Below are 70,655 nucleotides of genomic sequence, written 5' to 3'. Positions count from 1 at the left end.
ACATGAAGAAATGGCTAAAATCCTAGAATTTGGGCCAGCCGCCTGGGTTTGACTCCTAGCTTGTCACTCATAGCTCTCTGATCTTGGGCAAGTTATTTAACCTTCTGAGCCTTAGTTTCCTCATTTGTAAAATGGGGACAATAATAGACTCACCTTCACAGAGTGTTGTGAGGACTGAATAAGTTAGTTCACACCAAATACACCCCCCGACCTGGCATATGCTGAATAAATGGTGGCTGTTTTTTGTTATTCTTATTTTTTAAACAAGAAAAGGCCAGGTGCGGTGGCTCATGCTTGTAATCCCAGCACTTCAGGAGGCCGAGGTAGGCAGATCACCAGAGGTCACAAGTTGGACACCAGCCTGGCCAACGTGGTGAAACCCCATCTCTACTAAAAATACAAAAATTAGCCAGGTGTGGTGGCACACACCTGTAATCCCAGCTACTCGGGAGGCTGAGGCAGGAGAATTGCTTGAGCCAGGGAGGCAGAGGTTACAGTGAGCTGAAATCGTGCCACTGCACTCTAGCCTGGGCAACAGAGCGAGACTGTCTCAAAAAAAAAAAAAAGAAAGAAAAAAGAAAAAGAAAGAAAAATAAACAAGAAAAATTAGTTAAAAGAAAAAGAGAAGTTGCTATATAAGAGAATACAAACAGGTCGGGTGAGGTGGCTCACACCTGTAATCCCAGCACTTTGGGAGGCTGAGGCAGGCAGATCACCTGAGGTCAGGAGTTCGAGCCAGCCTAGCCAACATGGTGAAACCCTGTCTCTACTAAAAATACAAAAATTAGCCAGGCCTGGTGGCCCATGCCTGTAATCCCAGCTACTCGGGAGGCTGAGGAAGGAGAATCGCTTGAACCCAGGAGGCAGAGGTTGCAGTGAGCCAAGATCACGCCATTGCACTGCAGCCTGGGCAACAAGAGCGAAACTCCGTCTCAAAAAAAAAAAAAGGAGAATACAAAGCCCCAAATTTGAAGTCCTCTAACCTTTTTGGAGGTGTGTGAGGGAATCGGCCAATCCAGGAGGAATCAGGTAACTTCGTGGTGTTGGGAAGCAGAAGGACTGAGGCCCAAGGCCCTTTCTTTTGGCTTCTCTGGCTCCAGTCTCCTCCTGCTAGGTGGCGAGTTCCAACGTGCAGGAGGACACGGCCACTGTGGAGGAGTCCCCATTCCTCCTGGATCTCTTCCGCACCCCAGGACTCCACAGGACAACCTGCTGTCTTGCACTTGGATGGTAAGTGGGGCCCCAAAGACTGACCCTGAGTCACTCGCCTGATGCCTGCTCCTGAGGTGTCCTTCCTGAGTGTCCCATCAGCTCAAGAAAGATGCAAGCAATGGATTGAGGCTAAGTAATCCGAGAAGATGAGAAACTGGCAAAGTCTGGAACCTGAGAGGGTTTGGTTACAGAATGACATCACGTCCCATCTGCGGCCCAAAAGGCTGAACAGAGACTCTTAGCACTGGAAGGAAATCACTGGCACCTCTTGTCTTCCAGGCTGTCTGCAGGCTTTTCCTTCTATGGGCTGGCTTTGGATCTGCAGAAATTCGGCTTCAGCATCTACTGGAATATAAGCGCTGTATCCATCCATTGATTTGCCTGCAAAGCTGCTGGTGGCCCTGAGTGTGGGCTACCTTGGCCACCAAGTCACGGTCGGCTCCCTGCTGCTGCTTGCTGGCTGGCTGTGTGATTATTGCCAACATTTTTCTTCCTGAAGATGAAGATTTCTTTTTTCTTTTTTTTTTTTTTTGAGATGGAGTTTCACTCTTGTCGCCCAGGCTGGAGTGCAATAGCGTGATCTCGGCTCACTGCAACCTCCGCCTCCCAGGTTCAAGCAATTCTCCTGCCTCAGCCTCCCAAGTAGCTGGGATTATAGTCATGTGCCACTACGCCCGGCTAATTTTGTATTTTTAGAAGAGAGGGGAGTTTCTCCATGTTAGTCAGGCTGGTCTCGAACTCCTGACCTCAGGTGATCCACCCGCCTCGACCTCCCAAAGTGCTGGGATTACAGGCGTGAGCCACCACACCCGGCCTGAAGATGAGGATTTCTTCTGGGTCTCATGATGCACAACACGGTCAGGTTTGATGGTTCAGGGAACAGACTGCAGAGCCAGAAGATCCTGATTTCATGTTGTTCCTAACTGTGAACTTGGACAAGTTTACCCGCTCAGCCTCGACTTGCCCTCACTGCTGTTGGGGAGAACAAGCAAGATGCTCTTATTGAGTGTTTATTACTTGCCAGACACTGCACTGGCACTTGGCATGTTTAACTCATTGGTCCTCACAAGGACTCCTTAAGGTACCTTAGCAACTGAAGCAGAGAGGTTAGTGACTTGTCCAGGGGCACACAATTTGTGTTAACATTCATTAAAACTGAGTCCAGGACGGGCGCGGTGGCTCACGCCTGTAATCCCAGCACTCTGGGAGGCCAAAGCAGGCAGATCACGAGGTCAGGAGATCGAGACCATCCTGGCTAACACGGTGAAACCCCGTCTCTACTAAAAATACAAAAAATTAGCCAGGCGTGGTGGCGGGTGCCTGTAGTCCCAACTACTCGGGAGGCTGAGGCAGGAGAATGGCATGAACCCGGGAGGCGGAGCTTGCAGTGAACCAAGATCACGCCACTGCACTCCAGCCTGGGCTATAAAGCGAGACTCCATCTAAAAACAACAACAACAACCAAAAAACAAACTGAGGCCAGGCACGGTGGCTCACGCCTGTAATCCCAGCACTTTGGAAGGCTGAGATGGGAGGAATGCATGAGGCCAGGAGTTTGAGACCAGCCTGGGCAACATAGCAAGAACTCGTCTCTACAAAAAAATAAAAAATAAAAAATTAGTAGTCCCAGATACTTGGGAGGCTAAAGCAGGAGGATTGCTTGAGCCCAGGAGATGAAGGCTGCAGTGAACTATGAGAACACCACTGCATTCCAGCCTGGGCAACAGAGCGAGTGCAAAGGACCTGAGGCAGGGAGGCGCCTGACACATTGAGGCATCCAAACAGGAGGTCAGCACTAACACTGAATTAACTCCCTGTTATCCACCTCCCACCCACATCCTCCTCGCAGACATGAAGACCATTCAGATGACGTTCAGTTTATTTGGGAAAGGGAGGCTGGCTGGCTCTTTAGCTTGTCTTTACCTATACACCATGGAGCCCTTCCCCACTGAAGTCAGGTGAGAAGACAGATGGAGCTCCAGGACGTAGAGGGCAGCCTCCGTCCCTCAGAGCTCTGAGCTGGGCCTCTGGAGAAACCAGCCTCCATTAGAAGAGGGCTTTGTGGTGGTCACATCTCAAAGGAGCAGATGCACAGGGCTATTTTATTATGATTTTGATCATCATACAGCTGTGTGTTTCCAGTTCTTATGGCAGGCTCTCTCTCCGCAGGCGGATGGGGGATGAGCATTGGGATTTGCAGCATCGCCTGGGCTCCGCCTTGCGCCTCTGGTCTACATCCTCAGCAGCCACAGCCCAGTGCTGCAGTCCTTGGAGTATGGCCTGGCCCTAATTTTGGCAGCCGCCGCAGGCTCTTTCCTGATGGAGACCAACAACCTGCCATTGCCGGACACTGCCCAGGAGACAGAGCAGAGGTGGGACCCTGCCCACCCCATCCCTCCAGCACTTTGGAAAACCCATGTGGCCTGTGGGGATGGGGCAGTGGCAGGGGCAGGGGCTGATGCAGAATCCCCTGGCCAGTGTCGGGACCCCAGGGCAGTCCCCACTGCTCCTGATCCGCCATCTGTAAATAAGAACAGCTTCCAGTTTATGAAACTTTGTAAACTGCCCAGGAGTCTGACAAGGCACATGGAGGTAAATCATGCAGGGGCGTGGGCAGTCCTGCCAGATCCCCCCTCACGGAATGCATGGTCACTGCGGGCGTGGAAGAAACCCATCACATGGCCAAATTCCCTGCAGATCACTGGGGTGAGCAAGCCGGGTCGAAAGGCTGCCTGTCATTCAAGATGAATTTCAGCCATGATTTCCATTTCAGAAGGAACATGAGTCATCTAATCTATCCATGGAATACTTCTTTGCAAATATTGCAGCCAAGCCGGAGCTTGGCTGACCTTGACTGGGCCCTTGGGTGCATAGGCTCCAGCTGGGCTGAACTGGGGCACCTCCCTGGGGGCAGCTCTGCTCTCCCATCTCTCGCCCTCCTCTGAGACCAGAGGCCTCCTCCTCTGGGCAGTGGCGGAGGCCCAAGAGCACCTCCACCTACAGAGCATTCCCGTTTGGACCACAATATCAAAGCTTGTTCTTCTGTGCTTCTCCTGCCAGGATGAAGAAGGCTTCTGACAAGAAAAGAAGCGACAGTGAAAACCTCACAGAGAATGGGGAGGCCGCACTTCTCCCAGAAAGGACGAAAATGGAATATGGCTGGGCGCAGTGCCTCACACCTGTAATCCCAGCACTTTGGGAGGCCGAGGCGGGCAGATCACTTGAGGTCAGGAGTTCAAGATCAGCCTGGCCAACATGGCAAAACCCTGTCTCTACTAAAAATACAAAAATTAGCTGGGCGTGGTGGCGGGCGCCTGTAATCCCAGCTACTCAGGAGGCTGAGATATGAGAACCTCTTGAATCACTTGAACCCAGCGGGTGGAGGTTGCAGTGAGCCAAGATCATGCCACTGCACTCCAGCCTGAGCGACAGAGCAAGACACCGTCGCAAAAAAGTGTAATGAACTGTGTAACAGCTTCGGACCCACACTTATATTCTCAGCAATCCCAGCTTCTCTTCACAGCTTACCACGTTTTAAAATGTGAAGCATCTTGCCAAGGAAATGCTGTGGCATTTCCAGGTCCAAGTGAGCCTGGCCTGACCTTCAGATGAGAAAAGCAACAATCGTGCTGTGATATGGTACCACTGAAAGGCAAATGAATAATCTGACATATAAACCTACTGGGAAAAGACATTTATCGGTCAGAGACATCTGAATGTGTGGGATGAGTTTTAAATAAACATTAAGAAAACTGTTGATTTCGTTAAGTTTGACAAGGGCATCAGGTCATACAAGCAAATACAGGCATACCTCCAAGATATTGCAGGTTCCGTTCTGGACCATCACAATAAAGTGGGTCACAAAAATTTTTTTGGTTTCCCAGTGCAAAGAAAAGTTATGTGTACACTAGGCTGGATGCGGTGGGTCACACCTGTAATCCCAGCACTTTGGGAGGCTAAGGCGGGCAGATCACTTGAGCCCAGGAGTTCAAGGCCAGGCTGGGCAACATGGTGAAAGATCGTCTCTATCAAAAATACAAAAAAAAAATTAATAATAATAGCCAGGTATGGTGATGTGTGTCTGTGGTCCCAAATACTCAGGAGGCTGAGGATTTCTTGAGCCTGGGAGGCTGAGGTTGCAGTGAGCCAAGATTGTGCCAATGCACTCTAGCCTGGGTGACAGAGTGATACCCTGTCTCAAAAACAAACAAACAAATACAAAAATTAGCCAGGCATGGTGACACATGCCTGTAGTCCCAGCTACTCGAGAGGCTGAGATGGGAGGATTGCTGGAGTCTGGGAGGTCAAGGCTGCAGTGAGCTGTGTTGCACCACTGTACTCCAGAAAAAAGAAAAAAAAAGTTATGTGTACACTGTAGTCTATTAAGTGTGCAATAGCATTATATCTAAAAAGCCGAGGTACGTGTCTTAATTTTAAAATGCTTGATTGTTAAAAAATGCTAACAAGCTCATCTGAGCTTTTAGCAAGTCATACTCATTTTGCTGGTAGAGGGTCTTGTCTCAGTGCTGAGGGCTGCTGACTGATTAGAGTGGTGGTTGCTAAAGGTTGGGATAGCTGTGGTCATTTCTTTTCTTTTTTTTTTTTTTTTTTTTTTCTTTTTTTGAGACAGGATCTCACTCTGTCATTCAGACGAGTGCAGTAGTGCAATCGGCTCATTCACTGTAACCTGGAACTCCTAGGCTCAAGCAAACCTCTCGCCTCAGCCTGCCAAAGTGCTAGGATCACAGGTGTAAACCATGCCACCCGGCCAATTTATCATCTTCGCAGATAAAATGGAAATAGCCTGCTATCATCATAATAAATACAATTAAAACAATGAAGTTTGCCACATAAATTGACTCTTTCACGAAAAACTTCTCTGTAGCATGCAATGCTGTTTGATTGTATTTTATCCATGGAAGAACTTATTTCAAAATCAGAGTCAATCCTCTCAAATCTTACCACTGCTTTATCAACTAAGTTTATGTAATATTCCGAATCCCTTGTTATTTCAACAGTGTTCTCAGCATCTTCACTAGGAGTAGATTCCATCTCAACAAGCCACTTTCTTTGCTCATCCGTAAGAAACAACTGTTCAAGTTTTCTCATGAGATTGCAGCAATTCAGTCACATCTTCAGACTCCACTTCTTATTCTAGTTCTTGCTATTTCCACCACATCTGCAGTTCCTTCCTCCACCGAAGTCTTAAACCCCTCAAAGTCATCCATGGGAGTTGGAATCAACTTCTTCCAAACTCCTGTTAATGTTGATATTTTGAAATGTTCTTTTTTTTTTTTTTTTTTTTTGAGATGGAGTCTTGGGCTGTCGCCTAGGCTGGAGTGCAGTGGCGGGATCTCGGCTCACTGCAAGCTCCGCCTCCCACGTTCACACCACTCTCCTGCCTCAGCCTCCCGAGTAGCTGGGACTACAGGTGCCCACCAGCACGCCCAGCTAATTTTTTGTATTTTTAGTAGAGACGGGGTTTCACCGTGTTAGCCAGGATGGTCTCGATCTCCTGACCTCGTGATCCGCCCGCCTTGGCCTCCCAAAGTGCTGGGATTACAGGCGTGAACCACTGCGCCCGGCCTTGAAATGTTCTTAATGCCACCTAGAATGGTGAATCCTTTCCAGAAGATTTTCAATTTACTTTTTTCCAGATCCATCAGAGGAATCACTTTCCGTGGCAGCTACAGTCTTACAAAATGTCTTTTTTTTTTTTTTTTTTTTTGAGATGGAATCTTGCTCTGTCGCCGAGGCTGGAGTGCAATGGCACGTTCTCAGCTCACTGCAACCTCCACCTCCCAGGTTCAGGCAAATCTCCTGCCTCAGCCTCCCAAGCAGGCGGGACTACAGGCACCCACCACCACATCCAGATAATTTTTGTATTTTTAATAGAGACAGGGTTTCACCATGTTGGCCAGGATGGCCTCGAACTCCTGACCTCAAGTGATCCACCCGCCTCGGCCTCCCAAAGTTTTGGGATTACAGGCATGAGCCACCGCGCGTGGCCACAAAATGTATTTCTTAAATAATAAGACTTAAAAGTTGAAATTATTCCTTCACCCATGGGCTGCAGAATGGATGTTATGTTTGCAGGCATGAAAACAACATTCATCTCCCTGCACATCTCCATCAGATGTGTCAGGTGACCAGGTGCATTGTCAATCAGCAGTAATGTTTGAAAGGAATCTTTTTTTTCTGAGCAACAGGTGTCAACAGTGGGCTTAAAAAGATTTAGCAGGGCCAGGCACGGTGGCTCATGCCTGTACTCCTAGCACTTTGGGAGGCTGAGTGGGCAGATCACTTGGTTCTAGGCTCTAGATTTAGTCTCTACTGTCTAACCAGGTTGTCACTGCCACATGTAGCTATAGAAATTTTTAAAATTAGTTAAAAGTACATGAAATTTAAAATGTAATTTCTCAGCTTCTCTAGCCCCATTCCAAGTGCTCAGTAGCCATGTGGGGCTGGCAGCTGCTGAATCCAGCGGTGCAGATCTAGAACATTTCCACCATCGCCCTCCTCTCGCTGCTTCTGCTCCAGTGTGGGCGTCCCACTGAGGCACTGGCACAAAGATTCCCTCATTTGCAAGAGGAGCCCCTCTCCTAATGAGTCCTGAATGCTTTTAACACATAAGGTGATGCATGATGAATATGACTGTTATGGGTGATTTCCTACCATTCTAGACAGAAGTTCTGTGCAAGAGAGGATGACTATGCAGAATTGCAAAAGAAGGAAAACAGTTTAAATAATGCGTCCATTGTTATCTCCTCAGGGCCACCCTTCTTGGGTTCCCAGGACTACTTCTCTCTTAGCAAGCACTCACTCAAGGGCAAGCCAAGGTCAGTTGTCATATAATCCTAGCCCACACCCAGCTCGCTCAGGAGAGGAAACCCAGCCAGGTCTCCTGGCTCCCCAGCCAAGGCTGTTCCTAGCATACTCCTCCCTTCTCACAGCCATCAGCAGGTCTCAGAAGGCTATGGTGAGGATTATAATACAGCCCCATTGAGCAGAAATGGAGCAGCTGAGACGCCCAAGTCCAAAGAAGGGCAGCTCACCAGAGTGGTCCCAATCTCTGCTGGCTTGAAGCAAAGGGACCCTCTGGCATTAGCTGGGAGCAACTGTGAACACAACCGGCTTCATGGGCGTGCAACCTGTGCAACTGCATAGAGCCCCGAATTTAGAAGAGTCCCACACTTGGTTCATGTTCTGCTTGAACTCCTGGCCTCAAGTGATCCACCCGCCTCAGCCTAGAAGAAAAAAGGAAAAAAATCTTGGTGATCTTGGGTTACACAAAATTTCTTAGGAAACAAAAAGCATAAACCATAAAAGAAAAAATGATAAACTGGATTTCATCAAAATTAAAAACATCTCTTCAACGGCCGGGTGCAGTAGTTCACACCTGTAACCCCAGCACTTTGGGAGGCCAAGGTGGACAGATCCCTTGAGGTCGGCAGTTCAAGACCAGCCTGGCCAATGTGGTGAAACCCCATCTCTGATAAAAATACAAAAATTAGCCAGGCGTGGTGGTGGGCACCTATAGTCCCAGCTACTAGGGAGGCTGAGGCAGGAGAATTGCTTGAGCTTGAGAGGTGAAGTTTGCAGTAAGCTGAGATCGCATTACTGCACTCCAGGCTGGGCAACAGAGCAAGACTACGTCTCAAAAAAAAAAAAGAAGAACAAGAAAAAGACAGGCCTCTTGGGTCAGATTGAGAGGCTTAATCTTCGTCCTAAAAGTAAGAGGAACTCACTGACAGGGTCCCCAGGGGACGGGGAATGCTGACATGATCAGATTTGAATTTTAAGCAGATGACAGTGGCCTCAATAGGGAGAACTATGGGAGGTAAGGGTGGGCAACAGTCATGGCACACAGGGCTGCCTAAGGAGTAAAGATAACTTGGGGGAGGTGGCCAACAAGGTGCCCATCCCAGCTGCTGTTATTATTCCCTCTGAGCTCCCGCCACCTTCACCACAGGTCTAACTCAGTGCCTCAGACATAGTAATAACTCAATAAACAGTTGCTAACAGGTTGAAGGTTCAGAGCTTTGGTTTTTTTTCAGACAGAATTTTGCACTGTCACCCAGGCTGGAAGGCAGTGGTGCAATCTCGGCTCACTGCAACCTCCACCTCTTGGGTTCAAGCGATTCTCCCACCTCAGCCTCCTGAGTAGCTGTGATTACAGGCACCCGCCACCATGCCCAGCTAATTTTTGTATTTTTAGTAGAGATGCGGTTTCGCCATGTTGGCCAGGCTGGTCTTGAACTCCTGACCTCAGGTGATCTGCCCACCTTGGCCTCCCAAAGTGCTGGGATTACAGGCGTGAGCCACCATGCCTGGCCCAAGCTTTGTTTTTTTAAATCTTGCCTCCCACTATGCAGAAAGCCTCAGTTTCAGATAACAGCATGGGGGGATTTTGGGAGGAAGAAAATTTGAATAACAACAATATTGATGTTGGCAAGGATGTGGAGAAAAGGAAACTCTTTTTTTTTTTTTTTTTTTTGAGACAGAGTCTCGCTGTGTTGCCCAGGCTGGAGTGCAGTGGCACGACCTTGGCTCACTGCAATCTCTGCCTTCTGGGTTCAAGTGATTCTCCTGCCTCAGCCTCCCAAGCAGCTGGGATTACAGGTGCGTGCCACCATGCCGGCTAATTTTTGTATTTTTAGTAGAGATGGGGTTTCACCATGTTGGCCAGGCTGGTCTTGAACTCCTGACCTCAAGTGATCCACCCGCCTCAGATTCCCAAAGTGCAGGGATTACAGGTGTGAGCCATCATGCCAGGCCAAAAAGGGAACTCTTATACACTATTGGGGGATTGTAAATTAGTACAACTTCTATGGAAGACAATACAAGGGTTTCTCAAAGAACTAAAAATAGAACTAACATGTGCTCCAGCAATCTCACTATTGAGTGTCTACCCAAAGCAATCATTACATCAAAAAGGTACCTGCACCAGTACACTTAACACAGCACTATTCACAAGAGCAAAGATATGGAATCAACCTAAGTGTCCATCAACAGATGACTAGATAAAGAAAATGTGGTACATATACACCATGGAATACTATTGGGTCATAAAAAAGAATGAAATCATGTCTGTTGCAGTTACATGGATGGAACTGGAGGACATTAAGTAAAACAAGTCAGACACAGAAAGACAAATACTGCACATTCTCAATTCTAAGAAGGAGCTAAATAATATGTACACATGGACGTAGAGCGTGGAATGGTAGAGAACTGAGACTCAGAAGGGTGAGTGGGGGTGAATGGGGGTAGGCGATCAGAGATTACTGAATGGATACAATGTGTGTTATTTAGGTGACGGATACCCTAAAAGTCCTGACTTCACCACTACACAATCTATGCATATAACAAAATTACACTCGCACCCCATTAATTTATACACATGAAATAAATAAATAGTGTAAAAGACAGTCGTGGACAAACTCAGACCAGACCCTGAGGACCATGCTACACTGCCGCCACCTGGTGGCAATATACCTACAGTGTAGGGCAGTGCCTCCCAAAATTCCCAAATTCCCGGCTTCTGGAGAGCATCAAAAATAAATAAAACATGTACTCACACTACTGAACTGTACACTTACAAACGGTTAAGATCATACATGTTATGTGTTTTTACCACAATTAAAACACAGATGACTAGGTGCGGTGGCTCACTCCTGTAATCCCAGCACTTTAGGAGGCTGAGGCAGGTGAATCACCTGAGATCAGAGGTTCTAAACCAGCCTGGCCAACATGGTGAAACCCCGTTTCTACTAAAAATACAAAATTAGCCAGGTGTGGTGGTGCATGCCTGTAATCCCAGCTACTTGGGAGGTTGAGGCAGGAGAATTGCTTGAACCTCAGAGGCGGAGGTTGCAGTGAGCCAAGATCACGCCACTGTACTCCAGCCTGGGCAACAAGAGCGAAACTCTGTCCCAAACAAACAAACAGACTAACTAACAAAAAACAAACCACATAAATAAGAGTGTAAAATAAATGAAATAAAAGTATAAAATAGGCTGGGCATGGTGGCTCACGCCTGTAATCCCAGCACTTTGAGGTGCTGAGGCAGGTGGATTACTTGAGCCCAGGAGCTCAAGACCAGCCTGGGCAACATGATGAAACCCCGTCTCTACAACAACAACAACAAAAACACTGTAAAACCCCATCTCTACAAAACAAACAAACCAAAACCAAAAATTAACCAGGTAATGGCGGTGTGTACCTGAAGTCCCAGCTACTTGGGAGGCTATGGTGGGAGGATCACGTAAGCCCAGGGAGGTCAAGGCTGCAGTGAGTCATGATCAAGCCACTGCACTCCAGCTTGGGCAACAGAACAAGACCCTGCCTGAAACAAAACAAAACAAAACCTAAAACTCCTCTTTGGCATCCTTGGTGTGTGTGTTTAACTATATGCATAATATATATTATTATTTATATATGTTATATATCCTATAAAATCTTATATATGTCACATACTACACATACTTCTGCTATCTGACTCAATTCTCTCAAAGCCACCCTTCATCCTTTTGCAGTTTCCAAACATAAATTATGAGAGTTAAAATCATGTTCCACCTGATTTCCACTCTGTGCTCACTCCAGGTGGGCTACCATACATGTGACCATCCACCCTGTGTGTGCTAACAACAGTGTACAACTGGACCCTGGCATTAACCTCGTCTATCATTTCACACTAATGTGAGATCCATGAGGTCCCCATTTGCAATCAGAGTCCAGGAAATCAGCTACAGGAGCTGGTTGTAAATTTCACTCCATTGTTGCCTGAGTGCTCCCCACAACAGTTCCTGTAATCCTACCCAGACGCAATATAAAGGAACTGGCCCACAGTTACTTTCTGTTACTTACCAGCTTTGTGACCTCCAGCGAATCACCTCTCTTTTATTGTTGACAATAAAAGACAGTGAATCACCTGTCTTTTATTGTTGAGTTGTAAGAATTCTTTATATGTTCTGCATACTAGACACTTCTCAAATATATGATTTGCAAATATTTTCTCCCATTCTGTGGATTGTCTTCTCACTTTGATAGTAATATTTGATGCACACAACTTTTTAATACATTATCTTTTAAAAGAAAGTAAATGTTTATTATGATTAAAGTGACACATTTTCTTTCTTTCTTTCCTTTTCTTTTCTTTTCTTTTCTTTCTTTCTTTTTTTTTTTTTTTTTTGAGATGGAGTCCTCTGCTGTGTTGCCCAGGCCAGAGTGCAATGGTACAATCTTGGCTCACTGCAACCTCCACCTCCCAGGTTCAAGCGATTCACCTCAGCCTCAGCCTCCTGAGTAGCTGGGATTATAGGCGCCTGCCACTGCGCCCGGCTAATTTTTGTATTTTTAGTAGATATGAGGTTTTACCATATTGGCCAGACTGGTCTCCAACTCCTGACCTCATGATTTACCCGCCTCGGACTCCCAAAGTGCTGGGATTACAGGCGTGAACCACCGCGCCTGGCCTGACACATTTTCTTACACCCATTAGTTAAAGGAGAAAATCATTCCCTTGTGGTGTTGGGTACAATTCAGCAGTCATTCCTAATCAACTCTCTAAGTAAAATAGAACTAGATAAAAAAACAACACCCTGACTATACTATGCATTCCTTTTTTCTTTTTTTTAGACAGAGTTTCACTTTGTTGCCCAGGCTAGAGTGCAGTGGTATGATCTCAGTTCACTGCAACCTCCACCTCCTGGGCTCAAGCAATTCTCCTGCCTCAGCCTCCCAAGTAGCTGAGACTACAGGCACCTGCCACCACACCCTGCTAATTTTTGTATTTTTAGCAGAGACAGGGTTTTGCCATGTTGGCCAAGCTGGTCTTGAACTCCTGACCTCAGGTGATCTGCCCACCTTGGCCTCCCAAAGTGCTGGGATTACAGGTGTGAGCCATTCATTTTTTTTTTTTGAGATGGAGTTTTCACTCTTGCTGTCCAGGCTGGAGTCCAATGGCACAATCTCAGCTCACTGCAACCTCCGCCTCCCAGGTTCAAGTGATTCTCCTGCCTCAGCCTCTCAAGTAGCTGGGATTACAGGCGCCTACCACCACGCCCGGCTAATTTTTTGTATTTTTAGTAGTGACGGGGTTTTCACTATGTTGGCCAGGCTGGTCTTGAACTGCTGACCTCGTGATCCACCCGCCTCAGCCTCCCAAAGTGTAGATTATGCATTCTTTTTTTTTGGGGGGGGCGGGGGATGGAGTCTTGCTCTGTCGCCCAGGCTGGAGTGCAGTGGCGCGATCTCCGCTCACTGCAAGCTCCGCCTCCCAGGTTCACGCCATTCTCCTGCCTCAGCCTCCCGAGTAGCTGGGACTGCAGGCACCTGCCACTACGCCCAGGTAATTTTTTTTGTATTTTTAGTAGAGATGGGGTTTCACCGTGTTAGCCAGGATGGTCTCGATCTCCCGACCTCGTGATCTGCCCGCCTCGGCCTCCCAAAGTGCTGGGATTACAGGCGTGAGCCACCATGCCCGGCCAGATTATGCGTTCTTAACACAACCCAATAACACCCATGACACCAAAGGAGGCCATGCTGAAGCCAGTGCCATCAGAAACAGGAAGAAGGCAAGGATGCCTACTGTGATTCAACAATGATTCCAAGGTTTGGTTCAATGCACCAAGACAAGAAAATAAAATGATTAGCATCAATATTTGAGAAGAAGGGAAAAATATATTTTTATTAGAAAATGTTATTACAATCTAGGAAATCTGAGACTCTCCTAAAACATTAATATTAAGAGAATTTGGTCAAAGTGACTGGTTGCAGGAAATATGTCCAAGGCTGGGAGTCGTGGCTCACACCTGTAATCTCAGCACTCTGGGAGGCTGAGACAGGTGGATTGTATGCGGCTAGCAGTTCCAGATCAGTCTGGGCAACATGGTGAAATCCCGAATCTACAAAAATTTCAAAAATTAGCCGGGCATAGTGGCATACACCTATAGTTCCAGTTACCTGGGGGGCTGAGGTGGAAGGCTTGAGCCCGGGAGGTTGAGGTCGCAGTGACCTGTAATCACGCCACTGCACTCCAGCCTGGTCAACAAAGTGAGATCTTGTCTTAAAAAACAAAACAAAACCAAACCAAAAAAGAGTCCAATCCAAAAGCCAGTAACTTTCCTTTGAACTGGCAATGACAAAATAGAAAACAATATGGGAGAAACATTACATTCATAAAAGCAACAGAAGATATTGTGTCAATAAATTGAACAAAAACAGGGTCTATATGGGAAAAACTATAAAATTGGATTGATAGACAAAGACAAAAAGCCTAAAAAAATGAAGAGATATACCAGGATCCTGTTTGGAATGCTTAAAGTATTCATTTCTCCTAAATATATAAAAATATTTAAGTCCTTCCTATCAGAATGGAGGGGGATAGGATATACTGTATAAAATGACTTTAAAAGTTTAAAATGGTTTCCTAAAAACTAGGCCAGGCCCAGTGATTCACACCTGTAATCCCAGCACTTTGGGAGGCCAAGGCAAGAGGATTGCTTGAGTCCAGGAGTTCCAGACAAGCCTGGGCAACATAGCAAGACCTCGTCTCTATTAAAAAACAAAAATATTAGCCAGGTGTGGCTGGGTGTGGTAGTGTAATCCCAGCACTTTGGGAGGCCAAGACTGATGGATCACCTGAGGTCAGGAGTTTGAGACCAGCCTGGCCAACACAGTGAAACCCCATCCCTGCTAAAAATACAAAATTAGCTGGGTGTGGTGGTGGGCGCTTGCAGTCCCAGCTATTCGGGAGGCTGAGGCATGAGAATTGCTTGAATCTGGGAGGTGGAGGTTGCAGTGAGCTGAGATCGCTCCACTGCACCCCAGCCTGGTCAACAGAGTGAGACAATGTCTCAAAAACAAAACAAAAAAACAGCCAGGTGTGGTGGTGTGTGCCTGTAGTCCCTGCTACTTAGGAGACTGAGGTCAGGGGATGGCTTGAACCCAGGAGATTGAGGCTGCAGCGAGCTTGATCACACCACTGCATTCCAGCCTGGGCAACAAAGCAAGATCCTGTCTCAAAAAAAAAAAAAAAAATAGTAAAATACTTCAACAGTTTTGGGAAGTTACTATAAAGCTACTTGGGGCAAACACTACTAAGTGCTTACCTAGTATTAACTCCTTTCTTAGTAACAAAATTTGTATATTGATGGGGTAGCAATGTGTTTCCTCAATAATATTACAATATAACTTATAAACTTATAAGGAGGCTTTCCCAGCCTCCTTTAAAGATATGGCTATGTTGCTAAAGTCTAAGCAAAAGTGGTTGGAAAGGACTTCTAGAAAGACTCCTCTTCAAAAATGGATAGACAATGGTTTGCAAAAGTCATTTTTTTGTTTCTTTTTTCCCTTTTCATTTCTCTTTTCACTCTCTTTTCTTGTTTATGTTTTTAAAATTTTATTTGCCCTTTCTTCTTCCTACTTTCTGCTACCTGGAATGGAATGTGAATCTGATGGCTGGAATTCCAGAAGCCATCTTGGACTATGAGGTGACCTTAAGGATGGAGATTAATTCGAGGACAGTGGAGCCGAGAGATGGAGGCCTGATGAACGTGAAGCCACCATTTTAGCCCTGGGCTACCTATCTCTGAAATTATTTTATCTTACAGGAGAAATAAACTTCTGTGTTGTCTCAGCTACTATTGTTTTAGGACTTGGCTATGTCACAGATCTAAAACCACTTGATTTACTCCTGCAATCAAAATATTATATTGACACAGAAAAGACAACAAATAAATCAGTGGAATAAAACAGAAAATCCAGAAACACATTCAAGTGTTTATGGGGACCTGATACATGAAAGATCACAATTCAAGTCAGTTGGAGAAGAATGTTTTATTTACTAAGTATAACTGCTGACATGCTGGCTGTCGGGAATAAAACAAAGCTAAATCCTTCCTCACATCACAAATAAGATTAGTTCTAGGTGGATTAGCAAACTAAAGGCAAAACGTAAGTAAAATAAAACAAAAATTGGAATAATATTTGCATAAGCTTAGGTTGAGGAGAACTTATTAAACAAAGCAGGAAACCTAAAACCCATACAGGAAAAGAATTGCACAGTGTTGTGTGGTAGAAAAAAAACCCCACAAAGTTAAAAGACAGGTTGGGAAAAATACGTATGTAACATATTTGATATCCATTGGTTATTGCTGATGGTGGGAAACTGCAAACATTTTCCGTAAAGAGCCAGATACTAAATATTTGAGGCTTAAGGGTGTGAACCCTAAAAGAGGTTCATGATGGATCTGGAGTGGCTAACTAGGTTAGGTCTAAATTCAAAATACAGCCAAGCAGCTATTGGCTGACTAGAGGTCACACATACTTCGGTTTTCGTTTGCTTTTTCTTTTTTTTTAGGCAGAGTCTCACTCTGTCGCCCAGGCTGTAGCGCAGTGGCACAATCTCGACTTACTGCAAGCTCTGCCTCCCGGGTTCACGCAGTTCTCCTGCCTCAGCCTCCTGAGTAGCTGGGACTACAGGCGCCTGCCACCACACTGGGCTACTTTTTTTTTTTTTTTTTTTTTTTTTTAGTAGAGACGGGGTTTCACCGTGTTAGCCAGGATGGTCTGGATCTCCTGACCTCGTGATCCTCCCGCCTCGACCTCCCAAAGTGCTGGGATTACAGGCGTGAGCCACCGCACCCGGCCTTTGTTTGCTTTTTGAGACACGATCTTGCTCTGTCGCCCAGCCTGGAGTGCAGTGAGGCGATCATGACTCACTTCAGCCTCCACCTCCCGAACTCAAGCGCTCCTCCAGCCTCAGCCCCCGGAGTGGCTGAGATCACAAGAACCCGCCACGGCCGGCTAATTTTTTGTAGAGAAGGGGTTTCGCCATGTTGCCCAGGCTGATCTTGAACTCCTGGGCTCAAGTTAAGGGAGGAGACCACCCCTCATATTGTCTTACGCCCAATTTCTGCCTCCAAAGAAAGAAAAAGTAAAACTAAAAGGCAGAAATGAAATCCACAAGCAGACAGCCCAGCACCACACCCTGGGCTTGGTAAAGATGGACCCCTGACCTAATCGGTTATGTTATCTATAGATTATAGACATTGTATAGAAAAGCACTGTGAAAATCCCTATCCTGTTTTGTTCTGATCTAATTACTGGTGCATGCAGCCCCCAGTCACGTACCCCCTGCTTGCTCAATTGATCACGACCCTCTCACGCGCACCCTCTTAAGAGTTGTGAGCCCTTAAAAGGGACAGGAATTGCTCATTTGGGGAGCTCGCCTCGTGAGACAGGAGTCTTGCCGATGCCCCCGGCCAAATAAACCCCTTCCTTCTTTAACTCCGTGTCTGAGGAGTTTTGTCTGCGGCTCGTCCTGCTACAAAGTGATCTGCCCGACTGGGCCTCCCAAATGCTGGGATTACAGGCGTGAGCGACTGCACCTGGCGTGGGATGGACATTTTTTAAGACTCCGGATACACATTGCTAAATTGTTTTCTAGAAATGCTCTACCATCCCACCAGCATTGTATGACGCCTACGGTTGAGATTGTTGGCTCAAAGAATTAGGGTGTATTTCAAGGGGAGAACCCTCTTCTCATCTTACCCCTAAACTCTATCCTTGAGTGACCTACCTTCACTCCCAAGCCTCCAGTCACCTACTGGGAATCTCTACCTGGAAATCCTAGAAGCACTCAAACTTAACGTGTCCGAAACTAAATTATCCGTCACCTTCCCACCTCATATCCCCCCAAATGCCCCAGACTCAGAAAACATATCCATCACTGTGGCTGGCACCACGGTGATAATCACGATAATAACCATGGCAACCAGATTCCCTACTGAAGCCATTCTTTTAGGATGAACCAAGGGCACAACAGGCAGAGACGACAACGGGAATGGAGAAGGGGGTACAGTAAGTTTTAGACAGTCGAAGGCACGCGCACGACAGCGCCTGCGCACCACGGAACAGGGCAAAAGGGTGACAAACATGCGCCACTGAGCTTCACCGAGAAGCCGATGCCCAGAAAACAGGTATCCGCACACAGACTCAGTTTCCGTGCAGGCAACTCCCGGGCGTTGCGGGTCACAACCTGCATTCTCGCCCCGTGAGAAAGAACTGCGCAGCTGCTGACTGGCGGGCCGCCAGGCGCGTGCGTAGAGACGCCCACACGCCCGCTGATGCGCACGCGCCCTGGGCCGCGCGTGCGCGCATGGGGTCCCGGAATGAGCCGGGGAAAGCAAGGGGAAGGTTTGGGGTTGGCTCCCGGTTTCGCGCATGCGTGCACTGCACAAACCATTTGGCGGGTTTTTCCGGCCACTCTGTTCTGCCACCGTCACTGAGAAGGTCAGCGGTAGCTTTTAGGAAGCAGGACGTTCTCTCCAGGACAGCGTCCTCTCGAGATTTCTGCTCCCTCCATTCAGGGCGTTTGGGGGCCACCCCTTCATTTTTTAAAAAAAGTATTTCTCTGTGACCGACGGCCGGGGCCTTCTGACGGTCTGAGGTCCTGCTTGGGCCAGTCACCTCCTGTCACGGTCCGCGGAGGGAGGAAGGATAAGAGGGCGAGGAGCTCATCGCTCGCCACCCCCGTGGGCTTCTTGGGCGCAGGTCGGAGCTGGGTGGTCCGGCTCCCCGGCCCCTGGCTTGGGCGACCATGTCCGCATCCGCCCAGCAGCTGGCAGAGGAGCTGCAGATCTTCGGCCTAGACTGCGAGGAGGCTCTAATTGAGAAATGTGAGTCCCGCACCCCTCCCGCCCTGCAGCCGTGCTCCACGCTCTCGCCCGAGTTCCTCGGCGCCTAGAACCGAAAGGGCAGCGCTTCCAATTTCCACTTCCCCTGGAGCGGAGTTCTCGGTGGCTGTGAGATGAAGAATCAAACTGAGTTTGATTTTGAAATGCCCACCGGGTACCGCTTGGATGCCAAATCAAAAATAGGAATATGCAGCACGATTTTGAACCAACTCGAAGTTCCCAAAAGGCGGAATTGGGATGTGCTAGATCGAGACTAGGCACTGGTGGCACCAGAGTTTGGAAATTGTTGAAGCCCCGGTAACAAAGCAAGAGATGTGGGGGTTTTGAAATGTAGCTTTTTATTCTTGGCTCCTCCCTTTCCAGCCTACACCTTAAACCTCTGCTGATCCATCGGTTCTTTTATCAGAGCTGTTGGTGGTCTGTGCAAATATGAATCCCTTGAGGTGGGTTCCTAAAAATGAATTTGAGCTGTGGAAGGAGCTTTAGGGAGCTTTTTGGCTCCCTCTGTTTACAGATGGAGAAACAGACAAGGAAAGCTAATTGCCTGAGCTGTCTGTGAAGCCAGGTGTCCTGCCTTGGAGTCCCGTGCTGCATCATACGGGTCCATCGTGTTGGTCAAGCTGTAGAGCAGTGTAAGGAGTCATTTGAAGCAAAGCCTGGGAGATGTGGAAGTTCTAGAATCGGTATGAATGTGCACCTGCCTTAACCACTCAACACTTTGAACTTCTTATATATAAAAAGATAACGAAACATGTTAATTTATGGTGAGAAATTCCTTTCAGAAACCAGAATACTTCAAGTCTTCATGCCCGGTGCCTTCTTTCTCTCTCTCTCTCTTTTTTTTTTTTTTTTTGACAGTATCTTGCTTTATCACCCAGGCTGGAGTGCAGTGGTGTGATCTCGGCTCACTGCAGCCTCCACCTCCCAGGTTCAAGCAATTCTCCTGCCTCAGCCTCCCAAGTAGCTGAGATTACAGGCGCCCGCCACCAGGCCCAACTAATTTTTTTTGTACTTTTAGTAGAGAAGGGGTTTCACCATGCTGGCCAGACTGCTCTCGAACTCCTGACCTCAAGTGATCCACCCACCTTGGCCTCCCAAAGTGCTGGGATTACAGGCATAAAGCCAGCACGCTCGGTCCTTCTCTTTTTAAAAGAAGACTAGTGGGGCTTGGTGGCTCACGCCTGTAATCCCAGCATTTTGGGAGGCCAAGGCAGGTGGATAACCTGAGGTCAAGAGTTTGAGACCAGCCTGACCAATGTGGAGAAACCCTGGCTCTACTAAAAATACAAAATTAGTCGGGCATGGTGGTGCATGCCTGTAATCCCAGCTACTCAGGAGGCTGAGGCGGGATAATCGCTTGAACCTGAGAGGTGGAGGTTGTGGTGAGCCGAGATCACACCATTGCACTCCAGCCTGGGCAACAGGATCGAGACTCCGTCTCAAAAAAAAAAAAAAAAAAAAGACTTAAGTGGAAAACCTGATCATAGTCAGAAATGTATGTGGTAAGCATGAAATCAGCATGAGAGAAATTAGTTATGTGAACCAGATTTGTAAAGGCTTCAGGCCAAGATGCCAGTTGCTTTCATCTCATGGCAATGGCTTTGGAATTGTGGACTTTGGATCATCAGTAACTTCAGTGGCACCTTAATGTTTCCTGACAGTCAACCGTATTTCCCTGTTTTTTTTTTTGAAATGGAGTTTCTCCCTTGTTGCCCAGGCTGGAGTGCAATGGTGTAATCTTGGCTCACTGCAACCTCCGCCTCCCGGGTTCAAGTGATTCTCCTGCCTCAGCCTCCCGAGTAGCTGGGATTACAGGCTCCTGCCACCACGCCTGGCTAATTTTTTGTATTTTTAGTAGAGACGGGGTTTTCCATGTTGGGCAGGCTGGTCTCGAACTCCTGACCTCCAGTGATCCTCCCACCTTGGCCTCCCAAAGTGCTGGGATTATAGGTGTGAGCCACCACACCTGGTCTACTTTTTGTATTTTTAGTGGAGACAGGGTTTCACCATGTTGGCCAGGCTGGTCTTCAACTCCTGACCTCAGGTGATCCGCCCACCCTGGCCTCCCAAAGTGCTGAGATTACACTGCGCCAGGCCGCTGGTCTCTTCACTCTTGAGTCTTCCAGATGACTGTTTTCCACCTTCTCCTCCTGTAACATCCTTCTGTCCCACCCTCACTCTCAGCTGACAAACTTCTATTTTTTGCTGAAAAAAATAGAAGCATTAGAAAATTTCGATCAGCTACCACCATTACATCTCACTGACCCATACCTGTGGCATATACCTAGCCTTCTTTCCTATTATAATGAATAAGCTCTCCATATTCCTAGCAAAATCCAAGCCCTCCACTTGAGTCCTAAACCCCATTCCTTCTGAGGCAATTAAGGACATCACTGGTAATTCTCCTGCCTTACATATTTTCTATTTTCCTTGCTACAAGATTTTTTTCCTACTAGTATAGAAATGTGCTTCCAATCTTGCCTTTAAAATACCCTGTTGACCCTACTTCCCACTCCAGTTCTCTCCTTCCCAGTTACAGCAGACCTCAGAAGGGTCGGCCGGGCGCAGTGGCTCACGCCTGTAATCCCAGCAATTTGGGAGGCCGAGGAGGGCGGATCGCAAGGTCAAGAGATGGAGGGCATTCTGGCCAACATGGTGAAACCCCGTCTCTACTAAAAATACAAAAATTAGCTGGGCATGGTGGCGCACGCCTGTAGTCCCAGCTACTTGGGAAGCTGAGACAGGAGGATCGCTTGAGTCGGGGAGGTGGAGGTTGCAATGAGCCGAGATCGTGCCACTGCATTCCAGCCTGACAACAGAGTGCAACTCTGTCTCCAAAAAAAACAAAGGGGGGGGGCCTTGCCATCTTTAAATATTTCCTCCTTAAATCCATTTCAGTAAGTTCTTTTGTTGCCACCACTTCACCAAAGCTGCTCTACTCAGGGTTACCAGTGACCTTCACCTTGCTAAAGCCAGTGATGAATTTTCAGTACTCATCTTGAATTAACACCGGCACTTGATACTGTTTGTCATTTTTTCTTTTTTTAAACACATTTTTCTTTTAGCTTCTTAGACACTACTAGTTTTTCTTTTTCTTTTTTTTCTGAGACAGGATCTTGCTCTGTTGCCCAGGCTGGAGTATAATGGGCAAATCACAGCTCACTGCAGCCTCAACCTCCTCCTTGGCTCAAGCAGTCCTTCCACCTCAGCCCCCGAGTAGCTGGAACTACAGGCACATGCCACCAAGCCCACCTAATTTTTGTATTTTTTATAGAAATGGTTTCACCCTATTTCCCAAGCTGGTCTCGAACTCCTGGGCTCAAACAGTCTGCCCACCTCAGCCTCACAAAGTGCTGGATTACAGGCGTGAGCCACTGCGCCTGGCTTACTCCTAGTTTTTCTTCAGCTTTGCTTGTGTCACCGCTTCTCAGGCTTTGTGGATTCATCCTCAGAGGCCCTAAGGCACCCCAAGACTCAAGCCTGGGATCTTTTCTCCCTTCTAGATATGCTCACTCCCTTGGTGATCTCACCTGAGGTCTCATAGCTTTATATCCCATGTATTTACTGATGGTTCCCAAATTTATACCTCTGCCCACACCCCTTGCCTGAACTACAGGCTAGTTTGTTCAGCCTACCGTCTCTAGTTGGATGTCTAAATGGCACCTCAAACTCTGCATGTCTAAAACTAAGCTCCTGGTATCTCCTCTCTCTCCTCAGAGTAGTTCCTCCAGCTCTTTTCCCCATCTCAGTTAATAGGGACGCCACTCTTCCTGTTGCACAGGCTAAAAATATCAGCCTCATCCTTGACTTCTTTCTTTTTCTCATACCTTACATTCAGTTAGCAGATCCCACTGGCTTCACTTCCAGTATGTAAAGTCCTATCCAGAGTCCAACCACTTCTCGCCATCTCCACTGCCACCACCTTGATCCAAGCCACCATCATCTCTCACCTGGGCTTTTCCGTGATTCTTTAATTGGTCCTCCTGATTCTGCCCTTATCCCCTTCTGTCTCCCCACTAGTGGTGAGCTTTGTGAGGACAAGGCTGCTTCTGTTTTCTCATTGCCCAAAACAGTGCCTGGCACTAATAGATTCTGAATAAACATTGATGGAGTAAACCAGGATCATTTTTGCTTTTCTAGGTGAAACTTCGAGAAATGAACTAAGTTTTTACTTGTCCAATTTTCCTTTCTACAGTGGTAGAGCTTTGTCTTCAGTATGGACAGAATGAGGAGGGAATGGTAGGCGAGCTTATAGCCTTCTGCACCAGCACACATAAAGTTGGCCTTACCTCAGAGATCCTGAACTCTTTTGAGCATGAGGTAAGAACAAAATGAAAGCAAAGTAATAATGTGATTCTCCATTTCTGCTCTACAGGGGAGGCATTGTGATATATTGAGAGGAGTGTGGGCTTTCGATTCAGGCCTGGATTCCAGTCCCAGTGTGAGCTTCGACAAACTACTTTATGTCCCTGAGCCTCAGTTTCCTTTTCTGTCATTGGGTCTAATAATCTGTATTTTTTATGATTGTTATAAGAATTAAATTGGGCTGGACGCCGTGGCTCACGCCCGTAATCCCAAGACTTGGGAGGCCGAGGCAGGCAGATCAAAAGGTCAGGAGTTCAAGACCAGCCTGGCCAACATGGTGAAACCCTGTCTCTACTAAAAATACAAAAATTAGTCGGGCATGATGGCGGGTGCCTGTAATCCCAGCTACTCGGAAGGCTGAGGAAGGAGAATCGCTTGAACCGAGGAGGTGGAGGTTGCAGTGAGCTGAGATCGTGCCACTGCACTCCAGCCTGGGACAGAGCAAGACTCCGTCTCAAAAAAAAAAAAGAAATGAGAATGGACATAAAGCACTTAAAACTATGCCCAGCAGGTGATAAGTCTTCACCAAATAATTGGTATTATTAGGATTGTTATGTGTTTTAGACAGTCATGGGATGTCTTTGTTTTGAGTCTGTGTGTATCTTAATTCTTTGAGGAATGTTAGATCTTTGATTATATTTTGAATACCTTTTATTATCTCAAGGCTTTCGAAAACACCTCTGCTATTACTTGACTATGAAGTATTGTATTCACTATCTTTTCTTTTTCAGTTTCTGAGCAAAAGATTATCGAAAGCCAGGCACAGTGCCTGCAAGGACAGTGGCCATGCGGGAGCTAGAGACATTGTTTCCATTCAAGAGCTGTATCCTTTTCTGCTGAAGGTCTTTGCACCAAGGTACATGTTGTATTTTATAATTTGTCTGTAGTTGCATGTGTAATTTAAAAACAAATAATAAGAAGGCCGGGCACGGTGGCTCAGGCCTGTAATCCCAGCACTTTTGGAGGCCGAGGCAAGCAGATCACTTGAGCCCAGGAATTTGTGACCAACCTGGGCAACATGGTGAAACCCTGTCTCTACCAAAAGTACAAATTTTTTTTTTTTTTGAGTTGGAGTTTTGCTCTTTTTGCCCAGGCTGAAGTGCAATGGTGCAATCTCAGCTCACTGCAACCTCTGCCTCCCAGTCTCAAGTGATTCTCCTGCCTCAGCCTCCTGAGTAGCTGGGATTATAGGTGCACACCACCACACCTGGATAATTTTGTATTTTGTTTGGTAGAGATAGGGTTTCACCATGTTGGCCAGCTGGTCTCGTACTCCTGACCTCAGGTGATCCGCCTGCCTAGGCCTCCCAAAGTCCTGGGATTACAGGCGTGAGTCACCATGCCCGGCCAAAGTACAAATTAAAAAAAATAATAATAAGCTGGGCGTGGTGATGTGCCCCTATAGATCCAGCTAGTTGGTAGGCTGAGGTGGGAAAATCTCTTGAACCTGGGAGGCGGAAGTTGCAGTAAGCTGAGATCAGGCCACTGCACTCCATCCTGGACGACAGAGGAAACCCCATCTCAATAATAATAATAATAATAGTAAAAATTACCTAATATTGAGATTTCTTCTAGCCATCAGCCCTTATATGAAAGTTTATTATTATTATTATTATTTTTTTTTTGAGATGGAATCTCACTCTGTCGCCCATGCTGGAGTGCAGTGGTGCGATCTCGGCTCACTGCAAGCTCCGTCTCCTGGGTTCATGCCATTCTCCTGCCTCAGCCTTCCGAATAGCTGGGACTACAGGCGCCCGCTACCACGCCCGGCTAATTTTTTATATTTTTTTTAGTAGAGACGGGGTTTCACTGTGTTCGCCAGGATGGTCTCTGTCTCCTGAACTCGTGATCCGCCCACCTCAGCCTCCCAAAGTGCTGGGATTACAGGCATGAGCTACTGCGCCCAGCCATTATTGTTTTTCTTAACCAGTGTTCTTAGAATTGAAGTGGAAGAAGAAGAGGAAATCCTCTTGAACTCTTACACCACACCTTCAAAGGTAAGTAAACAGTGTTTGGACATTGCATTTTACAAGTAACATTTTAAAATAGGTTATCACAACATTTGAAGATCTGAGGGAAAAAAATCAACCACTCTCATGCATTTCCTACTATATTTCCACTTACACATCTTCCTTTCTGATCATATGTCTAAATGTTTTACATAATGGCAGTCCTTATAAACATATAGTTATCCTGCTTTTCTCAGCACAACATAAAACATTTCTATAAACATAATTTCTCCATAATTGCCCTTTTTGAATAGTTGCATAGTTTTATACTATAATTGAATAATTCATTTCTGTGTTGGATCCCAGTGTGAAAGGTCAAGTAGGGTAGTGGAAAAGCATTGCCTTCAAAGTCTGAGTCAGAAGACCTAGGTGACCTGGAGTGAGTTGTTTTATCTCTCTGAGACAGTTTCCTTATCCATAATATCAGGATTCACTCATTCAGTTATCCAGCAACAACTATGTGGCCGGGCGCAGTGGCTCATGCCTGTAATCCCAGCACTTTGGGAGGCTGAGGCAGGCAGATCACGAGGTCAGGAGATCGAGACCATCCTGGTTAACATGGTGAAACTCTGTCTCTACCATAAATACAAAAAAAAAAAAAAAGAAAGAAAGAAATTAGCCAGGCGTGGTGGTGGGCGCCTGTAGTCCCAGCTACTCGGGAGGCTGAGGCAGGAGAATGGCAGGAACCTGGGAGGCAGAGCTTTCAGTGAGCCGAGATCGCGCTACTGCACTCCAGCCTGGGCGACAGAGCAAGGCTCCGTCTCAAAAAAAAAAAAAAACAACTATGTACTGCACTAGACATTGGGTAAACAATGGTGAATGAAACAGACATGGATGGGCTCTGCCCTCAAGAAGCTGACAGCCAGTGCACAATATCCCCCATCTTGGAGGGCTTGAAGAGGAAATAAATAGGTAAAGTATCAGGCCCTATGCAATGTATTCAGTAATAGTAACTATTCTTTATACTAACTAAATAAGTTGGTAGACATTCATAAACATGGAGTGAGCCTTAATTATTCAAAGTAAATTACATCATAAGAAAGAGGTAATTTACATTGCCCTATGCAATGTATTCAGTAATAGTAATTATTCTTTTTTTTTTTTTTTTTTTTTTTTGAGATGGAGTTTTCCTCCTGTTGCCCAGGCTGGAGTGCAATGGCACGATCTTGGGTCACTGCAACCTCCGCCTCCCGGGTTCAAGCAATTCTCCTGCCTCAGCCTCCCGAGTAGCTGGGATTACAGGCGTGCCGCCACTATGGCCAGCTAATTTTTGTATTTTTAGTAGTGACGGGGTTTCACCATGTCAGCCAGGCTGGTCTCGAACTCCTCACCTGCAGTGATCCACCCGCCTCGGCCTCCAAAATGCTGGGATTACAGGTGTGAGCCACCATGCCCAGTCCAGTAATTATTGTTTATACTAACTAAATAAATTTGTAGAAATTCATAAACATGGAGGGAGCCTTAATTATTCAAAGTAAATTACATTATAAGAAAGAAGGTAAGGGCTGGGTGCAGTGGCTCATGCCTGTAATCCCAGCACTCTGGGAGACCAAGGCAGGAGGATCAGTGACCAGAGATCATGCCACTGCTCTACAGCCTGGGTGACAAAGTGAGACCCTGTCTGAAGAAGAAAGAAGGTGAATAGTTTAGATATGCCTGTGGAGAGTAAGAGGGCCAAAAATGTGCCCCATGAAGTTGCTGACACAAAACCAGGTGCATATAATATTAAAAGAAATAATTAGGTGTTTGTTAGAGTTTCTTAAAATTGCAGAGACTATAACTCATTTGATTTTCCTCCTCAAGTGGTTTTCTGAGTCCATATCCCAGTGAAGGACACCTCCGTTCTTCCATTGGCTCAGGCCAAGAACCTTGGAGACCTCCTTAAATCCTTTTTCTCTCACACCCCACATCCAACTTAGCTACCAGTCCTGTCATCCCTTTCCAGGATCTGGCCACCTCTCACCATTTCCACTGCCACCACCAGGTCCACAGCATCATTGTCTCCTGAATGATTGGGACAGCCTCCTAACTAGTCCTTTCTTTCTGCCATATCCACCTCTAACCACCTCTCCACCCAGCAGCCAGTGTGCTCCTTTCCAGCAAAAGGTCAGGTTTTCTTGCTCACATCTCTCCCACTGGCTTTTCGTCTTTCCTCCTAATATGCAAAGTTTGAACCAGCATGTGTGAAGTTCTGTAGGAGCTGGCCCCCTCCTCCTTCTGTCCTCTTTCCCTGCTCGCCTTTGCTCTCTGCTTCTGCCATGCCAAATATGGGTTCATTTCCTATGTCTCCTTGTCAGAGGGAACAAGCCTGCCTAAAAGAACAAAGCCCTTCTTCTGTTTTATTTTCTTGCTTTATTTTTCTCCTTACTATTCTCTTGCTTTTTTACCACCAAACATGTTATATACTTACTTTTTTGTGTTAGTCGGCCTTCCCTCCATTAGATGGAAGCTCCTTGAGAATAGAGACTTTGTTTTTACTTGCTGCTGTTTTCCCAGCACCCTGGCACGTTAATAGTTGTTGAAAGACCTCTGAATAAGGGAGCGTGGTTGGCTCTCTCAATTGCAATACCAATGGGACCACCACGGTTTTATCTGGTTTACAGCTTCACAGATCCAGAATTTTATCTAATTTGTCTGTGTATCCAGAATTGATCATATTCCGGAGTCTGACTCATGGTAACCCAGCTGTCAGTAGACTGATGCGTAAGCCAGGTGCAAATTTGTTTACTTTAGTATTGAAGTAGATACCCTTCCAATGACTGAAATCCCATATTTAGGATACCCCATTCCTGCTATGGAAATACTTAGGAGACTAAATTGTGAATCAAAGTTTGTGACTGTGAGGCCAAGTGCAGTGGCTCACACCTGTAATCCCAGCACTTTGGGAGGCTGAGGCAGGTGGATCACTTGAGGTCAGGAGTTCGAGACCAGCGAAACTCCATCTCTACTCAAAAAATTAGCTGGGCATGGTGGTGGTGCCTATAATCCCAGCTACTCAGGAGGCTGAGGCAGGAGAATCGCTTGAACCCGGGAGGCGGAAGTTGCAGTGAGCCAAGATCACACCACTGCACTCCAGCCTGGATGACAGAGCGAGACTCCGTCTCAAAAAAAAAAAAAAAAAAGTTTGCGACTGTGAATTCCACGCTAAATGAGTTGGAGTGAAATGTTGAGCAAACAATATGTCTGGGCTAGAGATACGTAAAATGCTTAGAACAGTACTCATCACAGGGAAATTGTTCAGTCACTGTTAGGCCATGCATCAATGGCAGCATGATAAAATAGTCAAAGTGTGGCCAGGCATGGTGGCTCACACCTGTAATCCCAGCACTTTGGGAGGCCAAGGTAGGCGGATCACCTGAGATCAGGAGTTCGAGAACAGTCTGGCCACCATGGTGAAACCCCATCACTACAAAAGTACAAAAATTAGCTAGGCATGATGGTGGGTGCCTGTAATCCCAGCTACTCGAAAGGCTGAGATGGAAGAATCACTTGAACCCGGGAGGCGGAGGTTGCAGTGAGCTGAGATCATGCCATTGCACTTCAGCCTGGGTGAGAAAGTGAGACTCCATCTCAAAAAAAAAAAAAAAAGTGTGAATGTTGGCCTTTCCATACAAACAGTGCCAGGCTGAGGTTGCCTGACCCTTGTCAGGTCTTGGGAACAGGTGTCCCTCTGCTATAGAAGCAAATATATGTCAGTGATTTTAGCTTATCACTATTAAATATTTCACCTGTAAAATTGACAGCTGTTCTTTTGCTTCCGTGTTCACCATAAATCTGCTGATGATTTGGCTGCCACGTCCCTGTCTAACAGGGAGAGAATGTGTTAGCCTGAGGACCTGACGTTCCCATACCCTTGGCAATTATATTTCTAGTAAATTAATAAACTGGCATCCTTGGTTATAATTTGATTTTCTCTGTGGGTGTGAGAATGTGCTTACCCTAGGATATGAAAATATGGTACCATTGGTGACTACATTTCTGATTAAAAATGATGAAACTGGCTACTGCAGTGGCTCACGCCTGTAATCCCAGCACTTTGGGAGGCCGAGATGGGTGGATCACCTGAGGTCAGGAGTTCAAGACCAGCCTGGCCAACATGGTGAAACCCTGTCTCTACTAAAAATACAAAAATATTAGCCGGGCATGGCAGCGGGCGCCTATAATCCCAGCTACTCGGGAGGCTGAGGCAGGAGAATTGCTTGAACAGAGGCGGAGGTTGCAGTGAGCCAAGATCGTGCCACTGCACTCAGCCTGGGCAATCAGAGCAAAACTCCATCTCAAAAAAAAAAGAAAAGATGAAATTAGCCAGGCGCAGTGGCTTATGCCTGTAATCCTAGCACTTTGGGAGGCCAAGGTGGACGGATCACCTGAGGTCAGGAGTTCGAGAACAGCCTGGCCAAAATGGCAAAACCCCATCTCTACTAAAAATACAAAAATTATCCCGGCATGGTGGCACATGCCTGTAATCCCAGCTACTCGGGAGGCTGAGGCAGGAGAATTGCCTGAACCCAGGAGGTGGAGGTTGCAGTGAGCTGAGATCATGCCACTGCACACTCTACCCTGGGCAACCCTCCGTCTCAAAAAACAAAAACAAACAAAAAACATGATGAAACTGGCATTAAGTGTTAATAATGAATCGTATGAGCTTGGTTAAAGGGAGTGCATCCTTGAGAACTGGTACTGGAGTTGGTGAACACTATTGGATTTCAGCCCTGAGGCTGAGGACTAGAACACCAGACTGTGCCTTGTTTACCAAAGTGCTGTCACCTTGCCACGTCTTGCGAGACAGACTGTCATTCTCTCAAAATATCCCTGCCCCACAACACTGGCCATAGAGTGTTGTAGCCCACTGTATATTAGGAGAATCTTTTGGAGGGATAGTTTGAGAAAATGTTTTAAAATTATAAAATCTTTTTTTTTATTATTATAAAAAAAAAAGACAGGGTGTCACTGTGTTGCTCAGGCTGGTCTTGAACTCCTGAGCTCAAGTGATCCTCCTGCCTTGGCCTCCCAAAATGCTAGGATTACAGGCGTGAGCCACCATCCCTGGCCAAATTCATAAAATCTTTTTCTATCCTTTAACCCAGTAATTCTCCCTAGGGGGGGAAAAAAACTCTTCTGAAGAAATAATTCAAATTATGAGAAAAGCTGTATGCATGAAGATATGCATTTTAGCATTTTTTTAAATTTAAAATCTTAATTTGCCAAATCACTTTTCACCTGAGAATCAGCATTACTTGTAATCATTGAAAATTACAAGCAACCCATAATCCAGCAATAGAGAAGTAATTATGTAAATCATTGTAGGTCAGTTTAATTAAATAACACAGCTACTAAAAAGGATAAAGACCTGTAATCCCAGCACTTTGGGAGGCCGAGGCAGGTGGATCACCTGAGATCAGGAGTTCGAGACCAGCCTGACCAACATGGCGAAACTCACATCTCTACTAGAAATACAAAATTAGCTGGGCGTGGTGGTGTGTGCCTGTAGTCCCAGCTACTCGAGAGGCTGAGGCCGGAGAATCACTTGAACACGGGAGGTGGAGTTGCAGTGAGCCGAGGTTGCAGTGAGCCGAGATCGCGCATCGCACTCCAGCCTGGGCAACAAGAGCGAAGTGAAACTCCGTCTTGGGAAAAAAAGAGGGAAAAAGATTGGGCCAGGTGCAGTAGTTCATGTGTGTAATTCCAGCATTTTGGGAGGCCGAGGCAGATGGATCACTTGAGGTCAGGAGTTCGAGACCAGCCTGGCCAACATGACAAAACCCCATCTCTACTAAAGATACACAAATTAGCTGGATGTGGTGGCGGGCACCTGTAACCCCAGCTACTCGAGAGGCTGAGGCAGCAGCATCGCTTGAACCCAGGAGGCAGAGGTTGTAGTGAGCCGAGATCTTGCCACTGTGCCCCAGCCTGGGTGACAGAGTGACTCCATCTCAAAAAAAAAAAAAGATAAAAAATGTAACAGTGTGGGAAAATGTTGATAATTAATATAGAGTAAAAAATTCAGCACATAAAATATTTAGGTTTATATTTAAACTAAGATTATGACTATAATTTATATATTCTAATTTGTGTATTTGTAATCTTAATATACAAATTATAAGGCACCACGCCTGGCTTTTTTTTTTTCCTCAGACGTGAGGACTCGCCGTTGCCCAGGCTGGTCTTGAACTCCTGGGCTCAGGTGACTCTCCCACCTTGACCTCCCAGAGTGCTGGAATTACAGGCATGAGCCACCACCCCTGGCCGAGAAAAATATTAAAACACTATGAAGGAATATTCAAAACTGGTTATTATATCAGGGTGGTAGAATAAGGGATTTTTTAAAAATCTGTTTTCCATTGCAGCTGGTTTTGATGGTTTTGAATCTGTTCTCTGGCATTCTGTTCTGCAGTTGCCAGCAGCTGACCACTCGGCAGTATAACTTCTTAAACTTGCAGCCAGGAGGAGCCCTAGGGCAGGGAAAGCTGCAGACAGCTGGCTTCCTGGCTGCCATCCAGGCAAGGATTTTGTTTTCTCTATTACAGTCGATTATCCTAGACTTTAGGGAGCAATAGGTCTCTGGACTGTAGGTTTCAGCCTCTGTTCTGGGCTTATCTTTGGATTCTCGTTGATGAGTCAAAAAAAAAAGGAGTGACTATCAGTTAGATGTTTGCTAACTCTTCAAGTATGAGCTCAACCTTGTTATCTGCCTGGAGTCATTTCCTTTGAAAATGTGTGGTAGACTTTGCCAAAGTAAGTAGTAATGTCCCATTCCTTCTCAGGAAAATGTGTATAGGTAGATCAAAACTATGCATTGTAAAACTCATATCTGTTTGAAAACAGAGAGGTGGGGACAGAAAGTAAACATGAAGGATTTGACAGGACAGATTACCGGCCTGGTGGTCCTTTCTGGAAAATGTTTGCTTTCTCGTAATTGCCTTCAAAGTAGGGACAGGGTCCTGAATGTTGGTTACAGTTGTTGAAGATTTCTTTTGGCGATTATGCTTGGATGATGGGGCCTTAAGAAGAGAACCCACCCAGTCCTATTTTGTGTCTTCGTTTGGACATGCGCTTCCTTTTCTTCCAAGGAACTATACACTTAATTAGTACTGGGTCTAGTAGGACTGAGATTTTGTTTTCCTTTTTTTTTCCCTAGGGTTCTCAGAAGCGAGCTATCTCTACCCCAGAAACCCCCCTAACAAAAAGGAGTGTGTCAACTCGTAGCCCCCATCAGCTCCTCTCACCGTCAAGTTTCTCTCCAAGGTATGGATCATAATTCATTCAAGTGCCATAAAGCTGGCCTCCCCTCCCCTTTCTCTGGCTATCTGAGGAAGGCTAACAGCAGAGTTATTAATTAACTATAGGCGGGCATGTACCTCTGCAGTGAATTGGCTTGAAAGCCTATTGCTCTCTGCCTTCCTTGCTTTCCTTTTCTTTGTGGAAAATTACTGTTTCTTACGGTAATTAAGGAAACTCACTTTCCACCCACTTTTCTAGGGCTCATTTCCTAGTCGGGAACTGATATCTTCTATTGAAAACAACCTGTCTATTCAGAATCTAAGAGTCTTAACAGGTCTTGTCAGTAGAGGCAAGTAGGTTTCCACCTGCTTCTGTTTGTGTTTTGTTGGGTTTCTTTTTCTTTCTTTTCATCTAAAGTTTTTTTGTTGTTTTTTTTTAAAGAAAAGCACATATCTTTGTTCATAATGTTTCATAACCTGTTTATTGTTTCCAAGTCAGGTTACAACTAGTTTCTGAGAGTTTTCTTGTCACTGTGAATCTGCCCTGACTTAATTGATATTTTGTCCCTCTGCCACCATTGCACATAAATCCACAAAGATCATATGTAATTTTTTGAAATCCGTAAATGACACGTCTCATATTAGAGAATTCCATAGGCAAGTGCTCTGCTGAGTAGATGGGTTTTTAGGAGTTTCCACATCAAGATGAGGCTCAGGAGCAGTAGTATTAACCCTTCAGGGAAACACCAACTGCCAGGAGTCATTACCTCTAATTTGGATCACTTCTAGATGAACCAGAGCTTGAGATTTTTCAACTCTATCAGTTTTTTTTTTTTTTTTTTGAGATGGAGTCTCACTCTGTCACCCAGGCTGGAGTGCAGTGGCACCATCTTGGCTTACTGAAGCCTCTGCCTCCCAGTTCAAGCAATTCTCCTGCCTCAGCTTCCCGAGTAGCTGGGTCTACAGGCACTCGCCACCATGCCTGGCTAATTTTTATATTTTTAGTAGAGACGAGGTTTTGCCTGTTGGCCAGGCTGATCTTGCACTCCGACCTCAGGTGATCCACCCGCCTTGGCCTCCCAAAGTGTAGGATGTCAAGCATGCGCCACTGCTCTCGGCCTTTTCAGCTCCATCACTTTAGAAACGTGGTGATAGAAGCTCTGCAGTCATTCAAGGTGAGTGGTCTTTGGATTTTTTTTTTTCTTTTAAGATAGGCTTTTACTCTGTTGCCCAGGCTGGAGTGCAGTGGCACAATCATAGCTCACTGTAGCCTTGGCCTTCCAGGCTCAGGTGATCCTCCTACCTCAGCCTCCTGAGTAGCTGGGACTACAGGTGTATGCTACCAAGCCCAGCTAATTTTTGTAGTTTTTGTAGAGATGGGGTTTTACCATGTTGCTCAAGCTGGTCTTGAACTCCTGGCCTCAAGCAATCTGCCTGTCTTAGCCTCCCAAAGTACTGGGATTACAGGCATGAGCCAGCATGCCTGGCAGTAATTGGATTTTGAAGGACAGTTTTACTTTAGGGTAGTCTACTGCTGCTTTGGGGAGTTCTCAGGCTTCTTGGAAGAAAGCTTTCTAGACTTAAGAGCATCTTTGCAACCTGGTATGTAGGGATGGTTCTTATAGACGTGCCAGCACCATTGCAGGAGTTATATTCTCCAAATGTCAATACAGTGCTCTGAAACCTGTAGATCTGTTTACAACTGTCGTCATGTGAGCATCTTGCTGCATTAAAGGGCCTGCTGTAATGGATGGCTCATGGAGCTTCCCAGGGAAGAGCTTGGAGAAGTTGGCAAAATGGTGCCTAGTCATTTTTTAATGCACACTAATAAAACTGACAGCAGAAACTGGTTTTGTAATGTATGAAAGTAACTTCTAAACTATTCACGTAGAGGTGGCACTGGAGATTGAGATAATTAATTGAGCTCATTTTCTGTAGCCTGTGAAAAGAAAAAATGATGGCATTAATTGCGACGGTGCCCCACATAAAACTGGTTCCTGCAGAGTTTCAGTGCATTAAACAAAGCCTGTTTTAAATAGACCTGTCTGTATGGCGTGTTTACAACCAGAGGATTAGAAGACCTCACTGTCATCTAAGCAGATCAGCAATATCCATGTGTTCTTAGAGGTATAATTTACCAGTCAGGGAGTGGAAACGTGAGAACCTGGCAGTTAGGCCTAGAAAAATGGGAATGTTTGCACATCACCAGACTGTTAATTCATTACTTCCCCACCTCCATAGACACTGGGGAAATTTGATTAATTTTAACTTCATTTTATTGTTGTTTCTACCTTGAACCATATTGTGAGTTTTTATATATGATCAGCAAGTTTTAGCTTATCCACAGTTGCAGGCTCAGATGATGTTCCAATAAATGCTAAAAATTCATAAGAAGAAAAAAATGGGACTTAAAGTTTGCTTTTTAATCAATTCAGAATCTGGGGATTTTTTTGCCTTGCTGAGTTTTAATGCCAAGAGAACGACAACTTTTTAAAATACGTTTCTGTCTCTAAACTTCTCTAAAAATGTTTGGTATTCTTCAGCCTGGTATTACTCAACCCTTCATTCCTGAAATTCCTTAAAGGTCTGGGTTTGTCCAACCCCGTTAAACTGATTCGATTTGTAAACTATGAGGCCACCTTCCTTTTCTCCAGTCCCCATTTCCAAAGGTAACCTCATTTTATTCTTCTCTCCCTTTAGATATGAACACAGTAATATTAACCTGTTTTGCTTCCAATTAGTGCTACTCCCTCCCAGAAATACAATTCACGAAGTAACCGAGGAGAAGTGGTTACCTCCTTTGGCTCAGCACAGGGAGTATCTTGGTCTGGGAGAGGAGGAGCTGGAAACATCAGCCTGAAGGTCTTGGGATGTCCAGAGGCACTAACTGGGAGCTACAAATCCATGTTTCAGAAGCTCCCAGACATTCGAGAAGGTGATTGTTTTTCCCTTTGAAATTCTGGTGGATATAAAACCACCTAGAAGGGTGTAGAGTAACAAAGCTTCAGCTAGGCTGGTAGAACAAGTTCCAAGGTTGCCTTTCAATATATGAGTTGGTAGATGTCCTCATGGAAGCCCTAGTAATGGAGGGACACTGGCAATACTATCAATGATTGCCCCAAGTCACTTCACTTTGCTAAAAAGCACATAACCATTCCCAGCAGCAAAAACTTGAACGATGTAAAGGAATTCAACTTAAAGATATTCATGGTTCCTTCGTTAGAAGCCTTCTTCAGGTTGGCCTTGACTTGCCTAAAACCTCAGTGAGGACTCGAGTAAAGGGCAGACTTGGAGATGGGGTGGAGTTCATGCTGATTCCCTGGAATTGTGCTATGGGGTCTCCTGTGGCCAGATGGAAGGCCAGATTCAGCAACCAAATATCGGAAAATTGGCAAGGGTTTTAGAAGGTTTAAACTGGCCAGATGTCCAGGCACCCTTCCTGCTTCTGTAAAATGACTGACTTTAATATTTTACAATGTGCTGTATTTTCTCTTCTTGGCAAGTGAAATGTCTTTAAACATAATACTTTTTTTTCCACTTCTGGAATTATAGTTCTGACCTGTAAGATAGAAGAACTTGGCAGCGAACTCAAGGAACATTACAAGATTGAAGCTTTCACTCCTTTGCTAGCCCCAGCACAGGTAAGAGTTGTTCTAATAGTTCTCACTAATTAATATTACGTTTTTAAATCGATGACCAAAAGGCATCCTTCTTGCTTCCTTTTTCACTTCTTGTCTGTGTTCTAGTTTGAACATCTATCTTGGTTGAATTTGGGAAAATGGGCCCTTCTGAAGGAAGATTTGTAAGTGCTGTCTGGTTTTGTGGCCAGAGAGTGATTTTCTTCCCACTTGGATTAGAGTCTTGCACATAAGCAGAGATTGAAGGCCTTGTTTCCCTTGGTGGTGAGTCAGGTAGCTCCCCGGGGATTTCCCACAAATAGAAGCATTCACGTATGGAGATAAAAGGACAGCAGCGACGGTGGGGTTTTCAGAATCTTGTTCTCTGGACAATGACTCCCAGTCTCTCCCCTGGTTTTGTCTCTTGTTATAGACAAACTGCTGCCAATAATAGTATCTTTATATCATAGTTTAATCTGGCATATATACAAGTGCTTTCTCTCTAGGACGTTTTCTAATCTAAGGGGAAGTATATTCTAGAAGTTTCTTTAAAGTACCTTTGTCAATGTTTACATTCAAAGAATGATCAGTTGGGGAAGCGATGCAGAACTGTGTCATAGAAGGAAGTGTTAGAGGACTTGGAAGGAAGTAATTGAGGGAAGGCAGGGAGGCACAATCACTGGGAAAGATGAGACTTCCTCTGTTTTCTCCCAAGAGTGGGAACAGAACAGAGGAAGCCATGGGGACAGAGATTTTTAGCTCAATTAATAAAGAACTTCCTGTTAAGAGGTTGTATGGTATGTGGCTAAGGATATGGCTCTAGAGCCAAATTTCTGGTCTCAAACCCAAGTTTCACCCACAGTTTGACCTTGATTTGACTAAATTATCTAACCTCTCTGTTGCTTGTTTTCCTCATCTGTAAAATGGGTACAGTAATACCCACCTGATGGTTGTTGCAAGGATTAAATGAGTTAATACATATAAAATGCCTAAGAATACATTTTAGAACAGTGCATGGTATTTAGTAAGCTCAAGAAATGTTAGCTATTATTAAGTAGTTATAGCTGTCCAAAGATGCAGTGGGCTGTCCTGGGGTGGTGAGGACGGGGTGGGGTGGGCATCCAGGGGCAAGTTCCCCTACACTAGAGATGCTCACACTTAGGCAGCCTCCTAGGAGGGCTCAAGTACTGGGTGGGTGGGTGGACAGGATGCCCTTTCAGAGTTCTTCCATCCTGAGAGTCAGTGATGATGCAGTAGTCACCTCAGGTTCAAAGCAATGCCCTGCCAAGAAATGTATTTGTTGTTTGCAGTTTGTTGTGCTATTCACCCTATTGACTTCAGAATTTGAGCTCCTGCTCCAAAGACTGTCTTTCTTATGCTGTGACCTTCCTTTGGTAGGAGCCTGTCACTCTGCTGGGCCAGATTGGCTGTGATAGCAACGGGAAGCTGAACAACAAGTCAGTGATTCTCGAGGGAGACCGGGAACATTCCTCGGGTGCTCAAATTCCAGTGGATTTATCTGAGCTTAAGGAATATTCTCTGTTTCCTGGACAGGTGAGATTGGAGGAGCTCCACCAGGATGCAGGCGCACTCTTTACCTTTGTAGTGTAGGTGCTGTGCCATGCGCAGCTGCTCCTCAGTTCCTGTCTCTGCTGCCATGGAGTGTGGCTGGAGCACATGCCCCAGAGGAGACACCACTGTTGGGATTCCTATTTCCCCCATGCTCTGACCGAGGCTCTGGGACCTGACTGCCCAGCCTCAAATCCCAACTCCCCGCTCCACGAGGTGCATGGCTGTGGACAAGGTACTTAACCATCTAAACTACAGTGTCTTCACTCACAAAATGGAAATAATAATTCTTTTTTTTTTTTTTTTTTTTTAGTATTTATTGATCATTCTTGGGTGTTTCTCGGAGAGGGGGATATGGCAGGGTCATAGGATAATAGTGGAGAGAAGGTCAGCAGATAAACACATGAACAAAGGTCTCTGGTTTTCCTAGGCAGAGGACCCTGCGGCCTTCTGCAATGTTTGTGTCCCTGGGTACTTGAGATTAGGGAGTGGTGATGACTCTTAAAGAGCATGCTGCCTTCAAGCATCTGTTTAACAAAGCACATCTTGCACCACCCTTAATCCATTTAACCCTGAGTTGACACAGCACATGTTTCAGAGAGCCCGGGGCTGGGGAAAAGGCCATAGATCAACAGCATCCCAAGGCAGAAGAACTTCTCCTAGTCAGAACAAAATGGAGTCTCCTATGCCCACCTCTTTCTACACAGACACAGCAACAATCTGATCTCTCCTTCCTTTCCCCACACTTCCCCCTCTTCTTTTCAACAAAACCGTCATCATCCTCATGGCCCGCTCCCGATGGTCGCTGTCTCTTCGGAGCTGTTGGGTACACCTCCCAGACAGGGCGGCCGGGCAGAGGCGCTCCTCACCTCCCAGACAGGGCGGCCGGGCAGAGGCGCTCCTCACTTCCCAGACGGGGCCGCCGGGCAGAGGCGCTCCTCACTTCCCAGACGGGGCGGCCGGGCAGAGACGCTCCTCACCTCCCAGACGGGGCGGCTGGGCAGAGGCGCTCCTCACTTCCTCCCAGCCGGGTGGCAGCCAGGCAGAGGCGCTCCTCACCTCCCAGACAGGGCGGCCGGGCAGAGGTGCTCCTCACTTCCCACACTGGGCGGCCAGGCAGAGGCGCTCCTCACCTCCCAGACGGGGTGGCCAGGCAGAGGCGCTCCTCACTTCCCAGACAGTGTGGCGGCTGGGCAGAGGCGCTCCTCACTTCCCAGATGGGGCAGCCAGGCAGAGGCGCTCCTCACTTCCTCCCAGACAGGGTGGCGGCCAGGCAGAGGCACTCCTTACTTCCCAGACGGGGTGGCCGGGCAGAGGCGCTCCTCACTTCCCAGATGGGGCAGCCGGGCAGAGGCGCTCCTCACTTCCTCCCAGACGGGGTGGCGGCCAGGCAGAGGTGCTCCTCACCTCCCAGACGGGGCGGCCGGGCAGAGGTGCTCCTCATCTCCCAGACGGGGCAGCCGGGCAGAGGTGCTCCTCACTTCCTCCCAGACGGGGTGGCAGCCGGGCAGAGGCACTCCTCACCTCCCAGATGGGGTGGCCGGGCAGAGGTGCTCCTCACTTCCCAGACGGGGCGGCCGGGCAGAGGCGCTCCTCACTTCCCAGACGGGGCGGCCGGGCAGAGGCGCTCCTCACTTCCCAGATGGGGCGGCCGGGCAGAGGCGCTCCTCACTTCCTCCCAGATGGGGTGGAGGCCAGGCAGAGGTGCTCCTCACCTCCCAGACGGGGTGGCCGGGCAGAGGCGCTCCTCACTTCCCAGATGGGGCAGCCGGGCAGAGGCGCTCCTCACTTCCTCCCAGACGGGGTGGCGGCCAGGCAGAGGCGCTCCTCACCTCCCAGATGGGGCGGCCGGGCAGAGGTGCTCCTCACTTCCTCCCAGACGGGGTGGCAGCCGGGCAGAGGCACTCCTCACCTCCCAGACGGGGTGGCCGCCGGGCAGAGGCACTCCTCACCTCCCAGACGGGGTGGCCGGGCAGAGGCGCTCCTCACTTCCCAGACGGGGCGGCCGGGCAGAGGCGCTCCTCACTTCCCAGACGGGGCGGCCGGGCAGAGGCGCTCCTCACTTCCCAGACGGGGCGGCCGGGCAGAGGCGCTCCTCACTTCCTCCCAGATGGGGTGGAGGCCAGGCAGAGGCGCTCCTCACCTCCCAGATGGGGTGGAGGCCAGGCAGAGGTGCTCCTCACCTCCCAGACGGGGCGGCCGGGCAGAGGTGCTCCTCACTTCCTCCCAGACGAGGTGGCGGCCGGGCAGAGGCACTCCTCACCTCCCAGACGGGGCGGCTGGGCAGAGGCGCTCCTCACCTCCCAGACAGGGTGGACAGGCAGAGGCGCTCCTCACTTCCCATATGGGGTGGCGGCCGGGCAGAGGCGCTCCTCCCTTCCCAGATGGGGCAGCCGGGCAGAGGCGCTCCTCACTTCCTCCCAGACGGGGTGGCGGCCAGGCAGAGGCGCTCCTCACCTCCCAGACGGGGCGGCCGGGCAGAGGTGCTCCTCATCTCCCAGACGGGGCAGCCGGGCAGAGGCGCTCCTCACTTCCTCCCAGATGGGGTGGCAGCCGGGCAGAGGCACTCCTCACCTCCCAGACGGGGTGGCCGGGCAGAGGCGCTCCTCACTTCCCAGACGGGGCGGCCGGGCAGAGGTGCTCCTCACTTCCCAGACGGGGCGGCCGGGCAGAGGCGCTCCTCACTTCCCAGATGGGGCGGCCGGGCAGAGGCGCTCCTCACTTCCTCCCAGATGGGGTGGCGGCCGGGCAGAGGCGCTCCTCACCTCCCAGACGTGGCGGCCGGGCAGAGGTGCTCCTCATCTCCCAGACGGGGCAGCCGAGCAGAGGTGCTCCTCACTTCCTCCCAGACGAGGTGGCGGCCGGGCAGAGGCACTCCTCACCTCCCAGACGGGGCGGCTGGGCAGAGGCGCTCCTCACCTCCCAGACAGGGTGGCCAGGCAGAGGCGCTCCTCACTTCCCATATGGGGTGGCAGCCGGGCAGAGGCGCTCCTCCCTTCCCAGATGGGGCAGCCGGGCAGAGGCGCTCCTCACTTCCTCCCAGACGGGGTGGCGGCCAGGCAGAGGCGCTCCTCACCTCCCAGACGGGGCGACCGGGCAGAGGTGCTCCTCACTTCCTCCCAGACGGGGTGGCAGCCGGGCAGAGGCACTCCTCACCTCCCAGATGGGGCGGCCGGGCAGAGGCGCTCCTCACTTCCCAGATGGGGCGGCCGGGCAGAGGCGCTCCTCACTTCCCAGATGGGGCGGCTGGGCAGAGGGGCTCCTCACATCCCAGACGATGGGCGGCCAGGCAGAGACATTCCTCATTCCTAGACGGGGTGGCGGCGGGGCAGAGGCTGTAATCTTAGCAGTTTAAGAGGCCAAGGCAGGAGGCTGGTAGGTGGAGGTTGTAGCGAGCCGAGATCACGCCACTGCCCTCCAGCCTGAGCACCATTGAGCATTGAGTGAGCGAGACTCCGTCTGCAATCCCAGCACCTCGGTAGGCCGAGGCAGGCAGATCACTCGAGGCCAGGAGCTGGAGACCAGCCCGGTCAACACAGCGAAACCCTGTCTCCACCAAAAACACAAAAACCATTCAGGCGTGGCGGCGCGCGCCTGCAATCCCAGGCACCCGGCAGGCCAAGGCAGGAGAGTCACGGGAGCCCGAGGCAGGGAGGTTGCAGCGAGCCGAGATCACGGCAGCACAGTCCAGCTTCGGCAACAGAGGGAGACCGAAAAAAGAAGGAGAGGGAGACCGAAGAAAGGGGAGAGGGAGAGGGAGATGAAGAAGAGGAGGGAGAGGGAGAGGAGCTGGAAATAATAATTCTTACCTCATAGGATTGTTGTGAAAATTAGATCATTTGTACAGAGCATAATTATTATTACTAATGCAACGCCCTTAATTCGCTTTCTGCAAAAATGCCCTAAGTTTATGATTACAGAATGAGAGTAGTTGGACAATGCTTTTAACTGCCTCAAAATAATGTATTCCAGACCTCATTGATCTCCACTGCTTAGCAATCCTGTTTGTTTTTGTCTTTCAGGTTGTAATTATGGAAGGAATCAACACCACTGGTAGGAAACTTGTTGCCACCAAACTCTACGAGGTACACAGTGGTACCCCAACTTGCCTCTTGGTTTGCTTCAGGCAAAGTATGTCTGGAAGCTGTCTGTTCTAGAAACTGATCCTTTTTAGGAGCCCATTTTATTTGTTAGTCAGTTCTCCATCTGTAAGTGGGAACCTACCCCTAGGCCAGGGGTCAGCAAACTCTTTCTGTAAAGGGCCAGACAGTAACTCTTTTAGACTTTGTAGCTATATGGTCTCTGTCACAATGACTCAACTCTGCCTTTGTCTACAAAAGCAGCCATAGAGGACGCTTAAACAGATGACTGTGGCTGTGTTCCAGTAAAGCTTTATTTAAATAGTGGGCTGCAGCCAGATTTGGCCCAGAGGCCGTAAGGTTACCTATCCCTGCTCTAGGCAACAATCCTCCAAAGATTTTCATAGAATGCCAGGAAAAGTAGCAAGAAACCCTTCTCTCCCATCCTTGCCTAGAAGTACACTGATACTTTAGGCACCTGTTTTGCTCCCACTTGTTGCTGGGTGTTTTATGACAATTGAGTAGTGACCTCCCATTACCTGGATTTCTTTACCCTCTGAGCAGTATGGAAAAATGGCAGGTCCCATCAGATCCAAGGAGCAAGACAGAGGCACATCCTTCCCCTGCCCTCTCGCTCTTCCCCACTGTCCTCCCATCACACACCTGCACCACCCCCAACCCGGTGCCCTCACCTTTCCTTACCAAGGTGATGCCTGGCGCAAGACCTTACTTGAGCTTTTCCCCTGTTTTTAGGGTGTGCCACTTCCATTTTATCAGCCCACTGAAGAGGATGCAGGTGAGTTTCGGTTCAAATATTGTTTTGCCAACAGTGAGGGTGGTAGACATGAGTCCAGGAGTGCAGTTTCCCGAGCCCAAGAAAGCTACAGAAGCTGCTGAAGAGCAATGTGACCAAGCAGTGAGGGCGCCACCATCAGTGAGTTCGTAGGATTTTTGTCACAAGACCCCTGGTCTGAGCCCAGTGAGCATTGGTCTTGCTGTCGCCTGAGTTCTGCCTTCATGAAGCATGTTGTTTAAAGGCTAATGTTGAACAGGTATTTTTGAAGGTTGCCTTGGAAAGGAAGAAGATGTACAATTTCAAAAAGAATTTCTTTACATGCAGCGTGGGCCAGATGCGGTGGCTCACACTTGTATTCCCAACACTTTGGGAGGCCAAGGTGGGAGGATCACCTGAGGCCAGGAGTTGGAGACTAGCCTGGGCAACATAGGGAGACCCTGTCTCTACTAAAAATTAAAAAAAAATTAGCTGGGCTGGTGGTGCATGCCTGTAGTCCTAGCTAATCAGAGGCTGAGACAGGAGGATTGCCTAAGCCCAGGAGTTCAAGGTTGCAGTGAGCTATGGTAACACCATTGCACTCCAGCCTGGGTGACAGAGCAAGACTCTGGCTCTTAAAAAAATTAAAATTAATTAATTTTTTGAAAATGTAATGTGGCATCCTGGATTGGATCCTTGAAGAGAAAGGGAACATCAGTGGAACAACTAGCAACGTCTGAATAAAGCCAGGAATTTATTTTTTTATTTTTCTGGCTCTAACACTCAACCCCAAAAATCCAGGAATTTAGTTAACAGTGATATACCAGCATTAATGCCTTAATTTTGACAAATGTTTATGGTTACCTAACATGTTAAGATTAGGGGCCACTGGTGAAAGACACACAGGAACTCTGTACTATCTTTGCAACTTTTCTACAATTCTAAATTTGTGCTTGAAAATTTAAAATAATTTCTTTTTTTTTTTTTTTTTTTTTTTTTGAGATAGAGTCTCGCTCTGTCCCCCAGGCTGGAGTACAGTGGCAAGATCTTGGCTCATTGCAAGCTCCGCCTTCTGGGTTCAAGTGATTCTCCTGCCTCAGCCTCCTAAGTAGCTGGGATTACAGGCGCACACCACCACGCCCAGCTAATTTTTGTATTTTTACAAAACCCCATAGAGATGGGGTTTCACCATGTTGGTCAGGCTGGTCTTGAACTCCTGACCTTGTGATCTGCCTGCCTTGGCCTCCCAAAGTGCTGGGATTGCAGGCATGAGCCACCACGCCTGACCAAAAAGAATTTCTTTAAAACCCTAGTGTTATGTGGTAACTAATCTAGTTGTAGAAAGGCAAAAAGAAAGTTTGACAAACTTTGCTTCTAAATATTTCAACATAATTTCAGCACTTCGCAGGGCTGAGGTGGGAGGATCACTTGAGCCCAGGAGTTTGAGACCAGCCTGGGCAATATGGCGAAAACCTGTCTCTACAAAAAAAAAAAAAATGCAGAAATTAGCTGGGCATGGTGGCATGTGCCTGTGGTCCCAGCTGCTCAGGAGGCTGAGGTGCGGGGATCACTTGAGCCTGGGAAGTCAAGGCTACAGTAAGCCGTGATCATGCCACTGCACTCCAGCATGGGTGACAGAGTAAGACACTGTCTAGATAGATAGATAGATAGATAGATAGATAGATAGAATTTATTTATTTCAAGGTGGCCAGGTGTGATCGCTGACATCTGTAACCCAGCACTTTGGGAGTCCAAGGTGAGAAAACTGCTTGAGCCCAGTTTAAGTTTAGCCTCCCGGCACATAGTTGGTCTGCATCTCTACAAAAAATAAAAATAAAAAAAAATCGGCTTGGTGTGGTTGTGCACACCTGTATAGTCCCCATTACTTGCGAGGCTGAAGTAGGAGGATTGCTTGAGCCCAGGAAGTCAAGGCTTCAGTGAGCCATGATTGTGCCATTGCACTCCAGCCTGGGTGTCAGAGTGAGACCCTGTCTCAAAAAAAAAATGTATGTATTTCAAGGCATTGTTTTTTTTTTCTTCTTTTTTTTTTTTTTTAGACAGAGTTTCACTCGTTGCCCAGGTTGTAGTGCAATGGCGCCATCTCGGCTCACCGCAACCTCCACCTCCCGGGTTCAAGCGATTCTCCTGCCTTAGCCTCCCAAGTAGCTGGGATTACTACAGGCATGCACCGCCATGCCTGACTAATTTTTGTATTTTTAGTAGAGATGGGGTTTCTCCATGTTGGTCAGGCTGGTCTCAAACTCCCAGCCTCAGGTGATCTGCCCGCCTCGGCCTCCCAAAGTGCTGGGATTACAGGCATGAGTCACCACACCCAACCCTCAAGGCATTTTTGTAAGCACAGTGGAGCACTGTTAAGGATTAGCAACCAGATCACTGATACTAGCATGCTGTCAACACCCCATGCATGTAACAGTGGCCAGAGCCATTCCTGGAGATGACCTAGAATCAGGAGTGAAATTTAGGACTTTGTGATATTGCACATTTTATCAGAAAATACAAGTTTGGCCGGGCATGGTGGCTCATGCTGGGACAGGAGGATTGCTTGACCACAGGAGTTTGAGAGCAGCCTGGGCAACATGGTGAAACCTCATCTCTACAAAAAGTACAAAAAATTAGGCCAGGTGCAGTGGTTCACGCCTGTAATCCCAGCACTTTGGGAGGCCGAGGTGGGCAGATCACACGGTCAGGAGATAGAGACCATTCTGGCCAACAAGCTGAAACCCCATCTCCACTAAAAAATACAGAAATTAGCTTGGCTTGGCAGCGTGTGCTTATAATCCCAGCTACTCAGGAGGCTGAGGCAGGAGAATCGCTTGAACCTGGGAGGTAGAAGTTGCAGTGAGCCGAGATCGCCACTGAACTCCAGCCTGGCGACAGAGCTAGACTCTGTCTGAAAAAAAAAATTAGCTGGGTGTGGGCATGGTGGCATGTGCCTATAGTCCCAGCAACCTGGAAGGCTAAGGTGGGAGGATCACTCTCCTGAGTCCAGGAGGTCAAGGCTGCCATGAGCCATGATCATACCACTACTGCACTCCAGCCTAGGAGTCAGAGTGAGACCCTATCTCAAAAAAAAAAAAAAAAAAAGAAAAAAAAGAAAATACAAATTTATAGGGGCAAGGGTGGCATGCTGGTATTAGGTGAATTTCAGGTAATGAAATCAACCTGGCTGAGATACCAGGAGCCTGAGCTGCGTACCAGGGAAGCCTTTGGAAACAGTTTAACAGGTTGTTAGTGAACTTTTGTACAAGAAATTAAATGAGGCACTCATGGAGATACAGAATAAGACATGGCCCTCGCCCTCCAGAGACTCACTGCTTACACTGGGGCTCACATCTCCTGTAGGCTTCTCAGAGCCAAACTTAACTTTGTCCCCTACCCCACCACCACATGAAACCTGCTCTTCGCCTTGAATGCTCTGTCGGTTCATGGTATTATTACTGTGATAGACTGAATCATAGCCCCAGGAATCCCTGGAACCTGTGAATATTTTACCTTTTGTGGTAAAGGAGACTTTGCCCGTGTGATTAAGTTAAGGCTGTTGAGATGGGGGATTAGCCTGGATTATCCAGGTGGGCCCACTATAATCACAAGGGTCCTTATAAGAGGAATGGCAAGAGAATCAGAGTCAGAGCTTAGAAATGTTAGGCTGCTGTGATTTGAGGAAGCCTGAAGAAAAATTTTATTTCAAAATAGAGAAATCTTAGGCTTCTGGCTTTGCCGCTGCAGGTGGGGCCATGAACCAGGGAATGCAGGTGGCCTCTGAAAGCTGGAAAAGGCAAGAAAATGGATTCTTCTCTAGAACCTCCAGACAGGAGGAACTCAGCCCTGCCCACACCTTCAGTGTAGGATTTTTGACCTCTGGAACTGTAATATAACAAATTCGTGGGCTTTTTTTTTTTTTTTTTGAGACAGTCTCACTGGAGTGCAGTGGGCATGATGACAGCCCACTGCAGCCTCAGCCTCCCAGGCTCAAGCAATCCTCCCACTTCAAGTAGCTAGGACGCACCACCCTGCCCAGCTAATTTTTGTATTTTTTGTAGAAACAGGGTTTCATCATGTTGCCTAGGCTGGTCTCGACCTCCTGAGCTCAAGGGATCCTCCCGCCTTAGCCTCTCAAAGTGCTGGAATTACAGGCATTGAGCCACCACACCCGGCCAAATTCGTGTTGTTTTAAGGCACTAAGTTTGTGATAACTTGTTATAGCAACAATAGGAAACTAACACAACAGCATGTTAAGAAGCCAGGGATCTTTGGATTTTGTTGTTGTAAGCCACAGAAACTGGCTCAGACTAACAAGAAAGCAGGAATTTATTAGGGGAGATCCAGGTAGCTCACAGACTGGACAAGTGGCTAGAAACTCAGGCTTGGAACCAAGATGAGAGCCCGGGAACTCTAGCATCCAGGTAGCAGGAATTCCCCAGCTGGCTCATCTCGGCACCTCAGCTGGAATAGGTTAGCTCTAATCTTTTTTCTCTCCTTGGATCGTTCACCTCAAGATTGCAGACCCTGGGAGGAGAGTGTGAATGGCCTTGTGCCATTCTGGGTCATGTGCCTGCCCTTGGCTAGACGAAGACAGAGCACCCAATTTACAGCCCCATGTAGACTGCCTTGTGGAGGGGAGGGCTGATTCTCCAAAAGGAAAGCAGCTGCTGTTAGGAAAAAGGCAAAGTGTGATGGGTGGCCCCTGCACCCCATCACCCTGGAGTCTCCCGTTCCAGTCTCCCATTCCCCGGCCTGTCTTTCTGGGCTCTTCAGTACCCCACATTCTCCAGCCACACTGGACCACCAGACATTTCCTAACACTGAGCACACTCAGATCTCAATGCCATCCTGTACCCTGCCTTGCCCTTGATCCCCAAAAATTCTCAAACGTGTTAGCAAATTCCACCTTGGTAAATTCTTTCCTGACTGCCACTTTCCTCGAATCTTTCGTGTTCACAGCTCGTAAAGTTGCTACTGCCTGTTCTAGGTATTCGTGTACCTGCCTGTCTCTGTCTCTACCACCTAGTGGAGTGTTCTTGGAGGGCGGACATGAGGTCTTCCTTACCTTGGGTCCCCAGAGTTGCACACATAAAGGACTCAATGAGTTGAATCCCGTGGCATTTCCCATCATTGTCCTTTCTCCTCCCACCATTCTAATACTAGTCCTCTTCTAATCAAGACCTATAACCTCTGTCTTAGACTTTGAGCAAAGCATGGTCCTGGTTGCCTGTGGACCATACACCACGTCTGACAGCATCACGTATGACCCCCTGCTCGACCTGATTGCTGTCATCAACCATGACCGGCCAGATGTCTGCATCCTGGTAAGAGGCACCAGTGGGAAAGCTGAGGAGTCAGCCTTGGAAAATAGCTTTAATGCAGTTCTAAATTTTTAGGAAGCATGTCAGTCCCTCCTCCTTTTAGAAAATATCTTTTCATTCTTAATCTACATCTTTGGAGAGGTATACATATCTATGGGCCTTTGCTAGATTTAAAAGCCCAACTTTGGCCAGTTGCAGTGGCTCACGCCTGTAATCCTAACACTTTGGGAGGCCGAGGTGTGTGGATCACTTGAGGGCAGGAGTTCTAAGCCAGCCTGGCCAACATGGTGAAACCCCGTCTCTACTAAAAATACAAAAAAATTAGCTGGGCGTGGTGGCAGGCGCCTGTAATCCCAGCTACTTGGGAGGCTGAGGCAGGAGAATTGCTTGAACCTGGGAGGCAGAGGTTGCAGTGAGCTGAGATTGCACCACTGCCCTCCAGCCTGGGCAATAGAGTCAGACTCCATCTCAAAAATAAAAATAAAAGCCCAACTTTTTTTTTCCACCCTTCGTTGATTTTACAGTATTCTTACCTCTTTCTCATTACTCCAACTTGTGAACTAATCTCTTTTTAAAGCTCAAAATACTATTATTAGTATGGTGATCAATTTCCCTTGCTAGATTTAGAAAGTCAGAAAACCCAGTATGCATTTTTTTTTGTTCATTTGTTTTTTTTTTTTGAGACAGTTTCACTCTGTCACCTAGGCTGGAGTGCTGTGGTGCGATCTCGGCTCACTGTAGCCTCCACCTCCTGGGCTCAAGTGAGCCTCCCCTATCCTCCCTGAGTCTTCTGAATAGCTTGGACTACAGGCACACGCCACCACGCCCAACTAATTTTTGTATTTTTTGGTAGAGAGAGGGTTTCACCATATTGCCCAGGCTAGTCTTGAACTCCTGGGCTCAGGCAATCTGCCCACCTCAGCCTCCCAAAGTGCTAGGATTACAGACGTGAGCCCAGTGTTATAGTGGTTATGGGGCTCTGGGAGCCTCCCTCCATCCGGAGCACACGTGTTTCTGCCTGTGAAATTGGCTTGGCGCCCCCGCCAGCCCATCTGCTAACTGTCCCCAGGCTCTACAGGCAGCCTTGGAGGGACAGATGAGCCCTCCACAGAGAACTGCCAGAAGAGGTGATCTGAAGTCATTCACAGACACAAGTGATTCTGATTTGTTCTTTTGGTGTCTTTGTTTCTCCCCTTGCAGTTTGGCCCTTTCCTGGACGCTAAGCATGAACAGGTGGAGGTGAGTGGGCTAGGGTGGGAAGGGGTCCTGGGTACTTGAATTCAGTCAGGCTCTCACTTTTCATTTTTTAGTGTTTATCCCACATCTGTAACAAACACGTTAAGTCCTGTGGCTAATCAGAAAATCATTTTAGCAGAGCACTTTATTAATAAAGATCTGGAATCCAAGGGCTTCCTTTCACCAGAATACAAGGCTGTCTGGAAGCTGGGGGAGGGACATATCAGTCCTAATGTCCCTTTGTTTGTGATGCCTGCTGCTAAGGCACAAGAGCACTAGCACAAATGCAGGTGTCTGGCAGTCACGGGCTGCCCTGTGAAAGAACCTGTCCTGGCCAATACCCCAAACTTATAACTCATCTTGCTGTCCTTTGCATAAAACACGAATGGTCCTTCCTGGGACATCTCCATGGCTGAGGTCTGGGACCTCCGATCCTTTGTCTCACGATACTTTACCTTCCACGGAAAATATTTCAAAGCACTCTTTCTTTTAGTCTCTCTCAGATTGCATTCAAGAGGGTTAATTCCCACATCTCCTCTCCTGCGTTGGACTAGACTTAGCTCCTTAAGACAAAGACCACGTCTTTTTCATCTTTGCGTCTCCTTCAGCTCCTAGCCCAACAGCTGACATCTATGGGTCACCTAACAATGTTAAACAAGTGAATAAACACCAAACATCTGCCGTCTAAATCGGTCTCCTTTCCTTTCTTGCAGAATTGTCTACTGACAAGTCCATTTGAAGACATTTTCAAGCAGTGTCTACGAACAATTATTGAAGGCACAAGAAGGTCAGATTTCAAAATATTGGACAGAACCTTAAGCTTCTTAGGTTTCTCCAGAGCTTCCCATTAAGAAACTGAAACTGTTTAAAAGTCGTGGCAGGGCCAGGCTCAGTGTATCACACCTGTAATCCCAGCACTTTGGGAGGCCGAGGCGGGCGCATCACCTGAGGTCAGAAGTTTGAGACCAGCCTGGCCAACATGGTAAAACTCTGTCTGTACTAAAAATACAAAATTAGCCAGGCGTGGTGGTGGGCACCTGTAATCCCAGCTACTTGGGAGGCTGAGGCAGGAGACTCACTTGAACCCGGGAGGCAGAGGTTGCAGTGAGCCAAGATCGTGCCATTGCACTCCAGCCTAGGCAAAAAGAGCAAAACTCCATCTCAAAAAAGAAAAAGCCAGGCGTGGTGGCTCACGCACTTTGGGAGGCCAAAGCAGGCTGATCACCTGAGGTCAGGAGTTCAAGACCAGCCTGATCAACATGGTGAAACCCTATCTCTACTAAAAATACAAAATTAGCTGGGCGTGGTGGCACATGCCTGTAATCCCAACTACTGGGGAGGCTGAGGCAGGAGAATCTCTTGAACCCGGGAGGCAGAGGTTGCAGTGAGCCGAGACCACACCATTGCACTCCAGCCTGGGCAACAAGAACAAAAACTTCTTTTCCAAAAAAAAGTCATGGCAGTTCCTATTCTTTCCTTCCTTTTGAACTACCAAGATCAGCTAGAACCCTTGAACTTCAAGTGCAAGTTAAGAGGCATCTCTGTAAAACACAAAGATAAACATACTTGAAAGGACAAGGCTGCATCGGCTCTCACTCTTTGGTTGCTCTTTCTCTTCTATACTTAGTTCCTTTTCTCACTCCCTTTTGTATAAACTAATATTCCACGGGAATCTTCCCAGGATGGTTTTGAGAAGTGTTTAATGACTTACGCAGTGAAATCCTGTGAGACCCCAAACATCTCGTTGTGTAAGTGATTGTTTTGGGTGAGCCCAAGTTCCTCCCAAGTCAGTGCTTCCCCAGGGTGCGTGGGAGGCCGCCAGTGGCTACAGCTGGTGATGATAGAAACTCTCAGTGAGGGTAGGGCCTTGAATCCTTGCCATAGACCAAACGGAAGGAACTGTGAGAGGTCACAGCAGTGATGAGAGAGCTGTGCAGTTCTCATTTGAGAGGAAAGTCACTGTTCCAGGAAGAGGCTAAAGCCGGAAGTGGAAAGTTATTCAGAAATCTGACATCCTCCATTCCTGTCCCTTTCCCCCAGTGCCAGGGTTTGAAAGAAGTTGCTATACGTGGTAGATCTCCTCACAATATCTGCATGCCTGTAGCTGAGCTAATAAAATACAAATATTCCTGAGGCTAAGCATTTAAAAACGGGTCTGTCACAAAGGTGGTTTTTAAAATAAGATGTCTAACCTTCCGCCTTTTAGCCGTGAGAACTGATCCCAGAATCAATAAGTTGTAACACTACCTTCTTGTACCAGCAGTGTGGGCCAGGATGGTAGATGTCACAGCTGGAATAAAGAACATCCCCCAACTCACCCCAGAATCAGAGACTTGGGTTGTGCCAGTGACAACCATGGCTGGTTCTGCCGTTTCTTCCCCCCCTCCCTCAGATGAAGGTGATGGAGGTGCCTTCCCTCTTCCCCAGATTTGCTGTCATCCTGGTCAAGTTCATCAGGCCTGGAGAGTGGTTAGAACTCCTCAGCAGATAGGCCCCCAAAACACAGGAGCAGGGCTGTGTTCTCCTTTTGTCAGCCCTTGGGGACAGGCAGGGACTGTGTCGTAGTGCCCTAACACTGGCTGGGTGCTTTCAGTTTGAGGTCGGGTTCTGTTTTTGGTTCCTTACCCCATGTGGTATTGACAGCAGCGATAGAAATAAAGCACAGATAAGGCATTGTCACACTGGGGATGAGAGCCCAGTACCACCAGGCACTTTCATCTATGGCCAGTGTGTGCCACGGGGCAGGGGGAGCTGCCCCACCCTTCTAGAAACAGTATATAAACAGTTCTTGGGCAGAGAATTTCTTTGTATTCCTGAGAGGTCAGAAATGCAGAGCATTAAGCTGAGTCATCATTAGTAAAAGTCAGAGCCAGGCTAAGCGCAGGGGTTCACGCCTATAATCCCAGCACTTTGGGAGACTGAGGCGGGCAGATCACTTGAGGTCAGGAATTCAAGACCAACCTGGCCAGCATGGCGAAACCCCATCTCTACTAAAAATACAAAAATTAGCCAGACGTGGTGGTGGGTGCTTGTAGTCTCAGCTACTCGGAAGGCTGAGGTAGAATTGCTTGAACCCAGGAGGTAGAGGTTGCAGTGAGCCGAGATCGCACCACTGCACTCCAGCCTGGGTGACACAGCAAGACTCCATCTCAAAAAAAAAAAGAAAAAGAAAAGAGCCAGTGAGAAAGCACCTCAGAGGAAGCGAGCAGAGCCCGCAGTTCTCGTCCTGTTTGCGGGAGCAGCTGGAGGACCCTCCCGCTGTGACGTACGAGGTTGTGCAATGCTGAGCATAGTTGGGATGTTTTTCTGATCCCTCCTTCTATAGCCGCTTTCTAACCATGAGCAGGAAGCCTATTTCCTCCTTAACTATTGCCCTTCCAAAGCCTACACTGAAACAGGGCAATTTTGTCCCTTGAGAGCAGCCAGCTGCACCTCAGTCCTTTGTGTTCATCACAGACGTCAAGCCCTTGAGATGTGGAGCACAGATTGTCCCATTCAAGTTACCCTGTGGCCTGTTTACCAGACCCTGGCACCCAAATGCTGGACTGGATCATCCTAGTGAGCTTCTCAGTGTCAAAGGAACAATAATGAATATGCAAACACCTTTGGTCTCAGGATTCTGATTTTCTGGTGTAGACGTCTCATTTCACACTCTGAGAGGCCACCACAAACAGTGATAAGGGTGACAGCTGTCACCAGCACCTTTATCACGTGTGAAAGTGTATGTATGCCTGAGAAGTCCACACATTTTAAGCAAGAGACGGAGATGGAAGTGAGAGCTATTGGTGGATTTTAAACATGCCTGCAAAGTAACACTTTATGCCTATTTGATTTATAAACGGCCCCTCTGCCAAGGTCATCTAAGGGAACCAAGGAAACCGGGCTTTCTTTCTCTTTTGTGTGGCCGGGAAAAATAAATAGTTGGCCCCCAGAGTTACAACTTTCTTCTTCACTTATATGTCGTAACCCTAGAGATTCTCCTGTTCCATCAAAGGAAACATCTGCTGTCATCTGTGCTTTTACTGTTACTGTTAAATATTTCTTTCATTTTTGCATGACAGCCTGCTGAGAAATAGAAACTCAGGGCATTACTTCCATGTGTGAGAGGGGAGGGATGCGATGGCTCAGGGAGAGGCTGCTTGGGCTTTTCTGCCTCCCGCTGGAAATGTCTGTGTCTCAGTTGTCCAGTAATTATGGCCCAGTGTTCAGTCAGTCAGAGGGTTTCAGCTGGATCTTCTAAATACGAAGCCAGGCCAGGTGTGGTGGCTCACACATGTAATCCCAACACTTTGGGAGGCCAAGGTGGGTGGATCACTTGAGGCCAGGAGTTCGATACCAGCTTGGCCAACATGGTGAAACCCTATCTGTACTAAAAATACAAAAATTAGCTGGGTGTGGTGGTGTGCATCTGTAGTTGTAGCTACTCGGGAGGCTGAGACACAAGTATCACTTGAACTCAGGAGATGTAGGTTGCAGTGAGCCCACATCATGCCACTGTACTCCGGCCTGGGCGACAGAGTGAGGCTCTGTCTCAAAAAAAAAAAAAAAAGGCAGTCTCAGGGTCTTTTTAGTATGTCTGCCTTCTCCCTAGGAAATATGCCCCAGCTCCGTGCACCCTACCAAGGTGTGGCAGGGACACTGTTTAATGCCTGCAAGCTACACCTGCTTAGAAGGTGTAATGAGTCCAAGCTGTGGTTTAAACTCTGGCTCTGAGGCTATGATTCTTTATTCACATCCTTGTCTTTCTAGACTTTCTAGATCTCCATTTCTTTGCCCCTTTTTCTGCCAAAAAATAGTCTCCATCCTCTCGGTAGAATGCCACACAGAGCAACAAGAAAGTGTCCCAGGCAATCGGAGCCTGTCCAGATGGATGGGTGTGAAGTAGAACAAATTGTCCTTCACTCCCAGTGTCCCATGGGAAACAGCGTCTCTGTTCATAACAGAGTGCAGTTCTGAGCTGCCTCCCTGGGAGTGGGCTCTGCCTCCAGCCTGAGGCATCCCGCCTGTTGCGCAGCTGTTCTAACTCAACTGCACTCACTTTTCTCACTCTTCTGTTTGTTCTTTTGCCATACTAGCTCTGGCTCCCACCTTGTCTTTATCCCGTCATTGAGAGATGTGCACCATGAGCCTGTGTACCCCCAGCCGCCTTTCAGCTACTCCGATCTGTCTCGAGAGGACAAAAAGGTAGCAGCACCCACTCCTTGACCAGCAGGCAGCCAGAATCCAGCATGCCTCTGCCACTAGCTCTGGCCCTGAAGGGGAGGGTGGAGAGGACTCTTTAGGGTGTGTGTACAGCCTGAATCTTAAACTCTTTTTTTTAAACAGGCAAATGTGTCCATCAGTTTGATGTATGTTGGTTTGGTCCCCCTTTCCGTGGTCTCCCCAGCCCTCAGGCAACCCCCACTTTCATGGGAAGATGTTTCTAGCTTTGGCATACAAATGTTTGTTTCAATCCGTTCTCACTTTAGCAAGTACAGTTTGTGTCCGAGCCCTGCAGCCTCTCCATAAACGGAGTGATCTTCGGCTTGACGTCCACGGATCTGCTTTTCCACCTGGGGGCCGAGGAGATCAGTAGGTAAGAAGTGTGTTCCAGGCCCCAAGCAGGATGACTGGCTTTTTGGTTCCAGCCCTTTCTGCAGCCAGGAAAATCAAGGGGCTGCTTGACAGTCTTGACTAGAGAGTCCTGAAAGCAGCAAGCTGTGCCAGACCCTCTGGCCATCTGAGTTTCTCTGTACCCAAGGGGAGGGGTTGGATGCATTAGTTTCTGTTACCACCTCTCTAAACTGCGTTTGAGACCCCAAAGGACCACGTCCATTCTGTCTTTGCACTTAAGGGCATCAAAATTCATCTACATTTTCTTTTCTGCTCCCCTTTTTTTCATTTCCCAAATTTGTGACCTGAAAACAAATGTGGACATCCTGTTTGTGGAGGATAAACTGGGAATTTTCTCTGAAGGGTTTTCTTCATTACCAGTACAACATCCAGCTCTGCAGAGAATCAGGCCCTGACAAATTTGTTGAGTTGAAGTTGGGCAGCTCCGTTCTGCCGTCATCCTTGATGGGAAGGGGCGTGTGAAGCGACTCACGTGTGAAGCGAGACGGGTGCGGCTCCTTGGCTGAGGTTTGAGATTCAGGTCAGCCTGGCTACGCACCCGCCTCACAATGGTGCCAACTTTGCATCCTCTTGCACAGTACGGTGCTGGCTAATGGCCTTCCTTGATCTTGATTATGAGGGATTCCTGTGTTTTCCCTTCTCAACCCGGTGTCCTGCGTCCCTCCTCATGTGGGGACAGACCGAGCTCCTTGTGGGTGGGTCTTTAAACTTCCCCAGAGGCATCCTCCTCTTGTCACTGGGCCTTTGCCATTTAGCTTCTCTCTGGTTTATTAAAATCTCCGGTCCTCCCTGAAGAGAAATGGGGCTGAAAAACAGGGTTCTGTGTTCATGCTTTCTTTTCTTTCCCAGTTCTTCTGGAACTTCAGACAGATTCAGCCGAATACTCAAGCACATCCTGACCCAGAGGAGGTGAGCTTGCCGCTGGAACCCCCGACTGTGGAGAGAGTGCCTTGGGGTCATGGAGCTATGACAAGCATGACTGTAAGAGCCTTCACCAGGCTACCAGCAGGGAACTTTACCCTGTGACGACAAGCCTGCATTCTGCCCCCCACACACAGAGAAAAAGTCTGTCTGTGGACGCCAGCAGCACGAAAGCCAGTACCTAGGGGGACTCTGTCTGAGAAGGGGGCCCCCCGGTCAGCTACTGCTGACAATTTCTCTCTGTCTCTGTAGCTACTACCCGCTCTACCCGCCCCAGGAAGACATGGCCATTGACTATGAGATGTTCTATGTCTACGCACAGCTGCCTGTCACCCCAGATGTCCTCATCATCCCGTCAGAGCTGAGGTACTTCGTGAAGGTAGGTTTGAATTCTGCTTTTTCCCAGAAACACCAGAACCCAGTCTTTGACTTTCCCTTTTAGACCACCCGGCACTCACCCCTCGTGGGTCTGCCGATGGGGATGGGGCCTCTAGCACCTTGCCCTGTGGCCTTGTTTCTTTGGGGAGGTGGTGGGACCAGAAAACAAACAACTCTGTCAGTAAAATGCTTGAGTAAACAGTGTCCTCTCCTCCCTCCCCAAGAGAACGAGAGCCCAGGTGACTAGGAAGGCCCTCAAATGAGGGCTTTCACCAGGCCACATAGAGGTGACCTGGGGAAGATTTCATATGTACACTTGCCTGTCCTCTGCCTCCCAAATTCTGATATGACCTCCAAGTGGGCTCAGCTGGGAATACTTTGAAGAAGCTATTGGGTCATTCTGATCTCTGCCACCCTTTAGCCCTGCCTGCCTTGGAGTTAGGTCCCTTACAAGGAATCTGCCTAGACCAGTCCCCCTCTTGCCAAACGAGAGCTAGTTCAAGCTCAAGAGGTTAAAAAAAAAGTTTTTCACATGAGAAAGCAGTAAACAGCTAGATCAGGTTTGTCTCCAAGTTTGGGAGCTGATTGTCATTCTGCCAAGTCACCTCATTCTTCTGTTTGAAAGACTTAAAAGGAATTAAAAGCCTTCTAGTAACAAATTAACATATGTGACTGAGGCCGGGCGCAGTGGTTGGCAATTGTAATCCCAGCACTTTGGGAGGCCAAGGTGGGTGGATCACCTGAGGTCAGGAGTCTGAGACCAGCCTGGCCAACATGGTAAAACCTCATCTCTACTAAAAATACAAAAATTAGCCAGGCGTGGTGGTGTGGGCGCCTGTAATCCCAGCTACCTGGGAGCCTGAGGCAGGAGAATCGCTGGAACCCAGGAGGTGGAGGCTGCAGTGAGCTGAGATCTCACCACTGCACTCCAGCCTGGGCAACAGAGCTAGACTGCGTCTCAAAAAAAAACAAAAAAAGTGACTGAAAATGTGTCTGGTTGTTTGGTTGCCTTTGTTTCCATTTTCTAAAACCCTCTTTGGGGTCCAGCCATCTGATAGCACTTCTTTTTCACATTGGTTCCCAGTTAGTTGAGGCTCTCCAAACCTGTCTCCTCTCCTCTTCTCCCCAGGATGTCCTCGGCTGTGTCTGTGTGAACCCCGGTCGGCTTACCAAAGGGCAGGTGGGAGGCACCTTCGCCCGACTCTACCTCAGGAGGCCGGCAGCGGAAGGGGCAGAGAGGCAGAGCCCATGCATTGCTGCGCAGGTCGTCAGGATCTGAGGCTTCTGTCCTCTGCTGTTCTCTGCTGTGTGGGCCCTTAAAGTCTTAGCCAAGAGCCAAGAGCCAAGACGTAGCCCTGTGACAAGGTGAACAGTTGGGTGGGAAAGGAGAGAGGAGCCAGCCAGGGAGGGGCAGCTGCAGTGACCAGGCCCAGCAGGGAGGGCTTGTGCAGCCGGGCCTGCCTGTGAGTGGTGCCTCTCCTGGAAGGAAGCTTTTGCTTCTCAGTCCATGCTCTGTGTCCAGAAGTAAGCCAGCTATGGATCCCGCCCGCTCAGAAAAGGCGAGAAAGCTTCGTGATTTTCTACATGAATCAAACACAGAAACAGCTTTTGGAGAAATTAAATTCTGAGTGTGACTTCTGAGTTTGACCTTTCTTCTGTTTTCTTTTATTTATTTATTTATTTTTTAGACAGAGTCTCGATCTTTCGCCCAGGCTGGAGTGCAGTGATGCGATCTCGGCTCACTGCAAGCTCCGCCTCCCGGGTTCGCGCCATTCTCCTGCCTCAGCCTCCCGAGTAGCTGGGACTACAGGCGCCCGCCACCATGCCTGGCTAATTTTTTGTATTTTTAGTAGAGACAGGGTTTCACCATGTTAGCCAGGATGGTCTCGATCTCCTGACCTCGTGATCTGTCCGCCTCGGCCTCCCAAAGTGCTGGGATTACAGGCGTGAGCTACCACGCCCGGCCCCTTTCTTCTATTTTCTTTATCCTGGTAGTAGACAAAGAATGTTGCCTATTTGACCTATGTCCAGAGAAGGCAGAGTGTCAGTCACACTGGGTTTCTGTCCAGCCCCAGTCCTGTCCAGTGGGTAACTCTCAGCCCCACCCCTCATCCCCTAAAGGCCCCAGCGACCTCTATGCTGCAGAGGTGCACTGGGCGGGCGCTAGAGCTGGGCTGCAGAGCAAGCAACTGGCCGCATGCCTGGGCCTCCCTGCGCAGTCCCTCACATGCATGCTGTGGTCCCAGCCTGATCTCTCCATCTGGAGGGGCCGCCTCGCTGGGCTGTTCCAAAGCTGGAGTCCTGGTGGCAGCTGCTTTGCCAAGTCGCGCAGTAGCCAGGGCTTGCCTGCAGCCCAGAACACTCAGACAGGGTCAGGCCTTCCAGGGTTCACAGCACATCCCATGCCCCTATGTCCTGGCATCTGGGGAGAAGCTGTCACTGGCCAGACGTGGAGTGGCTTCCTGCCCTAAGCTGGCAGGCTGTCCTGCCTCACATGCCAGAGCCAAGACCGGCAAACCCCAGCTGTCAGGGCAGGGAAGTGGGCAAGGAGTCAGCGAGCTGCTGGTGTCTATGCCTTGACTCAGAGATAAATAGGTGACTAACAGTGGCCAATTTTGCCTCTCACCTTTCTGACGGTGAAATGGAATCGCGCCCCAGACCTGACCAGGGTACAGTAAAAGGTCTCCCTTTAAACACAAGGAGCAGCTGTTTTATTTCATTGGTTTTATAGGCGCCTCCTCTGAGGCCAAGAATTAGAAACTCATCCCTGCGTGGGGAGTGGATTTTTCCCTTCTCCCCCAGCTCCTCCACACATGAAGCAGCCAGCTGTGTTCCACGGGGGCACCATGACTTGTCAGCCTCCAGATGTGGAATTTTGGGAGCCCAGGCAACGGTTGCCTGGATACCAGTCGTGTGACTGTTGGAAATGGTCTGGGAGGGCCGGAGCAGGCATTTAAGAGTCAAAGAGAAAGCGGGATGCGAACCCCAGAGCAGATAGGTCTGGCAGGCGTGCCTCTGCCACCAGACAGTTCCTTTTTGCTCTTGTTAGGAAGGTGCCAAGTGACTGCTGGCTGACCGTCCCTAGACCCCACTTCAGCTGTGTCACCAGTTTCCCCAGGCATCTGTTGTCCCAGGCATTCTCAAGCAGGCTCTGGGGGCGTGTCAGTGATGGAGTGTGGAGGGTGCCCAGGAGGTTAGGCCCGTCTGCCTCATAGCCCCTTTTGGTGGCCTCTCCCTGATCTGGTCATGGCCCCTGCCCTTGAGACACCAACTAGACGGCCCTGAAGAAATAGTCCCGAGCTCTTGCCAGGATTTGCCTCCCATGACCATGCCCCTGCCCTGCCTCTGCCCTGGCAGAAGGAGCCGCCCTCCCTTACCCGCCTCGTGGCATCCCTTTAGGGTTCCAGTCTCTGAGAGGGAGAGGGAGAGCTGCTGAGGGAACAGAAGCCACTCCTAGTTGCTGTGCCTGGGAACCCAAGTGGGTGCTAAGAACGAAGTGAGGGAATTAGGGCCTCAAGGGGCACCCAAGGGTGGGGGCCGGCAGGGCCATGGTGCAGATCCTCCATCCAGCTCTGCCTTCTGCAGCCACTGGGGCTTGGGGTTTCCTTTCCTTTGACCTCGGGGCACCCGGCCCAGCTCAACCTGGCCCTGCTGCTTCGCTACTGCTGAGAGTAGCCATCTGGGCTGATTTCTCACTCCACCAACCCCACCCCGACGGAGTCTCTGTCGCCCGGGCTGGAGTGCAGTGGCTCGATCTCAGCTCACTGCAACCGCCACCTCCCAGGTTCAAGCGATTCTCCTGCCTCAACCTCCCAAGTAGCTGAGATTACAGGCGCCTGCCACCACGCCCAGCTAATTTTTGTATTTTCAGTAGAGACGGGGTTTCGCCATGTTGGCCAGACTGGTCTCAAACTCCTGACCTCAAGTGATCCACCACCCTCAGCATCCTAGAGTGCTGGGATTACAGGCATGAGCCACCATGCCCATTTTAAAGTGTACGATTCAGTGGTTTTTAGTATGTTCATGGTGTTGTGCAGGCCTCGCCACTATCTAATTCCAGAGTATTTTCATCACCCCAAAGGAAACCCTGCACCCATTAGCAGTCCAATCCCATCCCCTGGCAATCATTAATCTAATTTCTTTTCTGTAGATTTGCCTATTTTGGGCATTTTGTATAAATGGAATCATACAATACATCCTCTTTTTTGAGACGGAGTTTTGCTCTTGTCACCCAGGCTGGAGTGCAGTAGCGCAATCTCGGCTCACTGCAACCTCTGCCTCCCGGGTTCGATGGATTATCCTGCCTCAGCCTCCTGACTCAGCTGGGATTACAGGTGCCTGCCACCACACCTGGCTGATTTTTATATTTTTAGTAAAGACAGGGTTTTGCCATATTGGCCAGGCTGGTCTCAAACTGCTGACCTCAGGATTCAGCCTCCTGAGTAGCTGAGATTACAGGTGTGTCTCGAACTCCTGACCTCAGGTGATCCACTCGCCTTGGCCTCCCAAAGTGTTGGGATTACAGGCATGAGACACCGTGCCTGGCCCATGTTCTTTTCTGTCAGGTTTTTGTTTGTTTGTTTTTGAGACTCACTTTGTCACTCAGGCTGGAGTGCAGTGGCACGATCTCTGCTCACTGCAACCTCCACCTCCCGGGTTCAAACGATTCTCCTGCCTCAGCCTCCTGTGTAGCTGGGATTACAGGCGCCCGCCACCACGCCAACTGATTTTTGTATTTTTAGTAGAGACAGGGTTTTACCATGTTGCCCAGGCTAGTCTTGAACCGCTGATCTCAAGTGATCCGCCCACCTTGGCTTCCCAGAGTGTTGGGATTACAGGCATGAGCCACTGCGCCCGGCCTGTCAGGTTTGTTTCACTTAGCATGATGTTTTCAAGGTTTGTCCCTGCAGCAGCATGTATCAATCACCATTCTTTTTTATGGCTAAGATCCCACTGTATGGCTATACGGTATTTTATCAGTGCATCCACTGTCGGGTTTTTCCACTTGTTGACTATTAGGAATAGTGAACGCTTGTGTACAAGCTTTGTGTGAACACCTGCTTTCAGTTCTCTTGGGTATGTTACTAGGAATGGGGAGGGGCTTTAGATTTATGAAGGAAGACAAGGCAAAGAGAGGGAGGGAGGAGGAACAGAGGGCGAGAGAGGGGTAAAAGAAAAGAGGGAAAGAGGGAAGGGAGGCAGTGATGGGCCTGGAATGGTGCTTTGGAGTCAGATTGTGAAGTCTTGCTAAGGCATTTGGACCTGATTCTTTCTGCCCCAGAGAATCTTGGAAGGGTTTGCCTCCCACCCCCTGTGCCTCACCCTGACCACCCAACAAGGACCAACTTAAGAGGAGTCCCAGGTGCAGCCCCCGTACCTGGTAGCATGTAGCAAAGGGGTAGTTTGAGGGGCGAAGGGCTCAGGGGAGGGGCCTGGGTCTGCTGGGGCAGGTTGGGAGGAAGAGAGGCACCAAGTCGGCCATTGGAATACTGGAAGCAGCACTCCAGTGAGACATGGGCGGTGAGACACGGGCGTTGGAGGGGTAGATGTGGGAGTCACTACAGTCAAAAGCCACAGAACTGGGTGCTGGGAGGGTGGCCGAGAGAGGGATGAGCAAGATCCGCACCATGGAGAGGACTCTGGCCAGCACTTGCACTTAGCATCACCGATCAACAAGGCAAAGGGTGCGACTGGCCTGGGGGCAGGGGAGGGAAGAGGGATGGCAGCAGAGAGGTGCTGGGATTTCTGGCTAAAGAGACCGGAAGACACCCATGGTTGTTCATGGCGAGACTCCCAGCTGCATTCAGGCATTTGGGCCCTTCTGTCACCGTCCTTGGTCATTCTGGGTCTTCAGTCCCCAAGCGACCATGCCTACTGCTGCTTTCTTGGGTCAGCCCTGGAAATGCCCAGGGGCCTAGGGGCTGGCCTGCCCTCAGACCCAGCTGGACCGCCACCAGCTCTGAATTCCCCCATCCTGCCCCACCTCTTCCCGGGGCTCTAGGCTCCTCCCCACCCAGAGCCTGCCTGACAGCTGAGGCCCTGCAGCTGCCCAGGCCAAGGGGCCCCTGGGAGGTCTCAGGGACAGCTGCTGCCCATAACCCTGCTGACCCTGGCCCCTGCACACTGCTCCCTGAGATCCCAGGCTTCTGTCCAGTGGCCAGCAGGGCCTCTGCTCACTCCCATTGCTCCCAGATCTTTCCAGGGGCTGAAGCATTTTGGGCTGAGCATTTTCGTGCTGAGTCAGCAGGCCCCACCCAAAAAGTGAGAAAAGTTGCTGGGTAGAGGCACCCCTAGCCCCGCTCCTGCCCCAGAGGAAGTGCCTTTCAGGGGTGGATGAGGGGTACACCTTCCTCCATCAGGCAGGCTGGGCCTTGTTCAACAGGGTGGGGACCCTGCCCTCCTACCACCTGCCTCCCACCACAGAACAGGGCACGAGGGTGACACAAGGGGAAAAGGGAGAAGGCACCGTCACTCCTGATTCCCAGCGAATAGGGGAAAAAGGCACAGTCACTCCTGATTCCTGGCAGCTTCTTCCCTTGAAGACCAACTTTCCCCCTGAGGACTCGAGGCCGCTTCAAATTGCCCCTTAGAATGTTTCTAGCAATAGTAATTGCCTCTGGGGACGGGTGTCCAAGGGCTAGGGGTCAGGAGCAGGAGGGCTCAGAGAATGATTTGTCATGTCCACACTCATCCCATTTGAATTTTTTTTTTTTAATTTTTTTGGAGACAGAGTCTCACTCTGTCGCCCAGTCTAAGTGCTGTGGTCCCATCACAGCTCACTGCAGCCTCAACCTCCCAGGCTCAAGTGATCCTCTCGCATCCGCCTCCTGAGTAGCTGGGACCACAGGTGTGCGCCACCACACCCAGCTAATTTTTGAGTTTTTGGTAGAGACAGGGTTTCGCCATGTTGCCCAGGCCAGTGTCAGACTCCTGGGTTCAAGCAATCCTCCTGCCTGAGCCTCCCAAATTGTTGGGACTACAGGCATGAACCACCACACCCAGCTGTGTTTGAAATTTTTTACCATGTGTCTGGATTACTTTAAAATAAGGTGGGGGCCGGGCGCGGTGACTGACGCCTGTAATCCCGGCACTTTGGGAGGCCGAGGCAGGTGGATCACAAGGTCAGGAGATCAATACCATCCTGGCTAACACAGTGAAACCCTGTCTCTACTAAAAACACAAAAAATTAGCCGGGCGTGGTGGCAGGCGCCTGTAGTCCCAGCTACTTGGGAAGCTGAGTCAGGAGAATGGCATGAACCCGGGAGGCGGAGCTTGCAGTGAGCCGAGATCGCACCACTGCACTCCAGCCTGGGTGACGGAGCGAGACTCCGTGTCCAAAAAAAAAAAAAAAAAAAAAGGTGGGATGGGCACAGTGGCTCATGCTTATAATCCCAGCAAGTTGGGAGGCTGAGGCAGGAGGATTGCTTGAGCCCAGGCAGTGGAGATTGCAGTGAGCTGACATTGTGCCACTGCACTCCAGCCTGGGCGATAGAGCAAGACTCGGTCTCAAAAAAAAAGAGGGGGTAGAGTGGGGGGAATAGACATATACAAATGTTTATATGTAGATCCAGCTTTCTGTAAGCACTCCACACCCCACAGCTGTTGTAGCATCCACCTCCTCGGGAGGCAGGCCCTCAGAATCCCTGCTCCCTGAGGGCAGGGACTGTCATGTTCACTGTTGTCTCACTGGTCCCTAGACAGTGCTTGGCACATAGTAGACCCACAAAGAAACTCCTGCAGAAGCAGTACCCTCCTATGACAAGCCTCCTCTCCACCTTCCAGAAGCAGGCAGCTTGGAAAGAAAAGAGGTGGGAGGCCCGCCTGGGGGGAAAGCACAACACCTGCTAAGGGCCGTGCAGGGTGGGGGTCTCTTCTCGGCAGCGGGATGCAGAAATGACTGAGTGGACAGAATCTCTGCTGCCACCCAGAGCTGCCACTCTAGCACAGAAACCTGTAAACAGTGGACACTGCAGAGCATCAGATGGAGCCAAGTGTGTCAGATGGAGAAAACCAGAGCAGGCCAAGGGCAGAGGTGCCTGGAGTTGTGGTGGGTGCTGCACAGAGGGGTCACCAGCTTCCAGCTTTTATTTCCTAAACATGTGTCTCCCATACACCCCCTTCTTGCTGTCCCCGGCATCCTACCATCCACCCACCCGTCCACCCATCCATTTACTTAACCATCCATTCTTCCATCCATCCATCCATCCATTCATCTACCCACCCACCCATCTATCCATCCACATAACCATCCATCCTTTCTTCCATCCATGCATCCATCCATCCACCCACTCATCCATCCATCCATCCTTTCATCCATCCATCAACCCACCCATTCACCCACCCATCCACCCAACCATCCACCCATCCACCCACCCACCCTTCCATCTACTCATCCATATTCACTGGGTGCCTACCACATAGCACACACTCTGGGGGACTGGCTATGATCCAGTGCAAAATGGACATGAACCAAATGACAACGGTACGGAGAGGTCCGTGGTCCAGAGTTTTCCACGGTATCACAAGGGGACCCAACATCAATGGGGGTCCAGAAAGCTTCCCTGAGGGGAGACATCACAGCTGAGAGCTACGGGAGGCATGGGGGTGGCCAGGTGAGGTGGAGGGAGCCAATCGCAGGGCTCATGGAGAAGCATGTGCAGGGACCTAGCCCTGGAGGCTGGGCACGGCCGACAGCTGACAGGCACATGTTCAGGGCAGCAGGTACGGAGCACTGGCTGGAGGCTGAAGAGGCTAGCAGGGGCCCTGCTGCAGGTCTGTGGCCATGGCAGCAAACGAACAGGGCACGTGGCAGTCAGAGTGGTGTTTTTGTCTATCACCATGTGGCGTGGAGAATAGGCAAGCAGCACATCATCCTGGCCCCCAAAACCCTGTGGGCTCCATTGTCCCCCCACCCCCACCCTGTCACCCAAGTTATAAGCCTGGACTGGGCCTGACTCCCCGTTCTTCCTCCGTGGCCCTCCATGGGGGCTAACCCGTCACCTAATCTCAGCCTTAGACTTCATTATCTCCATCTCCAGCTCTCACACTGCTCTTCAGGACCTCCTACACTAACTGTCCCCAAAAGTGGCCTCTGCCTCTAGTCTGGCCTCCTTCCGGGCCCTCCTCTCCAAAGCTGCCCGGCACCACCTCTGCAGAAATTCTGCAGTTCATTCACCAAAAAGAAACACATGTGGCTCTTAAGCAAATGAAAAGGTGACCAGCTTCACACATCGTAGGAGAAACGCAAACTAACTACACCCAAATTCCTTTGTTTTGTTTAGTTTTTGCCTTTCAGATGGACAAAAATCAAAATAGGTGGAAACCAGGGGCTGGTGAGGCTGAGGAGAAACAGCCCTGTTGACTGTGTGGGGGCCTGGTACCTGGCACAGTCTCCGAGAAGGACAAGCTGACAGAGCTGACAAAATGACCACTGCAAGCTGGGCATGGTGGTGCGTGCCTGTAGTCCCAGCCACGCAGGAGGCCAAGGCGGGAGGATGGCTTAAGCCCAGGAGGTTGAGGCTACAGTCAGCTATGATGACACCATTGTACATTGTACTCCAGCCTGAGTGACAGAGCAAGACCCTGTCTCTAAAATAACAATAATAAGACACCACTGCACGTATCTTTTGCCCCCCAGTCCTCCCAAGTCCCTTCTGGGAATATATTCCGCAGCAGCGCTCACGCATGTGTGAAAGGGCTTTTGTACAGATGACTCACCGGGTCACTGCCTGACTTGAGAAAGGGCTGGAAGCAACCTGAAGATCCCTCTGCTGAGAAGTGCATGTGTAAATTATCATACATCCTTGTGCTGGAATACCGTGCGGCTGTGAAAATGAGGACACACTCTATGTATTGATGTAGAGTGGTCTCCAAAATATAACGTTAACTGGAAAACGCAAGGTGTCAAACAGCATGAACAGCAGAGGCTCAATGAAAGGGCTTCTCACGGTCCCCAGCAGGACTGCCCTCCGCCAGCTCCCACCAGGGCCTGCAGTACTTTGGAACTCTACTTGTCTAAATATTGACATTTGTGTTAAAAAAAAAAAAAATGAGAGGGGCTCTGCTCATTCATGCAAGAATATCCCTAGAAGTGTTTACAAGAAACTGATAACACCAGTTGGCTACAGCAGAATGGAAAACTGTCCCTGGGGGACAGGGATGAGACTTCTTGCCTCTTAGGACTTCAGAATTTCTTTTTCTTTCTTTTTTTTTTTTTCTTTTTGAGACGGAGTTTCACTCTGTCGCTCAGGCGCCCAGTACAGTGGTGTGATCTTGGCTCACCACAACCTTCGCCTCCCAGGTTCAAGTGACTCTCCTGCCTCAGCTTCCTGAGTAGCTGGGATTACAGGCACCCACTACCATGCCTGGCTAATTTCTGTATTTTTAGGAGAGACGGGGTTTTGCCATGTGGGCCAGGCTGGTCTCGAACTCCCGACCTCAGGTGATCTGCACCGCTCCCCCCACCTCGGCCTCCCAAACTGTTGGGATTACAGGTGTGAGCCACCACATCCGGCCAACTTCTGAATTTTGAATCACATGAAAGCATTACCTCAGCCAGGCGCTTGGGCTCACCCTTGTAACCCCAGCACTTTGGGAGGCCGAGGCAGACAAATTGCTTGAGCCCAGGAGTTCAAGACCAGCCTGGGCAACATGGCGAAACCCCGTCTCTACAAAAAATCCAAAAATTAGCAAATGGCATGTGCCTGTGGTCACAGCTACTCAGGAGGATTGCTTGGGCCCAGGAAGTTGAGGCTGCAGTGAGCAGTGATCATGCCGCTGCATTCCAGCGATAGAGCAAGACCCTATCTCAAAAAAAGAAAAAGAAAAGAAAGAGCATTACCTAATCAAAAAGTTATTATTATTATTATTATTTTATTATTATTATTTTGAGACAGAGTCTCATTCTGTCGCCTAGGCTGGAGTGCAGTGACACAATCTTGGCTCACTGCAACCTCTGCCTCCCAGGCTCAAGTGATTCTCCTGCCTCAGCCTCCCGAGTAGCTGGGACTACAGGCGCGTGCCACCACGCCTCGCTAATTTTTGTATTTTTAGTAGAGACGGGTTTTCACCATGTTGCCCGGGCTGGTCTCGAACTCTTAACCTCAGCTGATCCACCCGCCTTGGCCTCCCAAAGTGCTGGGATTACAGGCGTGAGCCACCACGCCCGGCCTCAAAAAGTAATTTAAATGAAAGAAAATGCAGTTCTGATGGCGTTGTACCTCTACACACAGATCATCGTTGCCTTTCCCACAGCATTCAGCAACTCTCATGAGTGATCACCTGCCTTTAGCTATTCTGCAATGGGCCCTTCATTCTCACTGGCAAGTGACAGACCCAACCCTAACTGTATTAAGCCAAAACTGGAATTTGTTGGCTCGTAGAATGGAAACTGCTTCAGGCATGACTGGATCCAGAAGCACAGGCAATGTCATTGAGATTCATTCTCTTGGTGCTGTTTTCTTCTATGTTGGCCTTATTCTTAGGTAGGCTCTCCCCTTAGGGTGGCAGAGCTGGCCACCAGCAGCTCTGGGCTGGCATCTTGACATTTGTGACCCTAACAGTCCCAGCAAGTTCCTGGGCTGATGCTCTTTGGTGTCACATGCCAGAGCCATTCCCATGACTCAGATTGGCTAGGCACAGGACTCAAACCCACTTTTAGAGCTTGAGGGTTGGGGGTCAGTCACACTGGAGACTAGAAAACTGAGGGACAGTCACCAGAGTGAGAGATGGATGCTGGGCAGGGAAAACAGTGCTTACCCACTACCTCTTGGCCTGTCGCCTCTCCTATGCCATGGGCAACTGGACCTCTCTTGTTTTCTGATCATACCATGACTTTACTTGCAATCCTCCTGGCCTTTGCCTTGCCAGGCCTCTGCCTGCTTCCCCTGGAATGTCCTTCCCTTTCTGTGCCTGGTAAACTGCTATTCATCCATTTATGCCCTGTTCACATATCACCTTCTCCTTGAAGCCCTTCTCACTCTCCCATCTGCTTTCCTACCCATAGCAGACAGATCTCATGGCTGTCCTCTTTGGTTTTTCATTCAATTCCCAGTCACTGGCTGAACCCCTCTGTGCTGGCCTGGGAGGGATAGAGGGCAGAATTAATTATTAGTTTCTCACACAGGTTATCTGTTCCCTGAGGGCTGGGTCCAGCTTTGGCCACCTGTGTCTTCTCTAGTCCAGCGTAGCCCTAGGCACAAGAGAGATGCAAGCCTAGGTTTTCAGAATGAGGAATGACAGGGTACCTGGAAGGCACAGAAAGTGTGGAAGACAGCCTCTGCTGACTCCACAATTTACTCCCTACGACAAAATGACAGCCTCGGGGCTGGGACGCTCCCAGAGGGCTCTGGGAGGAAGTGCTCGGGCTGGTCCCTGCTAGGACAAGGCTGTCACCACTCTGGAAACCCCCATAGCCCTGGGCCCGAGGCCAAAATCCAGATGCAAAGGAAAGTGCCCCCAGCAAGGCCCTGCCACCCAACTCCCAAGGAGGGGTCCCAGGCAGAGGCAGCAGCTGGAGGCAACTCCGAGGGTGACCTCTCATCTCAAATCCCAGCCTCCAGTGGGTCACAGTTCTCTGAAGTGGGGTGAAGAGTGAGGAGGGCAGGGCTGGAGTTGGCAGGAGTCCAGGGGAGGAAGGAAGCAAGAAACAATCAAGGAAAAAATCCAACCCAGGTCTGGGGTTGGCTCAGGCCACAGGGCCCTGCAGGCTGAGCTCAGGCTGGGACGTCGGAAGCTTCTGGAGGGTGGCTGAGCACCTTCTCAGCTCCCTGCCACCCTGCATCCCAGCAGAGGGACTGGGGCACCTCCAGAGACCCCTGTCACTTCTTAGCACCTCCCCTAGATGCACCCCCAAAATGCGCCTCCCCTAGATGCCACCCTTCCCTGTGACTCTGCTCCCAGACCCCTGGTCCCTGTCATCTCACCTGCCTCCCAGGGTCCTGGGTTCCAGGTTTCGCGGCCATGGAGGGCTGGCTTCAGCCTCCCTGGGGGTAGGAGGGAGCTTCCCTGCTGGTCCCTCCAATCTGGCCAGCGTTGCCAGAGGGGGCTTCCAACTCCATCCCCCAGGTCCCATGGGAATGCTATGGCCGCTGATGATGGCGATTTCCAGGAAGGAGAGGCTGGGAGGGGAAGGAAGGGCTGAGTCAGTCCCTGTGTAGTGATCACAGTGGGGGAGGCGGCTGTGGGGTTGGTTGGGGAGCCTATTGGGCCCATCTCAGGACAAGGGAGAGGCTCCAGGCTGAGGAGACAGAAGCCAAATACCCTGCTCTGGGTGTTTCTCCATCGTGGCCTGCTCTGCCCCTCCCAAATGCCCCCTTTTTTTTTTTTTTTAAGACAGTCTTGCTCTGTCGCCCGAGGCTGGAGTGCAACGGCGCGATCTCAGCTCACTGCAAGCTCCGCCTCCCGGGTTCACGCCATTCTCCTGCCTCAGCCTCCCGAGTAGCTGGGACTACAGGCGCCCGCCACCGCGCCCGGCTAATTTTTTGTATTTTTAGTAGAGACGTGGTTTCACCGTGTTAGCCAGGATGGTCTTGATCTCCTCACCTCGTGATCAGCCTGCCTCGGCCTCCCAAGGTGCTGGGATTATAGGCGTGAGCCACCGCGCCCGGCCTTTTTTTTTTTTGAGACAGAGTCTTGCTCTGTCACCCAGGCTAGAGTGCAGTGGTACAATCTTGGTCACTACAACCTCTGCCTCCCAGGCTCAAGCAATTCTTCTGCCTCAGTCTCCCAAGTAGCTGGGACTACAGGCGTGTGCCACCACGCCCGGCTAATTTTTGTATTTTTAGTAGAGACGGGGTTTCACCATGTTGACCAGGCTGGTCTCGAACTCCTGACCTCAGTTGATCTGCCCACCTCAGCCTCCCAAAGTGCTGGGATGACAGGTGTGAACCACCACATCCAGCCCCAGTTGCCCTTTTGGATCCTGCCCCTGAGGTACCAGGGTGTCCAGGAGCCCTTCTGTCCAGGACAGTCCAGGCCCTGGCTGAGGCATCAGACCCTAGGGTCCAGGCTAGGGGATGCAGTGCTTGGCCTGAGTGTCTTGGGTCAAAACGCAGGCCATGCTTCCCCGTGGCTCAGGCTATTCCAGCCTCCCTACCCACACTCCAGGCCCCTACATATAGCCTGAGAACTTGCACAAAAAAGCCAATTTTAGTAAATGAAATCCTGTTTTATACATGGCCTTATGAATGGCAGGGCTCCCATGGCGATGCTGGGTGTGCACACAAAGATCCTGTCCATTCAGCAGAACCTCCTCAGGGATTCCTTGGGCCCCAGCCAAGTGACAACCGTGTCTGTGAATGGGAAGGAAGCGCCCTCCCTGCATGCTTGCACAGCGCAGAACCCAGTGCCAGGTGCTGATCACTCCTGCGATGTGGACTTGGTTGGGCCCCCTGCTGTGAATGACAGCAGGAGTGGATTGAGTGGCAAGGGGACTGGCACTGGGCAGAACACGTCACATCCAGGTGGGTTGAAAACAGTCCCCAGAGTGCAGATAGCATTTCTAGTCCTGGTTGGAAGGCTCAGGGAGGAAAGCAGGAGCTTGGACCAAGTTTGCAGGCTCTGCTGCTCTCTATCCCTACCCGAAGGACCCCTAATCACCCACCCCAGACAGAACTTCTTCAAAGAGCTCCAGGGTTGGTCC

General features: G+C 49.0%; 1 protein-coding gene across 2 annotated transcripts; it reads left to right on the top strand.

Annotated features, from left to right (window-relative positions):
• The first annotated feature begins 18,365 nt into the window (after positions 1–18,365).
• POLA2 (DNA polymerase alpha 2, accessory subunit) lies at positions 18,366–57,655 on the top strand. Of its 2 annotated transcripts, none has more exons than XM_054439366.2 (18): positions 18,366–18,893; positions 23,107–23,231; positions 24,008–24,099; positions 25,216–25,273; positions 32,424–32,530; positions 35,247–35,440; positions 36,058–36,146; positions 37,521–37,676; positions 41,714–41,776; positions 42,524–42,566; positions 47,745–47,869; positions 49,067–49,105; positions 49,816–49,889; positions 54,178–54,286; positions 54,571–54,677; positions 55,565–55,624; positions 55,889–56,015; positions 57,144–57,655. In XM_054439366.2, exons 1-18 carry the CDS (start codon positions 18,815–18,817, stop codon positions 57,291–57,293), a joined length of 1,797 nt encoding a protein of 598 aa, XP_054295341.1. In that variant the 5' UTR covers positions 18,366–18,814; the 3' UTR covers positions 57,294–57,655. The 2 variants fall into 2 exon arrangements, with proteins under 2 accessions (XP_054295341.1, XP_054295342.1); XM_054439367.2 differs by lacking the exon at positions 18,366–18,893 and adding an exon at positions 18,952–19,594.
• Positions 57,656–70,655: the final 13,000 nt, after the last annotated feature.

The sequence above is a fragment of the Pongo pygmaeus genome, chromosome 9 (genome assembly GCF_028885625.2).
Source record: "Pongo pygmaeus isolate AG05252 chromosome 9, NHGRI_mPonPyg2-v2.0_pri, whole genome shotgun sequence".
In the NCBI taxonomy this organism is placed as follows: Eukaryota; Metazoa; Chordata; class Mammalia; order Primates; family Hominidae; genus Pongo; species Pongo pygmaeus.
This window is presented reverse-complemented; position numbering and strand designations above follow the sequence as displayed.

What these genes read in the sequence shown, in the direction of transcription:
- POLA2 (XM_054439366.2), top strand. Translation starts at nt 18,815, where the DNA reads ATGTCCGCATCCGCCCAGCAGCTGGCAGAGGAGCTGCAGATCTTCGGC. An exon ending in ATTGTTTCCATTCAAGAGCT is followed by an intron (nt 24,100 to 25,215) that starts GTATCCTTTTCT and finishes CAGTGTTCTTAG; the next exon opens with AATTGAAGTGGAAGAAGAAG. An exon ending in ATTCTCTGTTTCCTGGACAG is followed by an intron (nt 37,677 to 41,713) that starts GTGAGATTGGAG and finishes TTTGTCTTTCAG; the next exon opens with GTTGTAATTATGGAAGGAAT.